The following is a 72,089-nucleotide window of genomic DNA, read 5'->3' as shown; positions in this document are numbered from 1 at the left end:
TTGTGATAAAACTCAAGGATTAAAATGGATTACTGAGATAAGATGAAAAAGGCCGTTAATTGAAGGTGATGTCTGAGAACAACAGTTTAAATCTGTAACAGCATTTTAGAAACGAAGGTGGTTATGAATTCGACCAGAAGTTTCCAAACTTGGCTCTGCTGAAAAACACCGGGGTAACTTTTAAAAATACAGATATTTGGGTCCCAATCTCTCAGATTCCAATTAGTAGGTCTGGAGTCAATTTTTTAAACAGGCTTACTAGAGGATTCTAACAGACAGGACTGAGAACCAACCAACTAGATGTTAACCTTAGACACAGAGCTTCTGCCCTATAATACTTCAGAAAATGTCACACACACAGCCCATGCTTGATGCCTCCTGGAGCTGTGCAGTGTGTCAGTCCTGTTAGACTCATGTGCTTTCTCTGTATATCATTTTTGTATTCCTGATTAGGACACTGATCTAATGACTCATTCAAGACTGTGAAACATGAAACGTAGCTTCTGATACATATATTTTTAGTTTCATTTTGTCATACGCCTTCTTTTAAAAAAGAGTCAACTCCTTTCTTTGGCTTAAATGAGTTGTTTAAATCCTGCATGCATATATGAAAAAAGAAAAACTTACAAATGTGTTCTAAAATAGATTTAATGTAATCCTAAAGTCACTAATGTAATCATATTTAGGGATACACATACTTCTAAATCTGAATCCAAATATGTGAAACAAATCAAGAAGAAGTATTTAAGAATGGAAAACATCAAAGAAATTTATTGACAAAAACAAATTGCCAACGGTTATTCTATTTAAATGTTTATTATTGGTATTTCTTAGCTGAGTTTTTGGGTTTTGTTTTTTTTTTTGACATATCAAAACAGGAAACAAGTAGGGCAGAGATGTAACTCTAGTTTCATGTGTCCTTTCATCCCTTTCTCTCTTCCCCTAATTCATTCAGCATCTTAGTCCTAGCTCTGGTATTGGAAACTCCTTCTTTAGCTCCCTCTTGCCTTCATTATTTGCCTGGTTATCGCTTAGGACTCAGAAGAGGCTGTTTATCGGAGAAAGAATGTTTAGATATTTTTTTGAAGGTAGAGAATGATCCCATGTTACAACAATATTATGTAGGTTATGCTGTTTTCTAAATGGCACCAACAACCTCTTCTACTATGAAAACACTTGAAATATTTTTAAATTATTTTTATATTTTATTATTATATTTTAAATGTACTTTTCATTATTTTTTAAAAAGATTTTATTTATTTATTTGAGATCACAAGCAGGCAGAGAGGCAAGCAGAGACAGAGAGAGAGAGGGAAGCAGGCTCCCTGCTGAGCAGAGAGTCTGATGTGGGCTCAATCCCAGGACCCTGGCATCATGCATGACCTGAGTTGAAGGCAGAGGCTTTAACCCACTGAGCCACCCAGGCGCCCCTACTTTTCATTATTTTTAAACCACAATTAATTTGAAAATTGGTTCGTCAAACTCTGTATTAGCAAGAGTTGCCTATATCTCCATAAATACCCACAGAAGCATAGGAACCTTCCAGTTAGGATGGATTAGCTTGCTTCAGACCAACTTTCCCACTGAAAACAACTAGAAAATCTGGAAAAAATGGACGCGAGTTCTTTGAAGGCATCAGAGAACTAGCCGCGTAGCAAGACTTGAGAGTCCAAGATCCTGGAGAGAAGGAATGTGTAGGATAAGGAGCCCAGCATTTGGTGTGACTTTGCCCTCTAAGATATTCACCAACTTACAGTAGATACCTGAGAGGCAGGGAAGCAGGGCAGGGTGGCAGAGACGGAGAGAGAGGTTGAGACGGAGCAGTTGAACAGAGCTTTTAGAGTTTCACAGAAGTGAGGAAACAGAAACTAGAGTTCAGGGTCCACAAAGGAGGAAACACCCCCAGACTATCAGCCGAGATTCCTGAGAGGCTACATGGCTAGAAGTAAGGCTAAACGCAAATCGCAAATCTACAGTCCTTACAAAGACTGAAACACGGCTTCCTATCAGTTTCCTATCAGCCTGGATTAAGCTGCCCTCTTACTCCGCTTGCCTGCCATAATCTAAAGTAAATGCTCTCTGCGCTAACACAAAATCATTCAGAGCCTGAAATTCTCTCTCCAACTTTCATAGACGTTGTCCACCATGTAACAATGATGATAATAAAAAACATGCCAGCCATACCAGTTGACAAAATCAAACAGTCAAAATCAATAGGAAAAAAAGTGATGATAGAAACCAATCCACAGGACATCCAGTTATTATAGTTATGAGAGAGACTTTAAAATACTTGCCATTAGGATACACAAAGAATAGATGACAAGATGGAGGTCACCAGCAGAGAACGGGAATCTAAAAAGAAAAAAAGGATTAAGTAAAAATTATAAAACTGAAAACTGTGTATGTTCACATAGACCCCCACCTTTCTACCTACTACTCCATCTGGCTCTGTCCCCTAATGACTGGGACTAATCTAAATCACAACACTCATGTATATTCTTTTATTTTTCTCTAATATACTTTTTCTCTAAGGAAAGAGAATGTCTAATTGTTAAAATAGAATGCTAGAAACAGTTCAATAAAACCATTACATATGCCGTATATGTCCAAATGTGTAATGTTGTTAAACTGATAATCAGACATATATAAAACTATTTATTAATCAGGATTATTTAAAATTCCATTATTAATGAAAAATGTCTATTTATTTGAGCTGAGCTCTCTTTACAAGATTATATTCTAATTTGTCTGTTAATCACAGATAAAGTTTTTGAGTTTCAAAATAGCACTTAATTCTTACGGTTTTACATTTCCTAAACAGAGTCTAGAGTAATTCAATATGGTCTCTGAGTAAAAAATTTCAGGTTCTTACTTAACTTAATAAAGTCAGTACTCTGTAAAGTCAGACGACAAGCAGGAGCAAAATCATTAATGTTCTTAGTAGATGTTTCCTAGTTACGAATGTTCTTAGTAGATGTTTCCTAGTTACAAATGTATATTTAAGTATTTTATGAGTTTATTTTTAGGGTGTCATGTATCTATACATATAAATAAACATATGCATGCATATAAATGTTTACCTTTTAAAATTGGTTAATAGATTAATGAAATGAATGTTTTCTAGAAAGTCTGAGGGGCCAGAGGTGGATGTAGCATTTAGGGAAAAAGGGAAAAGAAATATTATTAACATCTAAACTCTGTAAAGTGGGTATTACTTCTTCCGTTACGCAATGATGTGCAGGGAAATTAAGTAACATGATCACAGGCGCAGAGCTAGTAAACGGCAGCAGTGGAATGCAAACATGGTTCTATTGATCTCAAAGCCCATGTTCTTTCCAGCACACCGTGCTTTCTATGTAGAGACAGATAGATGGACGTGTAGATTTGTTAAAATTCGAGAACATATAATCCTTTTAAGGGAGTTTAATAGAATTTTTATATGAAGGTTATTACACTCCATACTTGAGTGTGATCAGATAGTTCATCAAAGCCAGATCTCATATTTTTCATATTTCTATGGCATATGGAAATCTACACATAAATTTTGCAGCTACTCTTTACAGTCTTCTCCAGGTAAGTTTAGCACCCTATGTTCCAGTTATATAGCCTGGAATGCCTAGGGTATACATTAATTAAAATAAATGAATTCCATGAAATAGGAAAGGAATAAGGTAAGTCTTTATGTAAAGTGTTATGAACAATTCAACACAGGCATTACATATATTATTTATCTTCCCATGTATGTTGTCCTTGAGCTAAATCTTAATCAGAGAAGAGCTGTAAGTCTCCTCATTAACTGCTTCCTGTCTGAGTCAGAGTTGAGGACATGATGTTGTATTACAGTTACCAAGTGTGTATATTACATAGTTATCATGCAGAATCTAATTTCCTTTTGCATGAAACTGCTCTATTGTTCTATTATACATGCTCATGAATATTAATGTTAGATCCTTTGACACTTAATGGATAAAAAATAAAGCTCAGAGCTCCTCTCTATTTTCAGAAGAGACCCAGCCAGTGACACTCACAGTGAAGCAAGTTGCTCATTTGTTTCTCCCTCTTGTTCTCAGTTACAAATAGTCTGATGAGTATTTGGGATAGATCAGGGCAGGGCCATAGCTTCAAACTTTGACCCCATTATTTCCCATATCTCCCTACGCTTTTTTGATTTTAATTAGAAAATTTCAAGGACATGTTTTTTTTTCTTTTCTTTTTGTGTTTACTGTATATCTCTGTTTCTACAATAGACCAAAGAACAGGGAGAGAATATGTATGTGATTGGTTCACAAAAACACATGCAGAATTCTTGGTTATAAACAGTAGAGAACACTCTGATTGGTTGAAATAGAAGAGATTTTCGGTAGTTCACAAATCTCCAGGAGGGCTAGAGATGCAGGCTTCACTGTTACTTAGCCAGAAACAATGAGGGTACGAAAAATGCCCAGTTCATGCCATAGACTATTTGAATAAACCAATGCAACTGCAGCCCCAAACTTAGCACTGAGCATGGTTACATACAAACAGCACAACTTCCACCACAGCAAATCCAGAAGAATCAGCTTCTAACTCAACTGTTCACATCAGAACAATTTTCTTTTAGGGGCACCTGGTTGGTTCAGTCAGTTGACTGTCTGAATCTTAATTTTGGCTCAGTCATGATCTCAGGGTCATGGGATTGAACCCCAGGTTGGGCTCCTCGCTCAGCAGGGAGTCCACTGAAGATCTGAAGACTCTCTCTCTCTTCCTCTCCCTCTGCACCCCCCCATTAAAATAAGTAAATCTTAAAAAACAAAAACAAAACAAAAACAAAACCTGTTGTCTTTTGGAGGCCACAGCCTCAAATTTCTCATTTTAATATTCAAGTCTCCTCCAGGGCCAACCTAGGGCACCTAGGTTGCAACTCCAGGGCACCTAGGTCACATGGCTGCATTCTAATTGCAAGGTAGTATGGAATTATAACTTTTACCTTCCAGACTATTTAGTGGAAGACAACAAGCTAAAAGAGGGTTGAAATGGACATTGAATGAGTCCATGTTCAAAATACATTCCAATACCCAATTAGTATTTGTTGGATTTCCTTCACAGTAATTAGGATTTCTTTCCCTTTTTTTTTTTTTAAGATTATTTATTTATTTATTTGACAAACAGAGATCACATGTAGGCAGAGAGGCAGGCAGGGAGAGGGGGTTGGAGAGCAGGCTCCCTGTTGAGCAGAGAGCTCAGTGCAGGGCTCCATCCCAAGACCCTGAGATCATGACCTGAGCCAAAGGCAGAGGATTAACCTACTGAGCCACCCAGGCACCCCAGGATTTATTTTCTTATTTGAAAATGTATTCTTATGCACCAGAATAAAAATAAAAAATGAATATACTTTCTCAAAAGCCAATTCTGGTTGCTTGTTAATATCTGGCTTTCCCATGCTCAGTGGGAAAATGTCATGATTGATTGGTGATGTCTTCCATATATACTAAAAGATCATTTCCTGTCTAAATATGTAAGTGTAATAAAGTTTCACTACTGGAAGAATGGGCACTACTGCATCATATTTATCAATGTAAGAGATGAGCACTTTTGGTCTGCTTCCTACATATACCTGTGGTTTAGTATTAGGGTACCTTGAAGGTCAATGTGTTACCACCAGAAGGGGTGTTATGGGATGCCAAAATGTTCTTCATTCCACTTCCATAACACTTAGCATGAAGAATCAAAGATTTACAAAATGGCCACCTGATGCCTAAGATACTGAGAAACCAAGATACTTCTCCAAAGTGACAAGATTTTCTGTTTACTGTCCTTCTCTTGAGTGTAGCCATGTCAGTTGCCCTTCAGACCGAATAGCACCCTCTAGGGATTCAATATGGTACAAAGTTCATAAGAAGATTTTGTGAAGGGTTTCAGAAAACATTTCAAATAGTGTTCATATAAGTATCTTTTGTATTATGGGTGACTCGACACAAAAATCTCTATTTCCTTTGGATATTCATTTTGTAGACAATAGGTGAAGAGAAAGGTTGGCATGTATATGTGTGTAGGTGGGTCAGGGGAGATGTGCTGTATTTGGGAACATAGTAAGAGTATTATAGAAAAAAATACAGTTAATATACTATGACCTTTGTGTCTTTTTAAAAAAACCATACACAAACATTCATTTCCTAAAACAATGTACACCTGCTGTCCCTTGGATGACTTCAGCTTAATTTCACACTTAATAACCTTAAAGATTAGAGTGCTTAATTATAGCAGTTACTGCTGATTGCTTTGGAAATGAAAAATGGCTATCTAATATAAAGTCATTAATATTATACTTGATGGATTGGTGTTATTATTCACAATAATCCAGAGTCTTGGGCCCTCATCTAATTTTTAACATGATAAAATGAAATATTTATTGCTTTAAGGAAACAATTTGGTGCATGATAATGATATTAATGCATTCAACAAATATTGAATAAGTGCCTACTATATGCTAAGGACTGTAGCAGGCATTGGGGCTACCATAATCAATAAGACAAGTTGCCTCAAGAAGGTCACAGTCTGCTGGACAGCAAAGGCAAAGACACTGTAATAGAAGGGCATCATAATCAATGTGCATATGATACTATGGGAACATAGCCTGCTAATTAGAGAGCTGTATAGAGGGGAAGACTGCTGAGCTTGAACCTAGTAGTTTTCCAGGCAAAGACAAGGTCATTCAAGGTAAGAAAATTAAGGCAAACTGGCATGAAAGAGGATGGTGTATTTGGGGAAAAACATATAATTCTGTGTGGCTAGATCATTGGGTACATGTTGCAGAAACACAAGGATGAGGTTGCAAAGCAGACTGTGTCCTGCTTGTGAAGGATGTTAAATGTCATGCAGAAGAGTTTAGACTTTCCTTTTGCAGAGGGAGCCAAAGAAGGGTTTTCAAGCAGTGTATTGATATAATCAGATTTGTATTTCATAAATGGAACTCTGGCAGCTACTTGGAGAAGGAATTGGCAGAGGAAGAGCCTTGGAGTCAGGGAAACTAGCTGAGACTATTTCAGAAGACCAAATGAGAGGCAATTATCCTGAACCTGTACCTCAAAGATAGTTTGACACCCACTGGGCCATAAAGACAGTATTTCTTTTTTTTTTTTTTTTTTTTAAAGATTTTATTTATTTCTTTGACAGAGAGAGATCACAAGTAGGCAGAGAGGCAGGCAGAGAGAGAGGAAGGGAAGCAGGCTCCCTACTGAGCAGAGAGCCTGATGTGGGACTCGATCCCAGGACCCTGAGATCATGACCTGAGCTGAAGGCAGCGGCTTAACCCACTGAGCCACCCAGGCGCCCCAAAGACAGTATTTCTTGATACTTCTGGCTTTTTCCCTATCTATACTCACACATACCAAGTTCCGTTTGGGTTTTTGACCTTTGGTTCCAAATTCTGCCCCTTTACATCCACTCTTTTTGTCTTCTTAGCTTAGTTCTCCTATCACAATTCTTTCCTCACAATGACTGAACAGAGCAAATACGTAGTAAATACCATGTATCTGACCTGCTGAGTCCAGACCTTACCTTAACTCAGCTCCTCACTTGACAACCCCATTCATCCTCTTTGTTAGATGAGAAAGGACCTGGATGTCAAATAGCTACTGAATTAGTCCAACCCATTCTTGTCCCTCTAAACTCAGCTACCTCACACATATAGTGCCACAGGCTAGAGAAACTCCCATAAGAAATCATAGATGAGTTATTGTCTACTACATATATTGGCTCTTACTGCCCTGGACTGAGTTTTACAACGCTGATGAAGGTAACTCATTACAGGATGAGAAACTTACCCAAAGGAATCTAGATCAATTCTTATGATTAGCCTTAGAAAACTCTCCTAGACCTTACATCAAATCAGGTGGAAACTTAAGAGATGTCATTATGACAAGGGAGCTGCAAATGTCCCAAATTAAGGTGGACTCCTTAAAAAAAAAATAGTGCCACTCAAAGAATCAAGTTCCACTCAGGCCAAGAGTGGGAATCTCACACCCCATGTCAAAAAACAATCTGATTGTCACTTCTGAGTCAAGAGGTATCCAAAGTTGAAATTGATGGTGTCAGATGTGGATCTCATCTTCTGATCTAGAGCTTTAGGCCCCAAACATCAGAAGTTCGTTTGAGTGATCCATGAATCACTACCACAATACTCTAACCTGAGAGTGAATGGAAAAGGTAGATTTACTGGCGCAGAGTCATTGTCTCCCTCCATGCCTCTGAGCTCTCCCTTTCCCTCTAGTCTAAGCTACTTTAAGAGAAAGTGTGATTAAGGGTGTGGCCAAGATCACTTTGTTTCCAGTGGTTACATACAACCATTTGAGTATGCTGGGGAGTTTTAGGGAGGAGAAGGACTCAAACTTTTACGGTTCTGTTGGATAAAGGAACCCAATCTACCATCCTACCAATCCCAGAGGGGTGGGGGCATCAGGATTCTACTAATAAGGATTGGTGGGGCCTAAAGGGGTAGGGAAGGTAATGTGACTTCACGGTGGTGCCCTTGGGACCAATTCAATGTACTGCTGTTGCAGCTTCCAACATCTGAGACTACAAGAAGAGCTGACATTACAGGCTTATACTCTCCAGTTTAAGTGCCAGAAGGAATTTTCCTAATTAGGAAGAGCTGAAAGTTAAATAGTGCAAGTGAAACACATAAATTACTATCCAACCCTCTCTTGAGCCCATCCCAAGTGGGGCCAAATGACCTTAATGGCCCCTCAGAGCTGTAAGTCTCTGTGACTGATGATTTTGCCTACTAGAAGCATCTACCCAGAAACACCCCTATGATTCTGGACTCATCATTTCTCTGACAAGGCTACTGGCTATATCCCATTTGAAAAGAAGCTATTAGCTTGCCACTGGGATCTTGTTGACACTGAACACCTGACCTGTGAAGGTCTTATAACTCTCCAGACTGATAAACCCATTCTGGGGTGGGCTGACTCCTAACAAAGTATGAAGGGCACAACAAATGCTCACTTGTCAAAGGGAAATGGTATACTCAAGAATGCAACCAGTCTGGCCCAGGCAGGATTTGGCTTCACGTGAAGAAATGGTAACTGTCTTCCTGGGGGAAATTTTATTGCCCATTATCCTGCCTAAAGCAAAGTTACTAGGTCAATGGAATCTTCAATGCTCAGAGGCTCCCCTAAATGACTGGGCCTGGTTCACTGATGGCCCAGATAAGCTAAAACCCAAACGATGTTCCCTGTGCTGCTATGATACTTGAATCTCAATGCCATCGATGCGGAACCAGAAGTGGGCATGGTCACTATCCTTAGTGGACAGGACTCAAGGCTGTTCTTACACTTTTGACCACTATTCCCTTTGATGAACCTGTTTCATTTTTGTTCACTCTTGGGTTTTGGCTAATGACCTAGCTTAGCTATTGGTCAACCATCTGGGTCATTCATGTAGAAACTCACAGTGAGGGCTTCTTCTTTAATGAGACTAACTAGAATCAAGCTGCTGGTGGAATCTGTGCCACTCAGACTGCTACTACTTCTGTTGAGATCCATGTTCCTACTAGCTATGGCAATACATCCACCATCATAGACTGAACAAAAAGAACACCTTTTCCGAAGCCAAGGCTACTACTACATGCTAGAGTGATGACTTTTGTCAAGGGTTGACCTATTTGTCAAGGTGAAGGAGGCCACACGATACACACATGGACTCTGTCTGTTCCTTGCAGACTGACTACATTGCACCTTTTATTCCGTCTTGGGGCTCTTGGTGATTCCTCTCCCCTGCTGACACTTTTACAGATTCCTGTGTTACTATTCCAGTCCCATCAGCCAACTCTGGTCCCACTATTGTGATCCTTCAAATGAATCTGTGTCAGGTTTTCTGCTGTTTATTTTAAAGATTTTATTTATTTTTCAGAGACAGTGTGAGAACAAGCAGGGGGAGCACTAGGCAGAGGGAGAAGCAGACTCCCCACTGAGCAAGGAGCCTGATGCAGAACTCAATCCCAGGACCCTGGGATCATAACCTGAGCTGAAGGCAGCTGCTTAACCGACTGAGCCACCTAGGTGTCCCATGTTTTCAGTTTTTCAAAGTCTGAAAATACATGACTTTTATTGCAAAAAACACTGAACATGGACTAGTTGTCAAGGTATTTGATGGGCCTTTCATTCTCTCTACCACCCACAAACATCCTGTATAGTGGAGTGTTGGAATGGCCTTCTCAAAAAACAACCCCAAAACATTAATGACTACCTGTCTCATCTCCTGGTCCATATACTTTAGCAAAGGAATTTGTTCACTAAATGTAGATGTCCCCAGAAAGGAATCATCTTTTCTCAGACGTTTCCTGGGTAATAATTAGAAAGAAAGGGGCAGAGTGTTATGTAGATCTATTTTGAAAACTTGGATTCCACTCCAGACCATTCCTAGACATTGACAACGAGACTTTCTTTCTTTCTCTTAATGGCTACCTCAGGTCAACCTGGTTGGTACACCCTCTTGGTGGTAACCTGACAGAAGGGGCCTGGCAAATTTAAACTTAATTCTGGTGCCAAGATCCGACTCTCTTGTAGATTTGATATGGCCATTTGGTTGAGTACACGGCTTGCCAAGTGGCCCATGCAAGCCAAAGGGATGGATATAAAGCATCTACATAGTTTTGTAACTCTTTATCTTCTTACATCGAAACCCTCTAGATGAAAGTTCTAACCGTGAGGAAAGGATGACTTGAAATAAAGTAAATTTCTGGAATTGTTTCTATTGGAATGAGGCATACTGATTTTTTGGCAATGGAAGGATAACCACAACCCTTGCCCCAGGGAAAGGAACACATTAGACCTTGGTAGATACAGGAGAAGGAGGAACATTAATGATCTTTGTCTTTCAGAACCACTCTGGAGCCTTCTTAGGAAGAAAATGCCCTAGTGCAGCTCACCCTGACTGTTGCAAGCATTTTAAATTTAACTAGCTGCTGGGTCCACCATTCCCCACCAGATGGTTCTGACCTTGCTTTAGGTACCGTTCCTTTGACCTCACTAAGAAATCTCAGAAGGTGCAGGGTAAGGCCCCAGCTTCTGCACTTCCTATGCAAAATACCTTCCCGTACCTTCATATCACATTTATCACTCCCACTGCCATAGCCAAGACTCAATAATTTGATGAGTTGGACAAATGCCATGTAGGTGGTACCATGGACAAAAAGGCCAGGTTGGACTCCCTCAGGCAGTTCCTCTAAAAGCAAGGATTATACTCAATTACTGTTAAGTATACTTGGAACTTGAACTGGCCAGGACACCCTGTCAACCTGCGCCTCTGACTGAAGTCAGATCCACTTGATGGGCCCCAGCGAGTGTAAACAACGGTTACTTCCCCAGGACTGGGCTTCTTTGTGGAAGCCAGGCAAAAACTTCCCTTCCTTCCTATAGCACAATGTTTTGTATCTCAGAGATGGTCAAGAGAGACCTGAAAGTCTTTAAAGAAACACTATGTCTAGATTGTGTAGCCCTTAGACAACTGTCAAGGTCTCTCTAAAATAAGGCTACTTTGAGTTTCTCAGGGAACATTCTCAGAGGGAGAACTGACTTGCTATTTATGGGCACCCTCAGGACAGTTTGCCCTACAATGGACATCTTTCAATTATAAAAGACAATACAAAAATGTTCCCCCGACTTTAGCCGAACTGATCAATGATACCACCTTAGCACTGGAAGGCATTTGGGTCAGTCTGAATTTGTAGGCCAGAGAAGGCGTGAATGACAGAATTGTCTTAGTCTTCCTTCTTCCTTACAGACCAAGATGGAACCTATCCAATCACTAATACATTCTGCTGTACCTGGACGAATGCTTCAGGCCAAAAAATTTAATGAGAAACCACCTGACTTTCTCCAGCAGACAGGGGTGGTTTATAGGATTTGTAAATCCAGGTGGGTCTGAGACCTTGGGGGTACAACTCGTTAGTGCAACAGGATGTCTTCATTCCAGCGCTTGAAGTCCTGAGGATAGTAGCCTTAAGGAAATGCTTTATACAACTACTTGACAAACTTGATCCCAGCCTGTGTAGCTCAGATCAATCAGAGTAGTTGATGGAGAGGCACACTTACAGGAAAATTCACCAGAAGCCAAGGCAGTATAGAGTTGAAGGGTAGGTATTAGTGGGAGACAATATTCTGTGGGTTCTTTTTGTTCCAGAACGTCTTATGAGCAGAGTACTGTCTTTGCTTCAAATTATCTTTTGAAGGATATCTGTGTATGTTTGTATAGCAGGCAGCCTTGGAAGATAGAGAGAACATCTCTCTCTAGAGAAAGAGCAGGCAGCCCTGCTGGCTATTAAAAAAGATTTAAACTCTTTAGGCTTCAGGTTCCTCCTCTATCGCACCAACCCACTGTTGAGGGCAGAGATCCCCTGGTCTTCTCTGTGGCCTTCCCCCTATGGGAATTGGGGTTGAGGAAACCAGTGCCAATGCTGATACTCTGGCCACTGCTATTCTCATGGGTGATCAAGTCCTTTTGATAAGGGAGCAGAAGGCTAGCTGAGGACAAAGCAGAAGCTGGCACCTTACACCCCCCACTCTCCACCCTGTGATATATGTGACATTCCTCAGGCACTCCTGGCTTCCCTAAAAGAAAAACAAATGGTTAACTGATAGAGATCCCAGTCCTGCAGGGCAGGAGTCTCCCTCAGTTTACAAATGTCCTAGTGATTTATAAGGAAGAAGCTTTCTTATCAATAGCCTAACTTCCAGACACCCATAACTCAGTTTCCTTAAACCCTAACATCACTGTCCCCTCCATAAAGTTGAGGGAGGCTGATATATATATATATAATTGTATTTCTTCTAAACCTTGATAAGGATGTGTGATAGGAGAAAGGTAACTTTCCTCCAGGAAACTCCCAATTGTCTTCATGTTAGTGCCTCATTAGAGGGAAAAACAGCCTTGGCTCAACAAGAACCAGGTCTCCATTATTCTGAGTCTTCTTTAGCATTTGACAGTCCTTCAGGACACCCCTTTGCCCTCACCTCCCCAGCTCCCAAGTATATAATCAGCCACAGCTCACAAACTCTAAGCAGCTCTTTCTGCCCATGGGTCTTGTTCCTGTGCTTTAATAAAATCACTGTTTTTGCACTAGAAGCATCTTAAGAATTCCTTCTTGGTCTTCGGCTCCAGATCTCACACCACCAAACCTCACCCACATTCTAAAACTTCATCACTTTGATCCCTGACCCATGAGTTTCATGTCTTCTGTCACCAACCATTGAGTTAACTCGTGAGACCACAAGTATGGTAAAATTTAAAACTTGTCACAGTTCTTAACAGCTACATGATGGCAATTTGGCAGATTCATTACTAAACACTGTGACTCTCATTAGTTCTGTCACTGATCTGCATGATCCTTCCCAAAGTGCAACCATGCATTTTGTAGCTAAAGGACCAAGACATGAAACACTTCTTTTTCAACTAAAATACTTCTAATGTCAGGAAAGAGTGACACTAGGTCATAGATCAATGTAAGGAAATGACAAATGCAGTAATATCTGGAAACATATTCAAGCCATTAAAGTATTTTACAATACCATAATATATTCCAGGAGTGCAATCATCCCTTTCTCTCTTCATGTACTTCCTCTATGTATGCATATACTTAGCATAATGAAGTTGAAAGGTATTGGGTAAAATATCAGGAAACCTGAGCTCAAGTCCTGGTTTTTCCGATTACTGGCTGTGGGTCCTTTGATAGGTTACCTCTCACTCCTCTGTACTTCGATTCTTCAGCTTTAAAACTGAATCTGTGTGGGCAAAATGAATGGGTTTTGCTAGATAATTTTAAATATTTTTTCCCTCGGTCTTATTTCCAAAGAACTGTAGAAAGAATTTAAAGCTAAGATGGATAATCATGAGAAGTTTTCTTTTTCCTGTTTGTTTTAGCAAAAGGTTCTGACACTGGAATAAAGATTTTCATAACCCTGTACTCATCTCTGCCCTTGTGAGTAAGATCTGTTTTAACCCTCCTTGAATTAGGGTTTACATTCCAAGGAGGTACCTCCTGTGAAATGAAATATAAAAGCAGAGCATTCCTTGCACAGAAGGTCTTTTCATTTGCTGCCTTCACCACACACAGCCATCTTTCCTTTGGCCAGCACACTACATAAACAGGAAAGGTAGTTGATTTCCTACTCAATACATGACATAGCCTTGCCAAGGTCATGCTGTCCCCGCCAGGGCTGCTACAGGAGGAACACACCCACTGGCGCAGACTATCATAGGGTTTTTCCTGGGCATAATGCAGGAGCTATAGATAATGAGATGGTCAGTCTCATGTGTTCATTCATTCGTCTATTCAATTAAAGCTTTTAGGACCTCCTGTAGCCAGCCACTGGGGATACATGTATTATTAACAGGATCTTGTCCCTTCCCATGAGGATCCCATAATCACTTGGGGGAGGCAGATAATTACATCCGATACTAGATGAAATGACAGAAGGGAAGAATGACCAGCTCTTCTGTGGGAGTCTCAGAAGTCTTCCCAAAGGAAACGCTCTAGCTGAGACTTGGAGGCAAAGAATGAGAGGATCACATACAAGCAGGAAAAAGAAGTGAACCAAGAGAGGGTCATATATTTCAATACAGCTGGAACAGAGCTTTAGGGATGCAAGTAATAGGAATTAAAGATGGAGAGGCAGGTAAGAGCACGTAGGCAAGAAGGGAAGGGAGTTTTAAAGATTGGAAACACCGATCCTGTTGATAAGCTGAGTAGAAGGAGCCAATAGAATGGGTAAAGACAGAGGCAGGGAGATTATTGCTCAATTAAGATCCCAGGGAAATTAAGAGGTAGTTTCTAGACAGAAGATGAGTGGATAAGCCTCATCTGAGATAAAAAATGGGTCTTTTCCCATTAGAAAGACAAACAAAGAGAACATAAGTAAAGATGACAGTAAGTTTGAAAGAGAAGTGCAGAAAGCCGGAACTAAGCATCTTGGCCCCAGCCCTGGGAAGGAGAGGAGAGAAGGATCCTGCAATCCGGGTGGTCAGAGTTCATACACTTACTCACTCAGTCCTTCCTTCCTTCATTCATAAATATTTACTGAATATGGAAATACAATGACGAACAGATTCTCCTGCCAAAGAATTTACAATCTAGTTCAGATAAAAGAACACAAATATTGGTAGGTAGTAGCTTCTTAGTGTATGTCTACAGAATGAATAACGAATAAAGTAATAAATCCCACAAAAAAAGGTGAGATGAAATATAATTAGAATAGAAGAAGAAAGGGATATTTTTAGGTTTGTATAGGCCCTAGGGAATGGGTGGATCTGAATATACACAGACTGTTAGAGGGTGGGGAAGGTCACTTATGCAAAAAGAATACATGAGCAAAATGTTGGAAGTAGGAAAAGGTAGGAGCGAACACAGAGAACAGCAAATGTGTCCTGAGGAAAGTACAGCGAAATAAAATTTGGAAACAGTAACACAAACCTTTCTTTCCTTACGTTGCCTTTTGTACTCTACATCAATATTAGCCATATTTATTGCCTTGGGTAAGACACAAAGCACTTCATAGAGAAGACAGCATTAAAGTAATTTAAATGTGGTGAGGAATGTGTGGTGAGGAATAAGACAATTCCTTGAATCTTTCAGAGCCCCAGAGTTGAGGAAGAGAACATCCTATTTTTTTTTTTTTAAATACCCCAGGAGGTGTTGGCATTCATTGTGAATGCATCATTAGACCTAAAAATTCCAAGCATTTGGGAGACAGAGGACACAGAGTGGTATACAAAGACAGGGTGACCAAGAAACAGAGAGAACATGGGCGTTTTAGTTGTGGGGGCGGGGGACACTGAAAAAAAGAGCATCCTATGTTTTGCAAAAACCTGGCATCCCATAAGTGAATAAGACCCTACTTTGGGGCACTAGGACAGAACAAAACATTCCTTCCACCCGAAACCCCAAGTCTGCACCATCTTTGGAGAAAGAAAAGGATTGAGAGGAAGGAGACAGGCCTAAATTTGATTGAATTTTAACCCAATTAAAGCTAAGAAGAATCCAGAAGGGACCAAGTTTATTTTGATTGGCAAGCTTCAGTTTTCTGACATCAGTGGAAATTCAGGTTGCTTATAGGGAAATGAAATTCCATTTCTTTTTTTACCCCAGGTTTCTGACTATGAAATTCAGAATTACAAGTAAATAAAGTCATGACTCTAAGCATAAAACCTTGCTTTCTAAGTTCATTTCCTAATACAAAGAGTCAGAGCTTCTTGGAGCAATGACTGATTTAAGATCTGAGCTGAAGGGTACAAGGTGAGGCCGGGATATATTACTGTGCCAGAAAGTAAGAAAGCTTTCCAGGATTGATGAGATTGTGTCAAAAGGACACTGGAACCATATTGAAGGGGCTCCTATAGTCCAAGCTATGAAAATTCAAGCATCAAAAAGAATAATGATTCAAGTTGATTGAAAGGTATTCAACAAGCTCATGAGTTTATAATGATATTCAAGAAAGAGAAACCAATAGAAAAGTAATCTGTCATCATTTATGACAGCTATTAAATCAATTCCTTACTTTGAAAATCAGTTATTAAAGGAAATAGCAAATCTATCCTACCTTTCCAATGAGCATTCATAACCACCAGTTGCCCTGAAGTGAACAGGAAAACTTTATAGAATAATGACAATTAATTACGTATAAGGAATGAAACAAATGGATGTCAGCTTTTTGCAATTTCTGATGAAATGATTTATTCAAGGAAGGATTATTAGTTGTTATTGAAACCATTTGGTGAATTATTGATGAGAAACTGGACATTCTTACCATGGCAAAGTAACAGAATGAAGATTACTTTCTGGTCACAAGGAGAAAAAAACACAATTTTACCACGGAAAAATCAGAGAGTCATCCAATGGCCAAACTCTTAATCACTAGTATACAAGATAATACTTTCTCCTGCCTTATGAAGTAACCCTACGATGTCATCTTGCTGGGAAGGTTCAACTTTAATCTAATAAAATCTTTACAGTCTAATTTCTCAGTTACAGAAAATACAGAGGCTGGAGCAGAGTTACTCAAAAGAAATAAATGTTGTCACATCCATTGTTTAAGTTTTTCTAGTAAGCATACTTCAAAAAAATGAAACAGTAAAATTAGTTTTAGTAATACATTCTATGTACATTTTATCTTACTCAATGTATGCAGAATACTGTTTCAACATGCAATTGATAATAAAAATAATGAACAATAATCAATAATACAAATTAATGCAATAACATATTCTTTTTAGTTGTACCCTGTCTTCTGAATTTGGTGTGGATTTTCCACTACAGCACACCTCAATTCAGACTAACTACATTTCAAGGGTTCAAGAGCTTGTGGCCGCTGGACAGGACAGCACAGGGCTAAAGGAATAAGCTAAACAATACTGTGGTGGTTAGTTTCATGTGTCAGTTTGGTTAGGCTCTGTAGTACCTAGTTTTCAACCAAACACTGATCTGGGTGATGCTGTGGAGGTATTTTATGGATGTGGTTAATATCCACAATCACTTGACTCTATGGAAAGGAGATTGTCCTTGATAGTGTGGATGGGTCTCATCCAATCCACTGAAAGGCCTGAAAAGCAAACCTGAAGTTTCTTGAGGAGGAAGATCCTGCCTAAGAGTTTCTAGCCTACCAGCTTGTCCTTTAGATTTCACACTCCAGCCCCCACATTTCCATAAACCAATCCCATGAATTGCATCACACGTTTACACATGCATACACACATACACACACACACACAGATATATAGATATCTGTAGATTATCTATCTATATATGTCTATATTTATATCGGTATATATTACAAGCCAGCTCTAAGGGACACATTGGAAACAATTAGGAAATTTTAAATGTGGGCTTAAATAATTAAGGAGACACTGTCAATTTTGATAGGTGGCATAATGTAAATTTATCAATGGAGGGAAATGTCCATATTTTTTTAGAGATGTCTTCTCAAGTATAGGCATTTAGTATTTAGATGATGACTCTGAATTACACTCTTCTGACTAAATTTACATGAAATCATAACCTTTAAAATGAAGGAAATAAATCTAGCTCTCATTCTCACTGACATTTACTACACCATCTCTAGCATAACAAGTATTTGTTAACAAAGTTGTAGCTTAATTTTTAACAGACTTTTACTGCATGATCAATTGATTTAAAAGACAAAAGTAAAGGAGAGGGAATCTAAAGTGTGATGTAGTTAACTCACTAGCTGGGGGACCAGGAGGCACTCTACTTCCAGAGTGTGCAGGCCAATGACCAGAGTCCTAGGACACAATGTGGGTGATTCAAAATATGAGTTTTTCCTACTTTGCCCTCATCTCCACATGACACCCAAGGACAAGCACCATGCCTCAGAATGACTCTTTCAAGTCAGCTATCAAACCAATATTTTGGCTTTCTGTATTGTTTTCGTTAAGAGTGCAGATGTCCTGGCCAAGCTACAGTATGTTCTTAGGAAAATTCTCCCATAAAACTAAAATGATGAGATATTTTTCCTTCCTTTCCCATCATTAAATTGTAATGCAGTGTTGATGGCCTTGCTGTTATGGTTACCATCATTACTATGGCGACAGTCTATACATTTCGGAAGAAGAAAACACCACCTGTCCATGCATAATGCTTTATAAAGGTCCTCTGTCAGAAGTAGAAGGCAAATTTGTTTTATCAATATGAATTCTAAATGAATGTTTGTTCAGCTACTATGTAGTTTAGTGTAAGATAGAACAGGAATTTTCCTGTTATGTGCATAATTTCATATACTTAGTAGTTTGCATGGTGTTCTGCAAAGCACTTTTACAAACATGGTCCTCTTTGAGTCAAATGCAACTCTGGAGAGTTGGAAGGGTAGGTATTCAATCCATTTTATGGAGTGAGACTGTGGCAGACACTACTGCGTGCCTACCTGACATCCATTCTTCCCACCACCCCACCTTCCTTGCTAACAAGATCCTGATTGTGTTTGAGAGAGAGAGACTGCTCTGCCATAGTCTAGGTATTTGTTTCCCCCAGCCCCGCTGCTAGGGGTATGTGCTACAGTTCAGACTCATGACTCATAAACAAGAAATCTGCTGGGCTTTTCTGGGACATCTTTGTTTGTATGTTTGTTGCATTTTGCTCAAAGGAAAGGACACGGCTATCTCTGTCCTCCACTCTCCTTCCTGCCTTGTATGTGAATGGGAGGACGGGAGCTGCCATAGCCATTATGCGACCAGGAAGGAAAGGTCAAAAAAAAAAAAAAAAAAAAGAACAAAACAACCCAAAAATATTTGTTCAGCAGCTTATTTCTGGACTTTACTGTGTAAAAATCTAGGCCCTTATATGATTAAAAGATAAGCAGCTGGGTTTTCCAAATGGATTCCCAACTGAGGCGGAGACTAGATGTTTAAAATTGACATTTCCAAGTTCACACAATCTATAAGGGCAGAGATGAGACCAACTTAAGGCAGTTACTCTTTCACTTTCCAAAAAATGTCTTGTTTATTTAACAGATGACAACACATTATCTAATGCTTACAAATTGCCACTCCATGGAAATTACATGAAAGAAGAGGACACAATACTTCTACTTGATATAAGCCAAGTCTCAAACAAACATGTACCCAAGTATAGAGAGTAGACGTGTTACAGGAAAAACTATGTGGGCCAAACCATGCCAAATGCAGCTTGTGACTTCTGATGTAGAGGATACTTGAGCAAGACTTTGAATATAGAGATTTGTCAAATATAAAGGAAAAAAAGGCAGTTCCGGCTTAAAATACAACAGAAGACAGGGTAGAGTTAGAAATTGTTTTGTGTAGTTTCTGTGTGCTTGAACTTGAGTTTCTCCTGAAGATCAAAGTCTGAGACCACAGCTTGCACACATGCAATTTATTTGGGGACATAATCCAGGGAAGAGGTGTAAAAGTCTGGGAAAAGTGAAGCAAGGACAGGGGAAGAGCCAAGACAAGGGGGCATTATCAAGTGAGTCCCTACTTTGCCTGGACTCTGCAAGGATACATAGAATTTTCTACCCAAGGGCTAGAAAATGGGAGTGTGAACCCGTAGGCTCTTATCCTCCACAAGCCCCATGGATTGTTAACGACCGTGCATGTTCAGGTTGCACGTGTGCTAATGTCACGAAAGTTCTCAACAGCATCTTTGCCTTCCTTCCAGAAAAGTCCCAGGCAGAAAGAAAGAAAAGGAACAGCTGAAGCACAATATTGTTAAGTTACACGGACAGGAAGCTGGTCTCTGTAGCAATAGCTGGAATAAAATGTTCACCAGTAGGATCTGAGGCCTGGCATAAAAGGTAGTCTGATACACTATGATCTGGGCACAGTGGAAGAGATAATATTTAGAGAAGAGACTAGAAAAGTAGGAAGGAGCTTGAATTCTCTCTCTCTCTTTTTTAAAGATTTTATTTGAACACATCTCTACACCCAGCATAGGGCTTGAACTCACAGCCCTGAAATGAAGAGCTGCATGCCCTACCCACTGACCCAGCCAGGTACCTCAAATCCTTGAATTCTTATAGAATGTTCTTAATCCTGGGGTTCCCCATTCCCCCCACAGAGGGCACACCTCTGAATTGTATGTGGAGGTTTGTTTATGTGAGTGTAGCTATGCATTTTTTTTTAATTTTTTAAATTTTTTTATATACATATAATGTATTATTAGCCCCAGGGGTACAGGTCTGTGAATCGCCAGGTTTACACACTTCACAGCACTCACCATAGCACATACCCTCCCCAATGTCCATAACCCCACCACCCTCTCCCTACCACCCTCCCCCCGGTCACCCTCAGTTTGTTTTGTGAGATTAAGAGTCTCTTATGGTTTGTCTCCCTCCCGATCCCACCTTGTTTCATTTATTCTTTTCCTACCCCCCAAACCCCCCACGTTGCATCTCCACTTTCTCATATCAGGGAGATCATATGATAGTTGTCTTTCTCCAATTGACTTATTTCACTAAGCATAATACCCTCTAGTTCCATCCACATCATCGCAAATGGCAAGATTTCATTTCTTTTGATGGCTGCATACTATTCCATTGTGTATATATATATATGTATATATATATATGTATATATATATATATATACATACACACACACACCACATCTTCTTTATCCATTCATCTGTTGATGGACATCTAGGTTCTTTCCATAGTTTGGCTATTGTGGGCATTGCTGCTATAAACATTCGGGTGCACGTGCCCCTTCGGATCACTACATTTGTATCTTTAGGGTAAATTCCCAGTAGTGTAATTGCTGGGTCATAAGGTAGCTCTATTTTCAACTTTTTGAGGAACCTCCATGCCGTTTTCCAGAGTGGTTGCACCAGTTTGCATTCCCACCAACAGTGTAGGAAGGTTCCCCTTTCTCTGCATCCTCAATGCATTTTTTCTTAAGGGGACGTCTTAGAGTTTCACAGGACTCAGGGATCCAGAATAGGTTAGAAACTCTAGTGCTGAGTAATAATCAGAGTAGAGATAAGAAAATACTAGGTTGAAGGTCACATTTCAATTTTTTCTAATTGCTCATGTTTCATGCTTTTTGAAGGTATAGATGAGAAGCCCAACGTCAAAGACATGCTTAAGTGACAAACCTCAGTCAGCACTCCACGATGCTGCCCTGAAACACACAGGGGGCTCTAGATGGAAAACTGCGGTGTCATCGTATTTTTGCTCCTAAACATCACTGTTGAGGTCTGGTGGTGCACACATTTCTGTGTATCCCTTCACTTTGTTTTTATATGCTTCCTCTGATAGTTAAGGCTAGCATCAACGCTAGTTCCTGTTTCACTGAACTAATGCTCTCATGTTCTTGAAATGCCTTTGCATTTTCCTTTTTCTAGAAGAAAATATATCCATGCCCCGAATTTATGGTCGAAATTGAGGCCCTAGAAGGTTGGCTGGGGGAGATATCATAGATATCAATCTTTCGCAGGCAAGAATTGTTGCAAGATATACTATTAGGTGTGCAGAGGAGCTTTACCTAAGTGCAGGGGTGAGCTGAGAAGTCCAGCTGGGAAGAGCCAAAGGCATTTGCACTCTCCTCGGAAGAAGGACTGAACTCTGAGTATCTCCCAGTTGGTACAAGGAAATCAGGCTCCACCCTTACTGAAGGCTTGCTCTCTTCTTTGCTAAGTGCGTTTTCTTTTTCAGTTGCAAATTAGCTTGCGAGAGGGTGATAGTGTTGTCCAAACACCACAGATATTTAAAACTCTAGAATCACACTGAGGGCTACAAGATGTTTACACAAGGAAGGACAGAAGCTCGACAACAAGGGAACGGAGATCAGCTGAGGGACAGTGAGTCACACCTTCCCTTGCCTTGCACCCCCCACCCCATGTCAGCATGCACTGAGTAGAACAGCAAGAGAAAATGTTCTCATTATTTATGTTGATGTCACTCTTTGCTGAGTTTGCCTAAGTGGAAGTATGACTGATTCCTTAGATTTAGTAAGTACTAACAGCTAACACTTCCTGAACAACCAAAGCACGCTACACATTTTAATGAATTTCAGCCATACAACCACTCTCAGAGGGAGGTACTATTATTATCCTCATTCCACAGATGGGGGAGCTGAGGTGCTGGGAGGGGAGGTTCCTTGCACACAGGCGCATACCTAGTAAGTGGACAGTGCATGCTAGGCCAGGCAGATTGGTTATAGAAGCCGTGCTTTTAACAAGACTCCGTTGTGTGCGCGTGTGTGTTTGTGTGTGTGTGTTGTGTGTGTATGCTGAGGGGGGGCGGCAGTAGAAAGAGAGCGAGCCTTGGTTTTTCTTACTATAAAAATTTTGAAAAGAGGTTGGGAACAATGACTGTAATACAATTTGATTGCACAGACAAGGAAACCCGGACAAGCACGGATGGGATAAAAAGATGAAGCAAACTGCTTGGTGACCCAAAAGATAGCCACATCCTAATACCCGAAACCTGGAAATGTTGCCCCATGTCATAAAATAGGATTCGCAGATGTGATTCTACTTACAAATCTTGAAAAAGGGGATATTATCCTGCACTATTCACAAGAGCCCTAAATGTAATCACAAGGGTCCTTATGAGAGGGAGGGCGAGAAGGTCAAAGGAAGAAGTAGGAGATGAGAGCATGAGAGCGGAAGATGGAGCCATGTGAGCCGAGGGAGGCAGGCAGCCTCCAGGAGATAGAAAAGGCAAAGAAACCGATTCTCCCTTAAAGCCTCCACAAAGAACCAGCCCTCGCCTTTGTCCTATGGAGGGGATTTTGTACCTCCGATCTCTAGAACTGTAAGAGAATAAATTGAGTTTTGTTTTAAGCCAGTAAATTGGTGGTAACTTATTACAGCGGCCATAGGCAACTTAATACAGAGGGTTTCTTGCAGTCACTATGTTTTGGTTAAACGGTTAACCTGACCTCTGTTAGATCAGTCTCTTCTGAGTTACATTAACTTGAGAAGAATGAAACTTTACTTCTTTTAAAAGATACACCGCAGTGCACTTGCCACTAATTCAAGTTCACCTTCCGCCTGATTTTTCCCAGTCACTGATATTTTAGTGTTCCTCTCTATGACTCTCAGTTCCATGAGAGGATACCAAAATCACCTGGGTTTATTCCCTGGATGTGACATTTCTTTCATTAGTTAACCTTGCCCAAGACCTATTTAAAGCTGTTTATATATCATTTAAGAGAACCTGATTAGAAACCAAAATGTGTTTATTCATATTCATGGTTCATTCATTCATGCGTTAATTAAACTAATGTTTTATTAAGCATCCACCAAATGTCATAAAGTCAAGCAAAAAGACTTAGAGGACCAAATGGTAATACAAGGGCTGCCTGATCCCAGAGGCTTCCCAGCCGTGAGAGAGACGTGGCCTCTTTGGTTTCATGAGGCTAGTGATAGGTTTCTAAAAACGAAGATATGAGAAGCATGTTTTGTTTTCCATGTTAAATATTTACATGCAACAAACCAATGCTTTTTATGCACACAAATCAATGTGACATAATTATGCTCTCTCTGCAAAAGTGCTCTGCAAAGCATTGTGGTCCAGTGATAGACCCAAGTTTAAAGTTATATGAAGAATGCCATCTGGTTCCAATGCTGTCTCTATGTCTCGGACTCCTTCTACATGCGGGTTTGCAGACAAGGTCAATTTCTCAATTTGCTGCCCTTTGTGAATGGGAGGCCTGGGCCACATATCCCTCCTGACCCCAGTTATTTACTATTGAATTAGAATAAATTGCACATACAGTCACCAGTCACATAGCTAACAGTATGCAGATACAAATAAAGTTTCTGTTCATAACCATAAGCTAGTCAAAAACACTGATTGCATCAACACAAGGGAAATAAACATTTGTCCTTGCTAGGTCCTCCATTTCAAGACATTCCTAGAGGACATTTGCTGATGGACCTTCTAGCACTGTCAAAGATTTAAGACCCAGCAAGCCTTAGGAAGGGCTCTGTCTGCAGAAGGCTCTGACCCTGAGATTCAGCAAGCCTCAAGAGACTGGGTCCCAAGGGTTTGAGCTTGCCCAAATTCTTCCCTTGAAGAGAATATTACAAATATTCTAAGCTGATAAATGTTTGGCTTATGGTTTTGGCTATCTGTGTCCAAATACTGATGATAAGGAGAAAAACAATTAAAAGACATTTTAAATTCTTGGTTTTCCATAAATGTAAAAGTCAGTGAGCTCTTTGTTTCACATAAACTATTTTTAGATTCAGTTGGCAGGCCATATGGATGTATTTCTAGTTCTTTATTTCTAGTACGGTTTTATTAAAAAAGAAAAACACAGATTAACGCAAGAGCTTTCAAATTAGTGCAGATTTCAGTGCTAGCCATTTAGGAGCTCCTGGGATGCTTTCAACACTCTCATTTGCCCACATGGAGAGAAAAATCTTTTCTCTCCCAGTAGCACCTTGGATCCACACCTGCCTGTTTAAAATCAGGCACACACAAGAGGAAGTGCTGATAAATTTGGTGCTGTCTAGACAAGTACACTAATGTGCCATGTTGGGCTGGTGGTTGCCATGGTAATAAGCAAATAAGCTCTCGCAGCTCTGCTAAATAGTGGGTTGTGGATGCATCCCTTACAATAGGCAATTTCCCCTCCCTTGAAATGGGGATTGCCAAAAATGAGCCAGCTAACTCTAAGACATGGAATCATGACATCCAACAACGTTTCAAGTTATGATATGAATGCTGCACTCTAATGTTCCTTGTCAAAGCAATTCATTTTCTTTGCCGTCTGTCAGCACATTAACAAGTTCCTCATTATGTAGCAGAGGGGACTGAGCCCAAGGAACAACAGTAAGTGGGCAGGAAATTCAAAGTGTGGCCACTTGCATCAGTAAATAATAGCTTTGGAGTCTTCTACTCATCAGAGTTGGGCATTTCGCTCATTCAGCCAATACTTCTAGATCTCCTACTCTGTACCAGGGCGTGCCCTGGCCTCTGTGTGCGCAAATTTAGAGAAGGGGCTGCCTTTTTCCTCAAGTTGCTGATGGCTTAGTGGCTAACACAGAGGAGCCAAACATTCCCAAGCAGACTGAATCAGTGGTATGTGTGACCTGCAGGGTGTTTCTGGAACATATGGATAGGGCGCAGAAGTCTGTCCTGGGAAATCCGTGACAGCACCCTGGTGGACGTGGTATTGAGTCTGAAGGAAGATGTGAGGAATCCAGGCAAAACGGGGAACAGCGTACCACGAAGAGGAAATGGGAGATTCACATCTCAGAGGGACAGGACAGGAGGTTAACAATGCATTCCTATCAAAGCTAGAAACTGAGGGAGGAATATGGGTTGCAATGGGCTGTGGGAGGGAGGGGTGTAGGGAGAGGTGATTCTTCACAGGTAGGTAAGGTTCTAATCATGAAGGCCTCACTATGTTAAGAGTTTTGGACTTTCTTCTGAAAGTACAGAGGAGACGGTGAAGCGGAGCAGAGGAGTGACCCTTGAGCAAATTACCTCTAATTGCAGCATGGACAATGGATGGGAAGACAGCAAGGCTGATGACGGGATGAACAGTTAAATTAGCTTTTGTAGTAGCCAACTGCTTGTCAAATTCAAGGGTCTTTTCTTTTTGTTTTTGTTTGTTTGTTTTAAGATTTTATTTATTTATTTGACAGACAGAGATCACAAGTAGGCAGAGAGGCAGGCAGAGAGAGAGTGGGAAGCAGGCTCCCCGCTGAGCAGAGAGCCAGATGTAGGGCTCGATCCCAGGACCCTGGGATCATGACCTGAGCCGAAGGCAGAGGCTTTAACCCACTGAGCCACCCAGGCGACCCTCAAGGGTCTTTTCTGAATTATTATTATCCTTGACCATTCATGGTGAAGACTGCTGCTGGCCCCCAATACCTGTGCTTCTTCCCTTTTTATACGGTCAGTAGTTAAAATTCAGTGGGGCCCAAGGCTGTGAAGCTGCAGATTTGCCTTTCCCAGATGCCCTGGTAGCCGGGTGTGGCCATGTACTCTCAACTGAGGTGTAGCTTCCAAAGCAGGCCTTTCCCGTTCCCCCTTTACTCCTTCTTGCAGGCTTGAACACAGGTGTGAGGGCAGGAAGTGCAGGAGCTCACTTAGACTGTGCGAAGGAAGTGCGGTGTCTTAGCTGAGGCTGTCTACCAGACTACTGCTGACTAGATGGCTTATGCACAACAGAAACGTGTCTCTCACAGTTCTGGAGGCTGTGAGCCTGGGATCGGGGCACCAGCGGCACCAGCTTCTGGTGACAGCCCTCTTCAGGTTACAGCCTCACGCAGTGGAAAGAGGCAAAAGAGCGATCTGGGGTCCCCGTAATAAGAGCTCTAATCCCAAATTATCTATCACCTTATCACTTCCCAAAGGCTCCACCTCCTAATACTATCATATTGCAGGTTAGGAGTTCATCCTATCGGTTTTGGGGGAGGGGAGGGACACAAATGTTCAGTCCATGGCGCCCAGTGTAAGGGGGCAGATCATTGAAACAAACAGAGCCTGGGACTCGGATAACTGGAACCTCCAGACCAGCCCTGAACCATTTAATGGTGTCATTCTGACTTACCAGTTATAGAATCTCAGCCTAACTAATAAAGCGGTCTTTCCGTCATCTGACAGCGTTGGGAGCTAACCATTTCTCCTCTAAACTGTTTACTGTCTCTTCTTCGTGACAGGTCCCTTTCCGTTTATCTAATCTATCATCTCCATCCTCCTGCCACTTCTCTGACTACTCCCTGTGTAGCCGCTTTCCTGGATTTTCTCTTTCTCTCTGCTATTGTGGGTTCTACACTTCTCCACGAAGGGACTCATGATTTTATTCAGTGCAAAAGACTTCCAGTTTTATATTTTAGCCTGATCTTTGGCTAGGCTAATATTTTCAGGAGCCTGCAGCATATTTCCATTTATGTCTCCAGATACCATGTGCAAATCAACACGTCCCTCACCCACATGATTCTATTTCCCAGGCCAGTCATTGCTTTCCAAAGCAGTATCACTTTTTTAATTTCCTATTCTGTCAGGCCTCAAATCTTATGATTAACTTGAGCTTCTCCTCTCCTTCATCCTTCTTCTCTAACTTGTCCCTAAACCTTGTTGCATTGGTCTGTCTCAAGTAACTTTTATGTGTGTTCTTCTTATGGTGGCTGCCACTATTCAACGTGGTCTCTTTGGCCAGGCCCTCAACTTCCCATTCTCAACCTTTACTATCCTGTCCTGAATAGGAAGCATTGTGAACAATTTCCTAAATCACTGTTTTTCCCTTTCCTTCTTCAAGAACTGAGAATAGAGGGTGTCTAGGCTTTACCAAACCACTTCCAAGCTTGTGCCCTGAAAAAGAGCGTAATGCAAGAGAAAGAATAGGGTGTGAATCACTAATCTGTTGATCACTAGGTGTGTGACCTTGACCCTGACAAAATCTCCCCGAGACCCAGACAACCCAGACCACCCAGACCTAGGTCTGACTCAGGCCTGCACAGATGGACCATAGAGTGACTTATGGAATCACCTATCATCACCTTCACCTCATTATAAGGAAAGTCTCTGCCCAAGCAGGAGCCTCAGTCTCATTTACCAACAGACACTGTTCATGCTAACCCTAAACCAAAGGAACCCATTCAACCCCTCTTGGGGCGTCATGGCTTTGGAAGCCATTCTCTGTGATCTCCTTACTTCTTGCAAATAAAAGTTTTCATTGTGGGACAACTCAACCTGGTGCAGTTTCTGACACACCAAGGAGCAAATGTTGGTTCAGTTATAGTGTCTGGCACATGGAAGTTGCCATTAAATGTCATTTCCCTTCAGGGCCACTACAGTCTAGTGCTACTCTATCTATCATAACTAAGTTCACTTTCTTCAGCCTCCTTCAGGCTGAGTGTGCTCACAGTGCCCATACTGTTCTACCCATAAGAGATATAGTTTCCTTCCTTCTTTTTTGTTCAACAAATATTTATGGGTAATGTTCCATGAACCAGGTATCATTTTAGCCACTTGCTTAAATCCTACCCAGCCTCTATGGTGTGGTCAAGCTCCAGGAAGCCTCTGCAGATACTCTAGTGACCCACTACAGAATGTTCTTCTCTCTGCACTGCTGTTGTCCTAACTGTGCTGCACCTGGTTGTTCTCTAGTTGTTTTCTAGCTGGAGAATTTATCAGTCACACTTCCTTCCCATTTCCGCTTGGTATTTCTTCCCTGATAGTAATTAATTGACAAATACTATTTCTTATTACTTTTACTCTAATGTCCATGGCTTAGAAAGGAAACCTCTGATTATTTCACCTCAGACTTAAGAAAAAAAAAGTTACAGCCATCCTACCAGGTTAGATAAGTCACCATATTTGCCTACATAAATATGTCAGAGACTTCAGAACCATCTTTTTAGCCTTTTCCCCCCAACACGGAATATTTGTGATAAAGACTTAGTGTCCTCCAAGACATGAATCCGTTTCCTAAGGATTTCTTCCTCCAGAGAAGTCAGGCAATAGCTAATGAGCTTTCAGTCAGGAGACCGGAGGTCTAGAGACCACCTGGGGGATGGGCTGTCAACAGTTACCTTTTTTCTCCAAGTTGTGGCTGGAAGGTGAGGGAGGGAGAGAGAAGCGATGTTGTATAATTTCTCTACCTTCTCATGTATAATCTCTTATCCTGTATCTCCTGCTGTCAAGTCAAACCCCCCAAGGGCACTTTATCATCCAGTTATGCTGATGCCCTTCAGCTCCTCAGGCCTCCTGCTACCCTCAGGCCTTCCACACAACACTCTGACCAGGGGAGCGGTTCTAAATATTGGCATGTCATCGAAGGCTGGACATGGGTAGGTAGCATCTTAGAGTTTCTCAGACTCATAGTCACCCTGGCTTATCATCACTTCCCTTAGGAATTTGAATGTACTTCAATTCAAATAAAGAGATATTAATGAAGTGCCTATTATGAGCATAGCATGCTCTTGAAACTAGTTAAAGTCTGGAGTCCTGGGTTCTAGTTCTAGCCTGCTGATCAATTTGGGACCTTGAGAATGCCCTTTCCATTTTGGTGGAGGGGGGCATATATACTTTACTAGTAAATTAGGAGGCTCTTCTTTCTTTTCTTTCTTTTAGAGAGAGAGAGAGGGAGAGCATGTGTGAGCAGGGATGGGGGAGGGGCAAAGGCAGAGGGAGAGAGAGAATCTCAAGGGGGCTCCACACCCAGCGTGGAGCCCAACTTGGGGCTCAGTCTCACAATCACGAGATCATGACCTTAGCCAAAATCAAGAGTCAGAGGCTTAACTGACTGAGACACCCAGACACCCCAGGAAATTTTCCTTAAAAATTCCATGTTCTAAAAAAACAAAACAAAATAAAACCCTATGTTCTTTGATGCAGTAAGTACCTAAGTACCATTATTTCTGCAGTGCACAAGGAGGGCATTAAGAAATCATAACCAGACACCAAGAACATCAGTTCTGGGTTCAGATCACCATGCTTCAGATATTGGTTCCATCTTTTTAGTCACTGTGTGACCCTGAGCAAATCACTAAACCTCTCTGTGCCTAGATCCCTCAGGGATTTTTTAGAGCAATGCAACTATGCTTTAGGATACTGTGCCAGCAGATACATGTCATTATACAGGTCTCAAAACCCATAGAAAATACAACACAAAGAGTAAGCCCTAATGTAAACTGTTGACTTTAGGTAATAAATAATAATGGATCAATGGATCAATAAAATAAAATGGATCAATTCTTGTTCATCAATCATAATGTACCATCCGAACATAAGATATTAGTGATAGGGGAATATGAGACACCTCTTTAATTTCTGCTCACATTCTCTGTACACCTGAAACTATCCTAAAAAATAAAATCTATTAATTTTTTTCAAAAGAGGTCTTTAACAGAAATAAGCACTAAGTTAGTTACTATTACTATTCCTCGCTTAGAAAATAATAACAAAGTTGTTGCCCCCCCTGCCTTAGAAACATGTCAAGGTACCTAGGCCTGGACTATGCATCTTGTAGGGAGCAGAGCACATACATGGGCAACACAGAGTGGCCCATCCCGATCTGGACTACTTAAATATTTATTTTTTTTCAAGGTGAATATAACCTCCTAAATATCTCCTCTCCGAGCTTCTAAGGTCTGAACTGCATGGAAGCTGCTCTTTTCTCCCGAGCTGCTCATGTTCTCCATGATTCAGCCACAGATGCTCTTTCTCATTTTGTGATTGTGTCTGCTATTTTACCGAGGCACTGAAGACATGGAACAGCCAATTAAATATCATCACATTTTCAGTGCCCTTGGGAAAACCATACAGGAAACAGACTGTGTTTATATCTCACACCTCTGGGGAAGCTGCATAAGCTGAAAGCAATGTAGGATTTTTCCTTCTCTTTATTCTCAAAGAAGAATTAAAAACAAAAATCCAAGCCACACAACCACCGAAAACAAACAAAAAAGTAGTTTCAAATATAGAAACACTCTCCATGATGAATATGCATGTGGAAGAATTGTCCTAAAGTTTGGGAAAAATCTTACCAAAGGCTGTTCATCTGAGGGGCCCAGCAGCTTTCGCCGCTCAGGGCTTCTGGAGCACATACACCAAGTTCATGGAGCACAAGACCAACCCCACTTCCGCTCTACTGGGCGGCACCTTGGACGGTCACCTGCCAATGGAGCACTGGTTGATGAGCTCACAGTGAGTGGCATAAGCACTTCCTATGAGTCAGAGGCTTGTATCCCAAGCTGTCTGTGGTGAGCACTCTGTGGGGGACCATATTCAGGCTACATAACCTCCCTGAGGCTCACCTGCTTCATTGGTGAACTGTGCGGGTTAGACTAGAAAATCTCTAGGGTCCCTTCCAACCCCATCATCTTTGGATTCCAAATCCCTACTAGGGGTTTCTCCTAAGCTGGAATACTACACTAAAAATACTTCTAATCATTAATTCATGTATCTATCCATCTATCAATTTTTATTTTTTTTTTATCGTATGAGTAAAACATGAAAATGGAAAAATAAAAATGAGTAACAGGGGGCACCTGGGTGGCTCAGTCAGTTAAGCATCTGCCTTCAGCTCAGGTCATGATCCCAGAGTCTGGGGATCAAGCCCCAACGTTAGGCTCCCTGCTCAGTGGGGAGCCTGCTTGTGCCTCTCCCTCTGCTTGTGCTATCTCGCTCTGTCAAATAAATAAATAAAATCTTTAAAAAAAAAAAAAAGAAAGAAAGAAAACATGGGGGGAAAAAAAACCCACTTTACAGATAAGGCCAGAATCCTCCTGATTATCATCTCCATAACCTTTCCTTCCACGCCTTCCCAGAAATAAGCACTCTACTTGCAACCTTCCAGAACTTTTCACACCCAAATAGATGCAGAGAAAATAGGCAGTATTGTTTTTGTTTTTGTTTTACATAAATTGTATCATACCACTTATTTCATTCTGCAACTCTATCACATAGGTCTTAAAGATCGCTCCAGAATATGCCTCATTCCGTTTTTTAAATTTTTTAATTTAAATTCAGTTTAATTAACACATAGTGTATTTTTAGTTTCAGGGTTAGAATTTAGTGATTCATCAATTACATTCAACACCCAGTGCTCATTACAACAAGCGCCTTCCTTAATGCCCATCACCCTTACCCCAACCCCCGAAGCCACCCACCTTGACTCCTTTTTTAATAGCTAGGTGTCATTCCATAGTATGAGCACCGTTGTTTATTCATCCATACCCTTACTGATGGTTATCTAGGGCACTGCATTTTTTTTCACCAACACAAACAAAAACGTACAACCAATGTCTCGCGGTGAATGAGTGAGTACATTTCTCTAAGATGGACATTAGTAAGTGGAATTGCTGAGTTAGTTCATGAGTGTTTGTTTTAACATGTACTACTAATTTGTTTCGGAAAGTATCTTTACCGAATTACATACCTGTAGGGCATACATTTTCACAGCGCCGTATGGGATTATGGTTAAAAACACACGATCAGAAGACAGACAGCAAGCATTCACCCCTGTACAACCATTTATCGTGCTCGGACCTTGGTCAAGATCATTTCTCTGCAGCTCAGTTTCCATGGGTGTAAACTAAGAATAAAACCTCTCTAACACGACAAATGGCTTTGAGGATTACCAGCACAGTGGCTGGCACAGAGTGACTATCCTATGGTAGCTGTGACCATCATCATTTGTTCTAGCCTTGGTTTGGGATGTTTCAAGCCTCTTCACCAAATGGGGCTGCCTTCCCACCTCCCAGATCACTCCATGAGTCAGGATTTTTCCAGACCCAGAGGTTAAATGCCTGCTGGTCTCATTTAACTCACACTTCTGATTCCTTCTCTGAAGTGAAGCCAGGCGAGCCCTGACTGACAGGCCTGTTTGTACAACAGTTTTTGCTAATGTAAATAGCTAAATGCAAACTGCAACATCTAAGAACCTTCAGGGGATTTGAGGATATTCTTGGAGGAGGCTGACTTCATTAATATTGCAGAAGCAAAACACCTTGGACACAGGCCACCCTGACCCCACATGCAAGGCCATCCATTCTTAGTGGTACAGGATGAGGACAAATTGTACTCCTCCCCAGGGGTGCTTTTATGCAGGTAAACTCAGGCTAAAACGACCACCAAAGGCAGCTTGGAGGGTAGAGGAAAGGTGAAAGAAACTATTTGCAGTTGTAAAGATGTTTTTAAAGAAAGAAAAAAGCCTTGTTTCATCTACCCTGTGTTTTGAAGAAGACTTAAATGAGAACAGATGATAGCTGGACCAGTTTGGTGAATTTGCTGGGCTCCAGCTGGAGAGGTGTCTCTTGGTCTCATCCCTCTCTCTCCCTTGCTAGTTGTAGGCCAGTCCACCTGCCATGGAGTGGGAAGGAAGCAAGGTGGAGGGTCTAGGATGTTTCCACTTAGGATGCTGCCTGTCCACAAAAATGATCCCTCCAGAGGTCTACTGAATCTAGCAATGCTGTCCCTGTTTTCAAGGGCATAGAAAATATGAACATAGTTTTTTTTTTTTAAACAAAATCTTTACAGAAAAAAATACAAAGATGTTCAACGTGTTACAGTCACACAGAGTCACAATAGACCCCAAGTATCTTGTTTTTCAGCCCAAAGGAAAGAGTTTGATATGGTATATGGATGTTTTACTGTTGACTATTCATACTTTCAACACACAGCTCTTGTCTGTGTGTTAGATTGTTTTTATAAGCTTGATACCCACTTTGATATCTCTTAATTTTGTTGCTTTCATTTCTGTAGGTTTCAGTGTAGTCTTTTTCATTTTACTTCCAATTTGTCTATAGAAACATCCTAGTTGAATATTACTGCATGATGATAAAACACAGATGTAATGGGAAATTTCCACAGAATTCAAAAAGCACGTGCTGGATTTCCAAATGGGAGCTGGCCTGTACATTTTCCTGGAAAGCAGGGCTGGGATTGCCAAGAGCAGGCTTGGGAGGCTTTAAATGCAAACAACTGTCTGTCATTCCCACATTGTGGGTCATAGAGGTCACTACATCCAGAAGTTTCTCTGGACAGGAACTTGGCCGGGCACTGAGGTCGCTGACTGCAAAGCTGCATGGTACTGGCTTCGCCATAAGCTCAAGTAGCCAACATTACAGACAAGAGAGCAGAACCTCCGTTGATAGCACAATGGATAGTCCTTTAGCATGCATTTGGCTCTCCCTCTTGGAACTTTGACCTTAAAATTAGTATCACATAATTTAGCAGTTGGGAAAAATTAAACATATACTCAATTCTCGCCCAATCAAACTCTAGTAACGTCCTATGATTTGGTCTTACCAACTCAATAAGCTTTAAGTCTCTTAAATGTGTGGATCATTGGTTATTCTACTAGCCTGAGCTGTGTGTTAAGCTGCTGGGTGTTGGGCAGGGAAGCAATAAAAATATCTGATCACTAAGTTGTCTTTCTTGGGACAAAAGGAATTCCTTGAGTTGAGCTCTCTTCACTACACTCAGAAATACAAACTCTGTGATAGATGGATTTTTGACTGTCCCATTTATCATTAGATCCCCAGCTTCTAGAACAGTGAGTGGAACATAGTAAGAACTCAACAAAATACGTGGTGAATGGAAAAACAAAGGAATGCATGTGCTGTTTTTCATTGTCCCCTGGAAGGCAGCAGAGAACATGAGTAGCTGTCCACCTTCCTGTGGCACCGAAAAAGCAATAGGAAGTGACCACAGCCACTGCCCCAAGTGCAGCACCCTCCAATACCAAGTCCGGAACCAACTGTGGAAGACATGAAAAAAATGACCCATGTGATCCTCTACTATGTCAATCTACTTTGGAGCATTTAAAAACACTTTTCAGGCTACAACACCTAAAAATGAGAAAACAACTTAGAGCAATAGCTCTCAAGAGAGGTCCCCAGAAACAACAGCATTAGCATCACTGAATATTTGTTTGAAATCACATTTTCAGGCATTATACCAGACCTATTCAATGGAAACTCTGGAGGTGGGGCCAGGAAGCTCTGTTTTGATAGGCCTTCCAGGTGATTCTGATCATGCGAAAGTTTGAGAATCACTGACCTAGAGGTCCACCACAGTCCTCGTTTCTGTACTCCAGCACCCCCACCCATCCCTGCAGAGTGAGGTTCCTCTTGATTTTATTCCATTTTACCTCTGTCTATCTACACAATCTGGGTTTTCCACAGCCTAGGTCTTTCCAAAAAAGTCTCGATTGCCTGGTCTAGCCTCGTTCTATATGTCCTGAGAGCAAGCACCTGGTCCAGTTTTTGTCTGCAAGTAACAGGGTAGCACTCATGAAGGGGCTCTAGATAAAAACAAAAACAAAAACAAAAAAAAACTTTAGCAAAGTTCATAAGACTTTGGGAGCTAATAGGTGCTTTGGAAATCCTACATTCCGCATCATTCATTTTATACATGAGGAAAATGAATCTCAAATTCACTAAATAACTTAGCCAAGATCAAAAACAATTAGAAGACTAGAATTCAATCTGGTCACATAGACAGCTTCCCCCACCGTTACTGCAAAATGCCTCATAAACCCTTGTACTTACACTTATGATGTATATTTCTAGAACATCCAACACCAACAAGAGTACACAGAACACTTTTATGTCATAATGATTCTCACAAACACCCTCAGCTTCATTCCCATTTCCCACTGAGAAACCTTCAACGAAGTAAAAGGCCACGTATGGATGGCCAGCCAAAGAACTAGTCTTGAAAAATAAATGACCGAGTCAGGAAAAAACTAAGTTCTACCTCCTACTCTGCAACTCTAGGGGGTCAATCCTGGTGGCCACATGCCTCTGATCAGATGAGCTGACACAGAATGAGAATTCTTAGGGTTGAACAAAGGTGGTTAAAGAGATCATTTCGAATACTTCGAATTACAGCTTACGTGGCATGCTCCCTTCTCTCTAACCCAAAAAATCCCTTCTCTGAAGAGTCATTTTGAGCAAAGATTTTACTCTTTCGTTGTTGGATACCAAAAACAAGGGACTCCATAGTACAAAGTGACACTAGTCCTGGCTAGCCAAAGAAAATCTTGGGCACAATTTCAATGGTACAGCTTAAGATCTATCCATAGAAAGGGAAATGATAACAAGTTTAGACAGGAGAAATTGCTTTCCGAATGAAAATTTTTGCCAAGGGAAAAAAAGACATATTTGAGTCAGAGATGAGAATATCCCAAGCAGCTGTGTCCCACAGCATCTCCTCTTGCTGTTTAGTATAAATTAGGAAACTGGAGCTCCTTGGAGACCAGGGGAATGAAGTGAAGGGGACAGAGCTTAAAAGGGCAATGCTAATGGACTCACAGATCTGCTAAGGATCCGGAGCCAAGCACAGTCTTTCCCCCTGCTGGCCTACCTCTCTCCCACCCTACCGTACCTGTTGGTATTTATTTTTCCAAGGACTGCAAGAGGAGGTCAAACCCGGCCATGCTGAAAACAGAATGGTTCCAGGAATCTTGCTGAGAAGTCCAAAAATATCTACCATCCCACAGGCAACTTTATCTGCCCAGTATTTTTTAATCAGGTCATCCGACTACTAACAGTGCCTGGTAATGTTTCTTGGGGCAGTGAACATAAACCTAAACTAATTTGGGATCATGTTGAACTTTTTTATTAGTATTCTTATTCCTCATCAATTTGGCTCTATTGGCTCACCAAAATTTCTTTCAGATTTCAGGTCTTTGGACTAATTTACAGGGCTGGCCAATACTCTGGAGCCTTACTGTTGATTCTCCTATTACATGCGAGTTGCATAATCATGTTGTAAGTGAAAAATGATGTTGTAATGAAATCCTTCTAGGACTTCCAGGAATAAACTTTCTTGGATGGGGTTGAAGATGAAATCACCTTACACTAAATTCAAGGCTTAAAGCAACTATTTCAAGGCACCAGTGTGAGTGTGTGTACACTTGGGAAGTAGGAGATGCTCTCTTTGAGTGCTCTATCTCCCCAGATGATGCCACTGCCTTCTTCAGACTCTGCTGAAAAGCTTGACCTCCCTTTGACTGCCTTTTCTCATCACTTATATCTAACTTTTCACCAGCACCTATCACGTGTTCCTTAAAATATTTCTTTCATTTATACCTTCTTGTCCATTCTATTTGCATGTTAATCCTGGGTCTTATCACATAGTGCTTAGCTCACTGCATAAATTTCCTAGCTAGCCACACAGATTCCAACCTCTCCCTCCTTCAATCTGTCCTAAATTCAGCTTCCAATCTGTACACCAAAGAAAAACCATTTTGCCTATTTTCCAGGGCAATATCCAACAAGGGTGATACTCTTTATTTTAAACTCTAGTTCTTATTCATCATCCAACATACAAGAGACATCATTTTAAAAAAGCAAAGTGAAAAATTGTTGTGTTAGGAAGGAGTAGGATAATTCAAATGAAAGGCCTTATGTATTCAGAAGCAGTATACCAATGTAAGCAATTAAAGAAAAAAACCTTTCAGAAACATTTGAGAAACATTTGTAACATGCTTATGCATAATTTTATGGTTCACTGCATAGAAAAAATGTCAACAATGAATGCTTCAGATATTGGATCAAGATGGTGCTCTGAGAACACACTTCTGCCCTAAATCCCTAAATGTGGCAGAAAAGAATCTTAAAATCACAAAAAGAAAGAAAAAACACAAAATGAAGAGGAATCCCTGAAGAAAACAGATGAGAAAGGAATAATGGAGAAAACCACAACCTAGATTGCATTTAGAAGGAAACCACTCAGAGAGTAGGAAATGTCAAAGGCACCTAAAGATTCCAAGGCTTCAGGTACAAAGATTGGGAAGTGCTCCTGTGGCAACGGCCATTGTGGTGGCTTTGGGTTCTGTTTTTGGAATACCCAAATGTGTAATGTTCCTTCTCTGACTTCTGCATGGGCTCAACTGGTAGCTGCAAAGGTCTTCACCCTCAGGCTAATGCATGGGATGTTTTAGATGTGACAGTGCCTCTGGTGGCCATTTGATACACAAGGGGGAATGAAGGGAGTGCTAATCACAAGGAGAAACTGATGCCACATACCTAGAATTCTCAAGACAAACATCATCTCAGTGAAGACTTTGACTTCTCCAGCGCTAGTTAGGCTCCATTTTTTCCTGTGCCCATGGTATCATCTACAGATCTCCCTTCTATCAGTCATTATATTGCATTGTATTTGATAATAGAAAGAGCCATCACAAACATAAATGTCATTTTCATGATTAGATTTCAGACCTATGAGAGCGCAGCACCTGCTACATTGCTACAGAGTACACCTTGAAATGCTTTTCATTAGGTTTTCTTAGACTCTAGTGTAACTTGAGAGACAGGGCTTACAACCTAATTAAGGAGACAGATTTAAAATTCCCCATTACATTATTATTGGTTTATAATTGTGACAAGTAAACAAGGAAGAAAGTAAAAATCTAGAGACCACCAGTATAATTCATCTCATCCAACAAAAAGAAAGGTAAGACCAGAGTAGTCTTCATTAGATAAACAGGAAATTGATTATGTGGGGCATTAGAAAACAGACTACATATCTTGATATCGATTCTAAGAGGATGACCCTTGAAAGTTTTTAGTCAGGGGATGATATATCTCATTTGCAATTACAAAAGATTGCATTGGCTTCCGGGTGGAAACAGAGTCAAGAGAGGCAATAATGGACCCCAGCAGACCAGTTAAAAAGCTGTGGTACTATCCAGGTCAAAGTGGTGGGAGTTAGGTACAGAATGATGGTACCTAATTACCTAGTAGAAATAGATAAGGTTGAAAAACATAAGAAAGATTAAAAGTTAAAATCAAGCCAATTTGGCGATGGATTAGATGTAGAGAATGAATGAGAGAGAATGATCTCCTGGTCCCTCTTTGGTGGTAGTGCCATTCACTGATGTAAACTACAATAGAACAAAAAAAGGATGGAGTTCAGTTTTTTATGTGCCAAATGTGAGGTACCCATAAAACATTCAAGTAGAAAAGTGGGGGCACCTGGGTGGCTCAGTGGGTTAATCCTCTGCCTTCAGCTCAGGTCATGATCTCAGGGTCCTGGGATCGAGGCCCACATTGGGCTCTCTGCTCAGTGGGGAGCCTGCTTCCCCCTCTCTCTCTGCCTGCCTCTCTGCCTACTTATGATCTCTCTCTCTGTCAAATAAATAAATAAATAAATAAATAAATGTTAAAAAAGAGAAAGGAAGGAAGGAAGGAAGGAAGGAAGGAAGGAGGAATTGGGCAGCTGGGTGGTTGGATACCCAGGTTTGAAAATCAGAAAAGAGGTCTGTGCTGAAAGTGTACATTTGGAAATTGTCTCTTCCCAGAAGGTTGAAGACTTGGGCATAGATGAGTTTGCTTAGAGACATTATTAGTAAGAGAAAAAAATAAAAGGCCTAGGACCTAGCCTTAAGAAACTAACCTCTAAAGTTTGAGGCCAAGAGGATGAGACAATTAGTCTGAGAAATGGTAGAGAAGTGTAAACTTTGAGAGTGCAGTCCCACTGAATCAAGGGAAAGGAATATTTCAAGAAGCAATCATAATTAACGTCAATTGGTGATGAACAGTTAAATAAGACAAAGACCTTAATCCAATGATCTCTTATTCCCCATACAAGATGGTTTATACACATGGCCAGCAAGCTGGTGCTATCCTTCAGCTGGAAACTCATGTGGGACTGTCACCTGGAATCCTCAGTTGTTCTCCATATGGACAATGCCATGAGGACAGTTTGGCCTTCCTCACACCATGGCAACCTGCTCCAACAGCAAGCATTCTAAGATATAGGAAGTCTCTTGAAGTCTGAGCTTAGAAAATGGCACACCATCTCTACTATATTCTATTGGTCAAACAGTCATGTTGTTCACCAAGATTCAATAGTATGGGACACAGACCACAACTTTTACAGGAGGATTATCAGAGAAAGCATGACAGCTTTAGTCTCTCACAGACATCAATATTTGACATGAACCATCTATTCATTGTAACATATTTTATAAGCAGAAAAGATTGGATATAACCTAAATCTCCATCACTGGGATACTGGCTAAATAAATTTATTTAAATTTATAAAATAAAATACTATGTTCCCATTAAAAAGCAATGGGAAAAATTTTAATATAATGTTATGGAAATATTACCATGAGATATTATTGGGTTAAAAAGCAAAGATTAGAGAAGTTTGGATAGAGTGTTACCATTTGTGTAAAAGGAGGGAAATAAAACGCTTTTGTATTTACTTGTATATGCATAAAACATGCCTAGAACATGCATTCTCAATGGGATGGTATCACCCCCAAGGGGGCAAAAACTAGTTCTTGGGTAGGCGGAATCTTAATCCTTTTATATATAAAGTACAGTTATATAATATAAAAACAGATCTACACTATATCTGCATATTAAAATCTGGGTGAGGGTGAGATAATCAGGAAAGAAAATGTCTTCAAAGACTCCTTAGTGGATTGACGATGAAAAAAGTTTGAGAAACACTGATGCTAGGACATAAAGAAATGAGTCAAAATGGCTGTTTCAAAGGGTAGACATGGGTTACTGGGGAAAGAAAGCAATGGGAAAAAAAATGTTCAAGGTGTACCCTTTCACTTTGTTTGATACTAGAACCATGGGAAGATAATATCTACCAAAATTTAACTTAAAAACCAAATTTAAAAGGCGGTTATCCATTTTATTTAATCATAATAGTATTACTGAATAGGACTTCTTTCAGCATTTATCACAGTATATATAAATCTTACACTTTAGATAATCTGGTCTGGGCAAGGAACGAATAATTTCACTTACTTATCTTAAATGTTCAAAAGGGAAGCTGGTAACATGACACTTTAGGCAGAACTTTAAAATTCAATTATTATTATACCTTCAAGGGGAACGGTTTTAAAGACAGGCCAGTGTAGGAACCTGCTTCACTTTGAAGGGATAGGGAACATCTTCCCATCCCAGGGGTGTGAAGGACCACTGGAGTTTTCTCAGTGCTTAAGTGCTCTCTTCTTCACACTCCAGGATAGGAGAAGCAACTCTAGGGTCTAGAGAGGTTGATGCAATAGGAACAATTAAAAGTCTTTAGCAACATATAGATTTAGAAAAAAATTTTAACATGTACTGAAGGCACAATCAACACTACAAAAAAATGTGGCCATGGTGAATGTTTGGCAATCCTCCTTTTGTTGGCTCACCCATCTGGAAAACTCTCTGAATAAACATGTCCTTGCTGAAATCTGCGTTCCTTAGCACTGGAAATTCATAGTAGGCTTGTAGCTCTTCAACTGCTAAAGTCCCTGGGGAATGAGCTGTATTAGACTTGACCTCGGTATGTGGATGGCAGCATGTAACACTGGGAGCTGGACCATGTCTTAGTGAGGGAATCGGCTTCACCCAGTGTTGCAGGCAGCTGCGGGGGACACAGGCTATGTGGTGCTATGTTGCCACCAGGACAGACTGAAATGATAAGGAAGAGACTTGGAAGCAGTGAATGGTTATGGCTTGCCCGCTACTGGTCTTGCAAAACAGTGGCTATTTTGTTATCAGAGTTCCTATCTCCCTCTAATGGTCCCAATTGTTATTGAAGAAGCAGACTTAATTGCATAGAAATTCCGCAGAGACTGCTTGGATACGCAGCACTGAAAATACAAAGCGCACCGAGACCATCCATCATTCCCCAGATTTACTCCCTGGTTACTCTATGTGCAGCTCTGATCACAACCATCTTTTAGAAAAGATTGTGAATACATGTGGTGCAGCCTAAACCATAAGTTCTGTTCAACAATGCATAAAAGCTAATGCTGAAAAGCACTATGGGGATACATAGCCACTCCCAGGCAACTTCAGATGCACTCCGTTGCCTTGAAATACAGAGCTCTCTTGGGGGCCTCTCTATGGACACTCAAAGTAGGAGTTGCTAGAAAGAGAATGGCGGGATGCCATAGCAAAATGTCATACACTGGGTGGCTTAAACTTTAAGAGAAATTTATTTCCTCACAGTTTGGAGGCTGAAAATCTGAGATGAGAGGGCCAGCATGGTCCGGTTCTCGTGAGAACCCTCTTCCTGGCTTGCACATGGCTTCCTTCTTGCTGTGTGCTCACAGGGCCTTTTCTCAGTGCACCTGCAGACAGGGGGGGGAAGAGACAGAAGGGGGGAGGAGAGAGAGAGTTCCCTCTTCTAATTAGATCACCAATTCTATTGGATTAGGAACCTAATATTTACGACCTGTTTTAACCTTAATTAACCCTCTAAAAGCCCTATCTCCAATGATAGTCACATCCAAGGTTGAGGTTTCAATATGTACATTTGGGAGAGGAAGGGGTTTCACAATTTAGGCCATAGCACACATAAACACCGATAAGAAATACTTAAATATCAGCAAGGAGGGGTGCCTGGCTGGCTTAGTTGGAAGGACGTGAGACTCTTGATCTTGGGATTGTGAATTCAAGCCCTATAGTGGGTGTAATGACTACTTAAATAAACTCCTAACTCATAAATAAATAAATAACATCAAGGAAATTTTAGGTTACTTATTAGAGAGGTTAAGAATCACATCAGAAGGGGCACCTGGGTGGTTCAGTGAGTTAAAGCCTCTGCCTTCAGCTCAGGTCATGATCTCAGGGTCCTGGGATCGAGCCCCACGTTGGGCTACCTGCTCGGCAGGGAGCCTGCTTCCTCCTCTCTCTGCTTGCTTCTCTGCCTACTTGTGATCTCCGTCTGTCAAATAAATAAATAAAATCTTAAAAAAAAAAAAAAAAAAAGAATCACATCAGAAGAACTTGAAAATTGGAGACTTTTCTTCAGAAAACAAAAGAAAATAAGGCACCCTTATCTGATATTGCATGTCCCTCGATTAGTAAATACACATCTTGGCCCTGTGGTGATGACTTTTTTCTTTCAACTGAGGTAAAATTCACCTAACAAAATTCACCATTTTATCCATTTTGAAGTGCATAATTCAATGACTTCCAGTACTTTCACAAGGCTGTGCAATCATGACCACTACCCAAGTCCAGAACATTTTTATCATTCTAAAAAGAAAGCCTGTACTTCTTAAGTACTCATTTCCCATTCCTTCTACCCCAAGCCCCTGGCACTGGTCTTCTAAAGTTCAGGAGAGGAAGTTATGAAGAGGTGCTAGTTCTTCTCTCCACTAAGAAAAAATAATAACGCAATTTTAAAAAACTACTGATACCACTAACTCAAGAGTTTCACATAGAAATTGAGGCTGTGTCTTAATTCATCAAGAAAGGACAACTTCACAGAAACACAGAGGCCAAGATCATATGTAGGGTCTCAGTTTCCAGGGTATCTTCAAATGTTATCCCAAACAGCTTAAGAAAAAGAAAAAGTTACAGATATCATGTCCTCATACAGCCTCTTGAACAAAGAGGCAGATTTTCTGTTGAAATACATTTAGGAAATTCTAAGTTAAACTGTTAACAGATTTCTTGGCCAAGCAAAGAGGATGAATAGAGCATTGTCAGGGAGGTTTGGGTTTTTAATTATCAGTGTAGGATACCAATTGCAACCTGGTGTTTTTTCACAACAAATGGATCAAAATCACAGATGGATTTTGTTTTTCAAAGAAATTGAACCAGTAATATACTACCTGTTAGTTTCATAGAACATACATCAATTTCTAGCTTTGCTTAAAAATACTGGGTTAAGTGGCAATTCTGGGCTATTATGGGTATCAGCAACAATTGGGTGGAGGTGAGAAAAAATTGCTGTTTTAGAAGTAGTACGCATATTCAACTTGACCACAGCTGCCACTGAGTCCACTTCTCTCAGGCGCTAGCTCCTTAACAGTTGATGGCACTTGAATTTGCTTCTCCTGTTGCAGAACAGCCTCTACAGAGAGATAGGCTGAGGCACATTCTTTTAACCACACTTCAAGCACAAAACCTCTTCATGGCAGGCAAACCTGAAGTATCGTCTGATATTTCACCACAATCTCGAACTTTCCATACTCAACATGAATGATGGGTACCACTCTTATGGATCTACCAAGTGGATTGGAAAGTACAAAGTTTCTGAGTGGTGGCGAATGACTAAATGTGACTATTTCGAAAGGTATTTGGAAAGTTCTGCCTGAGTGGCAAATGGCCATTGTATATTCGTTGTCATAGCAGGTACACAGAAGCCCACTTTGAATTAAAAAAAAAAAATGGTGGGGACCATAAGGTGGGAATAATTTGAACAAAAGCAAATAGTTTACAAAAGTGGGTCTATTTGCATATGTGTGTCTGTCTCATGTAGGTACAAATATAGATACTGGCACAGATACAGGTATAGTTATAGAACCTACATCCTCATACTAGTTAAGGAGAGAATTATTTATCCACATCAGAGGAAGCAAGTGAAGCACAGAGGTTTACTCCAAATTGCACATCGGCTCAGTGGAAGAACAATAACTAGAATTTCCTTAAATTCCATTTGTTGACATGCTGCTAGAAACTGTTCTAAAGTTATTTCAAAAATACACATTTCTGATCACCCCATTTCAATAAAAAAGCAAAAACTTTCCCACAAAATTATTTAAATTTTACCTCTCTTCTAAAACTGAGCGGTAGAGTTGTTCTTCAATTAATAGTTGTTAACTATTTAGTTTTAACTAAATATCCCAAGTTTTTATCAGCAATTGCATGCTGTGCTCTCATTGTTTTACACTCCTACCATTCTTTAGGCTTAATAGTACATAAGTGATCCAGTATAACCACATGGAGAGAAAGAACAAACTGAACCAGGAAAATTCTTCTTACGAGACACATGGAATTGTTTGGAAGAAATATACTTTGAGAAGTTCTAGAGAGGAAAGAGTGAGACCTTTAGAGCATACTAAAAGCAACAGGAGGGGGCAGGGAGAGAAATCTTTCTTTCCTGATAGAAAGAGTGGGTAAGAAGAAGAAGAATGAGCCTAAAGTTGACCAAATGCAAGAAATGTTTTCTGTGAGTTAATTTCTTCATAGAGAAATACATGTGTGGCTAAGTTGATGTAGGTCAAAAAAGACAGAGCACATTAGAATGTGGGTTTACTTTAAACTTCTTCAGCATAGAAACTGTGATACTAGGGTGCCTGGGTGGCTCAGTTGTTAAGCGTCTGCCTTCAGCTCAGGTCATGATCTCAGGGTCCTAGGATCAAGTCCCGCATCCATCTCCTGCTCAACAGGGAGCCTGCTTCTCCCTCTCCCACTCCCCCTGCTTGTGTTCCCTCTCTTGCTGTCTCTCTCCCTGTCAAATAAATAAATACAATCTTAAAAAAGAAAAGAAAGGAAACTGTGATACTGTGTATATGCCAGTTAGTTTTAATTTCGACTCTAAAGACAGACTATTGACTAATAATGCATCACACCAGCAGTCATCTAGCTTGTTCCCAAAGCTCTCCATATCTTCATCAACAGCTGAGGCTCTTAGCATGACACTGATCATTAGCACATCAAAAATGGATTTTCTTTGGTGAAATTAAAGGTTTAATTAGCATGATGAATTTTTGAAATGGATTTCATTGGTGAAATTAAAAGGTCTTCATTATATGTGGATTGGTAAAATAGTGCATAAACAAATATTTTTGGTTGAGTTGTGTCCTCTAAAAAGACATGTTGAGATCTTAACCCCTAGTACATCAAAAGGTGACCTTATTTGTAAATAGGGCTGCTGCAGATGTAATTAGCTCAGATAGAGTCATGCTGAAGTAAGGTGGGTCATTGTCATGAATGAATGGTGTCTGTTAAAAAGAAGAGAAAGAATCCTATACAGGTAGGTTGCCATGTGAAGATGGAGGCACAGTCTGGAGTTGTACAGCTGTAAGCCAAGGAATGCCAAGCACTGAAGGCCACCACCAGAAAGGCAAGGAAGGATTCCACCCAGAGCCTCATAGATAGCATGGGTTTATTGACATCCTGATTCTGAACTTCTAGTCCCCAGAACGATGAGAAAATAAACTTCTGTTGATTTAAGGCATCCAATTTGTGGTACTTTATTACTTTGAAACTATTACCCAAAATATAAGATTCTGGAGAGGATCATACACTGCACCCTCAGGCATTTATATTAGTCAGGATTCTGCAGAGAAACAAAACTAATAGGGTGTGTGTGTGTGTGTGTGTGTGTGTGTGATATTCCCCCCTCCTTCTCTCTTTCTCTGTATATACTTATTTATTATAAGGAATTAGCCTATGAGACTGTGAAGGTTGGCAAGTCCCCAAATCTGCAAGATGAGTCAGCAGCTGGACACCCAGAAGAACTCATAGTATAGCTCTGGCCTGAAATATGACAGACTCAAAATATAGGAAGAGCCAATGTTTCCATTCTAGTCTAAAGGCAGGAAAAAAAAAAAAAAAGGATGTCTAAGCTTAAAGGTGGTCAGGCAGGAAGAATTCTCTTACTTAGGGGAGAGTCGGACTTTTTCTTCCATTCAGTCCTTCAGGTGATTGAATGAGGCCCACCCACAAAATGGAGGGAATCTTCTCCAGTTAAGCTACCAATTTATGTTCATTTAAATGTTAATCTCATGTGAAAACACCCTCCCAGGAACACCCAGAATAATATTTGACCAAATATCTGGGCGTCTCATGGCCCAGTCAAGTTGACCGATAAAATTATACTTCACAACATTCAAGTTTGATCTCTAAGAGGTCCTATGTTCTATCATTAGTTTAAAAGAACTCATGGTTGCCTGGGCCACCTATAAAGGTAACAGAATCTGGTCTCTGAAATACAGTCAATTCTGCTTAAGTGAGCCTTTTGTACAAGGTGCGGTTGGAGCACCTAAAGGACAAAATATTAGAACTTGCTAAACTATAGATTTATGAACAGTGTTGGCCTAGCATTCTAATGAATATTCATTTATCAAATGTTCGTGTTTATGGCATAATCTGAGGCAAGACTTTTCATTAATATCTTGGTAGCAAGTTTTGGGAGAAAGAAGTTAACCTTCACATTTCTCAAACTTCTGTGTCACCTCAACTACCAAAATAGAATTAATTAATATGTACATGACTAAATCCCTGGGATGGACTTTAACTTTTCACAGGCTGAGAGACTGCCAGTATTCCAGCCATTCTCACTAGGTTCCCAGGGATAAAGTATTCCCAGGTGATATGTAGGTCATGTTACTTATTTAATTGCAATGTGACCTTGGTCTACTGCCCAATCCAAGCCTTTGCTTGGTCACCTGTAAACTGGGGAATATAAAAGCACCTACCCTCAAATACCATTGTGAAAATGAGACATAATAACACAGGTAACATGTTTTATTATAATGTCTTGTCACATTTTAAGCACTTCCTAAAAGTTGCCATTATTATTGTTAATCTTTATGTTTGCCAGGCCAGAAGAGAGCCATATGGGAGTGATGATAAAAGGGACAGAGAGAATGAGAGGTGAGTTCGTTTTCTATCATCACTGTAACAAATGACCACAAACTCAACGGCTAAAAGACACAGATTTATTATCTTATAGATACATAAACCCAAAGTCTATATAGGTCACAAGCCTTTAGAGGAAGTTTTCTGAGAATTACACAGAGCTGGGACTAAGGAGAGAGATGCCTCTCCTTCCAAAAACACCCATTCTGGGTGACTTGTGAAGCATGGCTACCTGGCACCTTACAGTCCATGTTTAGGCCTATCTCCGTGTAGCCTTGCTCCTAGCCACTTGTCACAGAGCAGAGGGCCTCAAACACCGCTCTCTTTGACACTCTCTACTTAAAAAGTGATTTTAAAAGGATAATTCAGATGGAGTCAGCACACCAGATCTAAAACAATGTCTTTCTCCTCCTGAGTTGACTAACCTGTCTGAAATTACTTTAAAGAATTGTACTTCAAAATATTGTTAAAATGTGCCTACTACCCAAAGCAATCTACAGATTTAGTTCAATCTCTATCAAAATACCAACAGTATTTTTCACAGAACTAGAGCAAATAATCCCCAAATTTGTATGGAACCACAAAAGACCCCAAATAGCCAAAGCAGTCTTGAAAAAGAAGAATAAAACTGGAGGTATCACAATCCCAGGTTTCAAGATATTCTACAAAGCTATGGTAATCAGAAGAGTATGGTATGGACACAAAAATGGATATATACATCAAAGGAACAGAATAGAAAGCCCAGAAATAAATCTATAATCATACAGTCAATTAGCCTATGACAAAGCAAGAAAGAAGATCCAGTGGGGGAAAAACGGTCTCTTCAACAAATGGTGTTGGGACAACTGGACAGCAACATGCAAAAGACAGAAACTGGACTGCTTTCTCACACCATACACAAAAATAAATTCAAAATGGATGAAAGACCTAAATGTGAGACCTAAAACCATGAAAATCCTAGAAGAGAGCACAGGGAGTAATTTCTCTGCCATCAGCAATAACAGCACTTTTCTAGATGTGTCCTGAGGTAAGAGAAACAAAAGCAAAAATAAACTATTGGGAAATCATCATGATAAAAAGTTTCTTCTCAGCAACCGAAACAACAAAACTGAAAGACAGCCTATGGAATGGGAGAAGATATTCGCAAACAACATATCTGCTAATGGATTAGTATGCAAAATATATAAAGAACTTATAAATCTCCACACCCAAAACACTAATATAATCCAATTAAGAAATGCGCAGAAGACATGAACAGATATTTCTCCAAAGACGACATCCAGATGGCCAAGAGACACATGAAAAGATGTTCAGTGTCATCAAGGAAACGCAAGTCAAAACCACAATGAGATACCACCTCACAGTGTCAGAATGGCTAAAACCAGAAACACAAGAAACAACAAGTTTCTGTGGGATGTGGAGAAAAAGGAATCTTAGTGCACTGTTGGTGGGAATATAAACTGAGGTAGCCACTGTAGAAAGAAATGAAGTTTCCTCAAAAAATTAAAAAAACAGAACTATTCTAGGATCCAGTGATTCCACTACTGGGTATTTATCCAAAGAATATGAAAACACTAATTCAAAAAGATATATGCATCCCTATGCTTATTGCAGGGTTATTTACAACAGCCAAATTATGGAAGCAGCTCAAGTATCCATCGGCAGATGAATGGATAAAGAAGATGTGGTACACGTATATAATGGGATACTATACAGCCACGAAAAAGAATGTAATCTTGCCATTTGCAACCACATGAATGGATCTAGAGAGTATAATACTATATGAAATAAGTCAGTCAAAGAAAGATATACCATACAATTTCACTTACATGTGAAATTTAAGAAAAAAAAATGAGCAAAGAAAGAAGAGACAAACAAAAAAACACATTTTTAACTATAGAGAATAAAGTGTTGGTTACCAGAGGGAAGGTGGGTGGGTAGAAATGTGAATTTGGTGATGGGGGTTAAGAGTACACTTGTGCTGGGGCGCCTGGGTGGCTCAGTGGGTTAAAGCCTCGGCCTTTGACTCAGGTCATGATCCCAGGGTCCTGGGATCGAGCCCCGCATCAGGCTCTCTGCTCGGCAGGGAGCCTGCTTCCTCCTCTCTCTGCTTGCCTCTCTGCTTGCCTGTGATCTCTGTGTGTCATATAAGTAAATAAAATCTTAAAAAAAGAGTACACTTGTGCTAATGAGCACCAGGTGATGTACGGAAGTGTTGAATCGCTGTGTTGTACACCTGAAATTAATAGGACACCGTATGTTGTTAACTATATTGGAATTAATTTTTTTAAAAAATTAATTAAAAATAAATAAATAGGGGCACCTGGGTGGCTCAGTGGGTTAAGCCGCTGCCTTCGGCTCAGGTCATGATCTCAGAGTCATGGGATCGAGTCCCGCATCGGGCTCTCTGCTCAGCAGGGAGCCTGCTTCCCTCTCTCTCTCTCTCTCTCTCTCTGCCTGCCTCTCCATCTACTTGTGATCTCTCTCTGTCAAATAAATAAATAAAATCTTTAAAAACTAATAATAAATAAACAAATAAATAAATAAAGAGTTGTACTTTGCACTACCAACTCTGTTAAATACAAATGCCACAAGGAATGGAAAACAATTAACTTTACCAGTCACTCCTCTCTTGAATAGGACAATGATTATATCGGAAATTGTCCATGGAGTAGATTTTTATAAGGAGAATCATGGAGAATAAGCAAATGTGAGGGTGAGCAGTGCTTCCCTAAAAGTACAATCGGAAGTACTTAAGACAAGGCCCATCTACTTCAAAAATTTGCCCAAGGGAAAATTTTTTCCCCTCATTTTGTGACTTCCTTTGCTATAAAAATCCTAACATTTCCTCTTTCTAAACTTTCCCTTAACTACTCAATTTTAAAATAATACTTTTCCTAAAACCATTTGTTAATAATAGGCTTTATGGGACTAACAGAAAAAGAGATTGAAAACGTTTTCCACTGACTCTGGAGCTGTCATTTAAAACAAAAATTGCCCCGACTGCATTTCTTTCGAGAGAATCACTTTTCGGAAATATATTAAAAAAAAAAAATTTTTTTTTAGATACCAGGGAAGGCTTGTGGTTTCTACCACGCAGAACATCCACAGTAACGCATTGCATGGCTCTCAGACACCGAGCTCTGCCAGTTCAAACTCCTTAGACAGTAAGTTTACTCCCAGTCTTTTTTCCCCCTCAGTTTGTCTCCTTACATTATGGATAAAACATTGTGATTCAGAAACAATCACATTGCCGTCCCCTTAACTCTCATTATACTTCAGATTGGGAGAGGTCATTTCCAGTTGGTTCCTTCTTCTACCAGGTGTCCACTGGAAATGATGGGGCTCAGAGCTGAGAGTGAGGTCTGGAGACCAGTTTTTCAGTTCTCTTTCCCTTGACCAGGAATCCCAAAGCACTTCCGAAAGGCAGATCATTGGTTTCCGATGATGTTCAATTCTCACACAGTCTCCGCAGGTGGACTGGGGATACTGGGCTGTGAGTGTCAAACCCATCCACTTCCCAAAGCCAAACAAAAGAAAACATAATCCACCATGAGGAGCAACTAATCAGTATCATTCTCACATTTCAAATGTACCTCCAGCTGTAAAACTTGTGATATGACCAAGGCTCAGGATAACAAGTGAAGCACAACACTCTTCAGTCTAATTGTCCATATTCATCCTATTAACCAGATTTTATGATTTATGTATTCATCATATAGTCCTTGCTATCTGCCAGGCACTGTTCTAAGTGTTTTACCAATATTAACTCAGCTAATCCTCATGAGGAACCCGTGAAGAAGGAAAAATTATTAAATCCATTTTATAGATGAAGACGCTAAGGACCCAGAAAAATTAAAGACCTTCTCCAAGATCACAAAGTTGGTAAGTGGTAGAACCAGGATATAAACCCAAACAGTCCCTGCTCTTAACCATTATACTAAGTTGATTCTCATCCCCTAATAATAAAATAGTGATGTATTTTGTACAATGCAAATTACCGAATTCACCATCTTTTCGCGGGACTTGCTTGTACTCTACCATGTGGCTGATTCTGCTTATAGGTAGAACCCATGCAACCCATCTAACCTAAGTCAGATACCCTCTTCTTAATTACCTAAGCTGTTTTGACACTATCATCTATCAATTCTGTTCCTTATTGATCTCCCAGACTCTTATTTTCTCTGCTGCTTCTACTATGGCCCTGTCAGCTCTCCCAGGACCCCTGAGGAGGCTCCACAGCCACCCTGCCACGTCTCCCACATCTTAGCCATTCTTTCTCCAAACATTCTACAAGGCAACCTGATTGTGCCGTTCTGGCTGACAAAATCCCTCTCACAACTTCCTATCCTCTCAACCAGTGACTCGCAAAGTGTTTCTCCACAACCCACACACACATATTAGTCATTCCAAAGATCTTTTACAAATTAGGATTTGTGTGTAGTGATCTGAAGGGGCACATGCACCTGAATGTTTATCGCAGCAATGTCCACAATAGCCAAACTATGGAAAGAACCTAGATGTCCAACAACAGATGAATGGATAAAGAAGATGTGGTATACATACATACATGCATACACACACACACACAGTGAAATACTATGCAGCCATCAAAAGAAATGAAATCTTGCCATTTGTGGCGACATGGATGGAACTAGAGGGTATTATGCTTAGCGAAATAAGTCAATCAGAGAAAGACAACTATCATATGATCTCCCTGATATGAGGAGGTGGAGAGGCAATGTGGGGGGCTTGGGGGGTAGGAAAAGAATAAATGAAACAAGATGGGATCAGGAGGGAGAAAAACCATAAGGGACTCTTAATCTCACAAAACGAACTGAGGGTTGCTGGGGGGAGAGGGGTAAGGAGAGGGTGGTGGGGTTATGGACACTGGGGAGGGTATGTGCTATGGTGAGTGCTGTGAAGTGTATAAACCTGGTGATTCACAGAACTGTACCCCTGGGGCTAGTAATATGTTATATGTTTATTTTAAAAAATTATTTAAAAAATTAGGATTTGTGGGGCTTGGTTAAGCAACTGCCTTCAGCTCAGGTCATGATTCTGGAATCCCAGGATCAAGTCCTGCATCATGCTCCCTGCTCAATGGAGAGTCTGCTTCTCCTTCTGACCCTCCCCCTTCTTGTGCTCTCTCTCTCTCTCTCATTCTCTCTCTTTCAAAGAAATAAACTCTTAAAAAAAAAATTAGGATTTGTAGCTGCTGGCACAGACGTATGAAATCCGAATCATTGAAGAGGGGTCCCAGGAGTCTGGATTTTAATGAACTCTTCAGGAGATTTTTTTGTATGTACTAAAGTTAGAGAATCAGAGATCTATCACATAAATTTCAACTTTCAAGGCAGGGTACAAAGGTGTCCCATGCCTGGGTCCTTGCTCATTCTCCTATCTCTTGGATGGGAGGACTCCCGCTCACTGGGCAGTCCAGCAGTCCTCAGCTGGGCTTCCCTGTGCTATGCCTTTGTGTTGCCTCCATGCGTGCAGCTGCCTGTCTGCTTCGGACAGTGAGCTCTGACCATCTTCTGAAGCACATCTCCTGCATCGCCTATTCCAGGAGGCCTGCCTTGAATACACTGTGTTAGGCAAATGAATCATTTCTCCCTTTCTTTCTTCACCAACTGTCCCCACACCTTCCAGAGGGCACTGTGCTGTTCCTCTACCTGCCTGCCTCTCCTGTTGCACTGTCAACTCCTTGGGGGTAATATCTGTTGCTTTCGGGTTTTACATCTACTTCTACCAGAGAGCCTGGAATAGAGAGATATGGACCAATTTTTGCTGAGTGACTGCTCTTAAGTTTACAAAGCTCCTTGCAACGGATAACTCTATATCAGGACAAAGCAAGAGTGGGTGTCTTTAGAGGTGACAAGAGATGAAGCAACATCCCAAACCACATTCAGGTCACCCTTTACCTGCCTAAAACCAAAAAAGGCCCATAAAACCTTCCCCACTGCCACATTCAGTGTCCATCAAGGTGAAACTTCTTGGCAAAGCTGTGTTTATCACTATTTTGTTTTCTGTGCAGTAGAAATTTTAGACACATATTAAAATATTAGAACTAGAAGTCTGTGCAGTTTAGCATAGAAAGACTGCTCTTTAGAAACACACTCGGAGCCACTGAAGGCAGAGAGGCTGTAAACACATGACAGAAACCAACTAGAATTAATACAGTGAAAAGGAAAATCTTATGTGTAATGATATCAGAGAATTTTATAAAACTCAGACTTAAGAATGCAGAGGGGCTGGAGATGAAGGATAATTTGAACCAGGCACCTGAACACTGTTGGGAATACCCCCACTCCTCAGCTCGGCTCCATTCATCCGTCCTGTGGCCTGTGATGGAAAGCGTGGCTGACAGAACTCCCAAGTTTTAGATCTCATAGTTGTAGACTCTAAAGAGATACTGACTGAATTCTCAGAGAAGCAGCTCAATGACAAAGTGGAATCAATGAGCAAGTTCCCCTGGGCTAATCTGGTGTGACCAAGGACACCAGCAGAGCCGCACTGGAATATGGTGGCCTAGCTATGGCTATGCGAAAGGGAGAGAGGAGTAGGGTCCACCACAGGGAATATCTTCATTGATACTGGAAGCCAAGAGAATAGTTTCAATTGGGGGTAATTTGGTTGGAGATATGGAATGGGGACAACTGAACAAGAAGACCCAGGCCAAGACCTGGCCAGAGACAGGGCCAGAATCTTCACCCCGGTGAAGGCTGCAGTGAGTAATTGACCACCAAGCCCAAGGTTGTCTGTATATTATTTATCATTTGTTGTTCTGCCTGCTAAAGTTAAATATTAATATGCTAAATAAGAAGTTTGTTTTATAGAATAGTTTAGTTTTTAGCTAATCCTTGTGTTATCTTCATAAAGGCAAAGAAACCTTTCAGAAGAGAGCAAACAGATGCAGAAAACTGGTAGAGGCTTGGAATCCCACAGGATTCCTACCTGAGTGCCCCCACCATGCACAGGCCAACTATGGAGAAGGTCCCAACTGTCTCTGAGCCTTAGATACTCCCTATGTTCCACCTGATCATGACACCTCATTCTCGTGTTTTATGTTATTTAACCTAAGCTGTCATGACTCATTCAGCAAGAATCCTTGATCCCTCCATGTGGGCCAGACACTGTTCTGGCAGCCTTGAATATAGTGTTGAAAATAAATATCTCTACTCTCATGGAGCTTACGTTCTAGAGGAGAAAATGGTTACACGACAAAATAAATACACAAAATTACAGTATGTTGAAGAGTAATCAATAATAAGGACAAATTCAAAGTACAGAACAGATGGCACTGTTAGAAGATATTTGTCTGTATCCCTGAAGGCAGGTACAATACTCATTTGTTCCCACCGCATGGCCGAGTGCTTGCTTGAATGTGGTAGGTGCTAAATGAGTATTTGTTGGTGTTGTGAAGGATGAAGAGAGTAACATGAAAGCAACTCATTCCAGAGTGCTAGTGGAGACCTGTATCAGTCTTCTCAGGCTGCCGCAGCGAAATACCACACGAGTGGCTTGTACATGGCCACCTTCTTGCCACGTCCTCACACCATCCTCCCTCTGTCAGTGCGTGTTTCTGGTGGGTCCAAATTTCCTCTTCCTGACGGGACCGGGACACCAGTCATCCTGGATTAGGGCCCACTCTAAAGACCTCATTTTAATTTAATTAACTCTTTGAAAACCTGATTTCCAATTATAGTCACATTGTGAGATCCTGGGACTTACAACTTGAATGTATGAGTTGGGGAGGGGAGCACTGTGGACATAATACACACAACGTAGCCCATAACATCAAGAATACAAACCTTTTAGAACTTTCGTTACATTATTTTATTTGGTCTTCACAGCAACTTTTTCCCACCCCCCAAGATTTTATTTATCTGTTCAGAGAGAGTGGGGGAGGGAGAGAAGTAGAGGGAGAGGGAGAGAATCTCTAGCACATGCCATACGGAGCACATAGCCCAACGCAGGTGTTGATCCCACAACCTGAGAACATGACCTGAGCCGAAACCAAGAATTGGATGCTTAACTGACGGAACCACCCACAGCAACTTTTAACATAGCAAAGAGACTTGTATTTTCTCTAGTACATAGATAAGATGACTGAGGGTAACCATAAGTAGAATCGTGACTCTAAATCAAGTGCCCAGGCCCCAAGATCACAATACCGGTACCTACAAGCTGTCACCTCCACTCATCTCAGTGAGATAGCGGAGATCCGGTCTGGGCACAGCAGAGGAGGACCGCCATGGGACAACTGGCCTGAACAATATGGAATAGTAACCTGTACACTGGAAAATTTAATGGGTGCAAATAATGGAAACAGGGAGGTTAAATGCCTTGAAATGTAGCTGAATACCTTGTCACCTGGGGTTTGCTTGGCTATTTTTCACTGAGACTGTTTAAATCCCACCAAAGACATCCCTGACAGGCAGCACCCAGAAAACTCTAATTTTAAAAAAGTGCTGACATGACTACAGGCATCGTTCTTGAGATGTAGGCAGACCTGATGGCAACGCGTTCACCTTTTTATAAAGTTCTGCTCTGGCTTTTTCCAAGTACAAATTGGATTTAGCCCTCTCATAGCCACCTAGTTGACCGGCCCAGGAAATACAATTCTGATTATTTCATAGCGGTATTCCCTGAGGTGTCTCATTAGAGCAATCACAAAACCATCTCAAATCGAAGGCTAGTCCTGTCAAATGAACTGTGGAAACAGTTTTACTTTGCAAACTTACACAGAATTGTCTGTTGTAGTACTGAACAGAATCAGTAACCTTGGAATAGAATCCCAACGGCTGTTGGCCTGGGGCGAGGGTCAGCTAAGGCAACAGTCCTTTGATTCCAGAAATAACTGTCATGCTTTTGGGTTGAAAGTCAGCCTATTACCCTATAAATTATGAAACACGGATGACTGCCAACTCCCACCTTTAGTTAGATGCAATCTTTTCTTTTAGTCTATGTCCCACTTTGAGGTAATGCATTTCAATGACAAGTTTATGGTCAATTACACGCAGCTTACCATCAACAGGAATGTCTTTTGCACTCTCTCTCCTAATCCTCCTCCTTGGGCCACACCCCAGGCGAACTCTAATACACTGAAAAAAAAGATGGGTAGACCTCCAGTTCAAATGTTAGACTGAGCACACACATGTGTTTCCAATCCTCCTCAAGACTCCACTGAAATAAAGATTCAGGAGTGCAGAATGAATAAATGTATAACAGCACAGAGAATGAGAGTGGGGTGGTGATTCTCAATGGATGGATGGGCTTCAGCAAATCCATCAAAGACAGAAAATGGGAAGATGTGCGTAGGCTATGACTCAGCTATTTCACTCCTGGGATACAGATCAGATTCATTCTCACTTAGGTGTGCTGGCTATGTGTACACAAACAGTCTTTGGACATGTACACCGCGGGCATTATGGTAGTGTGTTGCTGGAAGTAAGTTAAGGGAATTGGATAATCGAAGAGGAGTGAATGCATTCTGTGATGCCCTGGGCAGCAGTGAGTAGAAAAGTGAGAAACAGAGTAAGTGAAAATTTCATGAGAAAAGTACAAACAGAATGAGAAAGCACAATATCATTTGTATAAATGAAAGACTCCAATACACAACAGTGCGTATTATAAAAACTTCATATTGTATATTTTGAGGGCATATAAATACATTACTGGGGGTGCCAACAGGGGAGAAGTGAAAGTGGGGATTAGGGAAGAAGGGAAACAGATATAATAGAGGGTACCCATTTAAATTACTCATAACAATGTGCTCTGCACGTGGTAGCTGGGGTCCTACTGCAATATACACAGAATAGATTGGACTGGATGAAAAAGGGAAGGGAAGCCACATTTCAGAATACACCGGAAGGGAACCAGTGTGTGCACCATGACATCGAGATGATCCCACACCATTTACACCGAGAAGTTCCTTGAAGGTACACTCTTTTTATTTTGAGCAAGAATAAACTAATTTATTTTTCACTGTATAAACATGTTAACTTAGATTAAAAAATAAAAACTGATAGAGTGATCTATTGTGATTTTTAAAAAAAGTTGTGATACACTGAAAAAATTCCCTTGCTCCTTATTTTGCAGAAAAACACAGTAAGAATGTCTGAAGGAAATGTAGGTCAAGACTTCAACGTGCAGATGTCTACAATCTTATTTATTAAAAAACTTTATTTCTCTTCTGTGTGTATCAAGAAAACCACTCAGAAGACACAAAGCACATCTCCTGAGAGCGGCTCCCCTCGGGCAACCATTCAAGACACTTGTCTGGGCTTCCATCCACCTTGGGACTTGGGTTTCTTAGGCTGTGAGGGTCAGTGAATCTTTTGTTAACCGAAGCCAAGCCCACCTTCTACTACGTAAAAAGAAAATACTGATTAACTGAACCAAGCGTTAAATTGGAGAACATCTAGAACTCCAGTGGAAAAACAACTTTATTGATTCCCCATGTCTGCCACTGACATACCAGCAGCAGGTCCCATGATGTTACACAGGAAGTCAGCTCAGGCCGAGTGTTTGCTGTGTGACATGGCAGTTGCAGCCAGACCTTCCTGTCTAGATGAAGATACCATCCAAATCCCAGAAAAACAAAACAGAGGGTAAAAAGCCCAGCAGCTGCAAATAATTTCTGTCCAGTCATCAGGATGGCTCTTTGCTTTCACCGCGATTACCATACAAAAGCTCAGGGCCAAATAGGGAAATAACACGAAAACACCAACTTGGGCAATACTCAGACAGTTGGTAGATTCTATATACACTGTAAGTTGAGTCAAGGAAAAAATTAAGGCTTTTAGAAACGAAGCGGTGCAGTTGTTTCACTGATCAAAGACAAAATGGAAAAACCTTTAGGGCACTTTTTCTTTCTTATCTCTAGGCTATCACTGGGTACTAGCTCAGGGGGGACATTCAAGCATCGTTTTAAAATGTTTCTAGGGGCACCTGGGTGGCTCAGTGGGTTAAAGCCTCTGCCTTCAGCTCAGGTCATGATCCCAGGGTCCTGGGATCGAGCCCCGCATGGGGCTCTCTGTCTCAGCGGGGAGCCTGCTTCCTCCTCTCTCTCTGCCTGCCTCTCTGACTACTTTGTAATCTCTATCAAATAAATAAATAAAATCTTAAAAAAAAAAAAAGTTTCTAGGGAAACTTGATTCCTTATTTCCAAAACAAGAACTTAAAGTAAGAGAACTTCACAATCAGCTTAGAACATGAATATAGCAAATTAAGGCCACATAAAATGGTGTGTGAAAATACATCTACCTTAAGGGTTAAATCTCATTTTACCATTTAATATCGGGGGTGCCTGAGCATTCAAGATTCCTTTTACAGTCTTACAATTATCATGAGGCAGGAAAGGGTGAGAGAAGAATTTTTACAGAGAGGTCTGAAAAATACAGTAACTGCAATCCTGTGAATTTCTTCAGTGTTTGTAAATAATAATAATAAATTTTCCAAATAAAAACTCTTGGTTTATCTCAGTTCAGATAGAACACATTGAGTAGAATCAGTTTAAATAGCTATGTTTAAGATAGGCAATTTTATTGTTTCAAGAGAAATTGACATTTCTGTAATTAAGGCTTAGAATGAATTCATGTTTTCTGTCAGCACAACTTGAAGCATTTTTTCCCCTTTGTTTTGTTTTGCCTTTTTCTTTCTTTCTTTCTTTCCTTCTTTCTTTCTTTCTTTTTTTTTTTTTTAATTTGTTTGAGGTCCTGTTGGAACAAAATTCAGTATGGTGAAATTTGGGGATTCAGTTGTGATTTTTCCTTGAAATCTGATCTTTCAGAGTCAAACCAAGTGGAAAACCAAGTTTTCCAAAAGCATGAGTACTTTTGTGTTGAAACCTGATTTCCTCAGTTCCAAAGACAAATTAATCTACTGATTCGAAGCAACTCAAACGTTGGCCCAGCTTCTTACTGATGATCTAGCCTGCCTGAAGGACTTTTATTTTCAGGCACGGAGATTGTAATTGTTGATGGACACAGCAGACAGCCCTCTGGGTGTGTACCTTAAGATTATGACCAGAGTGGAGTTATCTCAAGGTCAGGATGGGAAGGCTATTCACATTAAGTGAGGAATCATCACAATATTTACACAGTTATCAGGGTAAATTGAAATCAGATCTTCTGCAACAGCATTGTAAGATGTTTAATCACCAGGAAAGTTATAACTCATGGTAAGCAGAGGATGTCTTGGCAAACAGTCCTGGTGCACAGCTCTTAAAATACCACTGAGGGGAAGGCTCTCTGGATTGGCTTTAGTTATGCCTTTCCAAGCTGTTGTGTGCTGCTGATGCTGGGGGCATTGACAAAGAGACAATCTGATGGGGACTAAAAACAAACCAATACACTTTTAACTGTTTTTAGTACCCAGTGATGTGTGGAACAGATACGCACATGTTATCCTAAAACCTCACTACACGCTTTAGAGATTGGGGATTGACTAGAGCTTAGGAACCGGCAAGAATGAAAAGCAAATGAGGTTGGGGTAGGTGGATGGGTGTGAAAGGGACCGACAAACACTCAGCAAATATCAAGGCGCTGTTCTTTGTGCTGCGGCAGAGAAACTCTTCTTCCTATCATGTAACTGAAGCATTGTTTCTGACCTCTCCCTAATGCCAGGAATGCTCTCCAAGCAGGACAACCAAAATGTCTCCAGACATCGCCAAATGTCCGAAATTCTCCAGCTGAGAACCACCAGCTCATGGAGGGCCTTAGAAGCAGGAGTAATAGGCAAAATATGTAACACCGCATGAAGCATGAACAGCAGTCAATCAAGATGGGCGTCGTCTATAAATAATGCATATATGGTTGTACCACTGTATCCTGGATGAGTATCAACTCTGCTATAGCTCACAGTAAAGAGTCCGGATCTTATTATAATTGTGACTGAAAGCTTTCATAGCGCTTTAAGAAAGGGAGCAACACAGGTCTCCATCTCAGTGTTAGGAGATCAAGCCCTGAGTCGCGCTCTATGCTTAATGGGGAGTTTGCTTGACAGTCTTTCCTGCTGCCTCTGCCCCAGCTCATCGGGCTCTCTCTCTCTAAAATCAGTTAAAATAAGAACTTGGTAAAAAAAAAAAAGGGGGGGCAATATTATTATTTTTTTTAATTGTTTTCAAAAAGATTGCCTTAGCTGCTAAGCAGAGACTAGAAGTCAGAGCAGGGCAACATGAGATGAGGCAGCAATGCTAGTGGGAGGCTGCTGGGAAAAGTCTGTATTCAAGACTGTGGTGACTTGGAGTAGAGTCACAGCAGTGGAGATAAGTCAAAGTGATCACAGTACATACTAGAGGTGGAGAGCAACTGAAAAATCAAGGATTATAATGAAGATTCGGCTTAACAATTGAGTAAATGGTAGTCATTTACTAAGATGGAGAAAACTAGGGGAAGAACAGACTTTTGGGGGTAAAATCAAGGATTTTATTTTAGGTACCTTAAGTTTTAGATGCCTATAAAGCACCCACATGAGGTTGTGTAAAAAGTACCTGTACCATTTGGGTACTTGTATAAATGTGACATTAACCAGCATATGTAATATGGAAATGACTAATACCCAGAAACCTATGTATAAATTTAGGCAATCAATACAGGAAAGGCCACCAACCACTGAGACTGGAGTATCTGCTCATTTTCTGAGGAATAACTTCCATAGTTCATGGCCTGCCTACCAGCACTTCTGAACTAAGATCAGCCTCATTTAATGTTAATCAACAAACATACTGACCTTTGTACTTAGTTTTCTACTGAAAAATCTTGAGCAAATAACCCTATGTCCTTTTCAAAGTTTTCCTGATAATGGAAAATTGAATGTAAATCTATTAGGGACTGGGGTAGGGCAAGAGCAGAGGTAGAAACTCACAGAAGATGTTTGGATCACAATATAATTCCTTATTCTTAGTCCCAGACAGCCCAGGAACCCACAATTAAATACCATCTATTCTTTCAATGTTCAATACATTTAGTCATCATGCATGTCATTTAGTAATATTAAATTTTTCATTATACTATTGGTATTGGAGGACAAGTATCATTCATTAGATTCAAACATGGTGCTAACAAAGGTTGGCATACATTACTATTAATAATAAATGAAATCTTATATTCTAATAACACACTGTGATTTTCAACGTACTTCCTATGTGAATAAAATTTTATTTTCACCACAATTTGTGACATGGGAAAGGCAAATATTTATATATTTTTAAAATAAGAAAGCTGTTTCCCAACCTAGAGTCAATGATTTGCCCGTGGTCCTATGTTGGTAATTATTAAAAACAGAATTGGAACATAAGTGTTTGATAACCCAGTACTGAAAGAAAATACTCCACCAGTGCATTCTACAGCCTAATTCATACCATATGACACCAAAAGTGAACTCTTGCTTGACTTTTTCCTGAAGAGAATCTGAACCGGGTCTCAACCCAGGCAAATTTTCCTATGTTCCTTCTCTGCAATCTAATTTTCCCATGCTTGATAAAATTTATGTGGCTGCCTTCTGTGTTAAACATGCTGTTTTTCCTTCTGCTCTCTTGGCTCATCCCTGTCCTAGCTGACATCTACCCGAGACTTCTTTGCTGGCACCCTAACTTTTCCGTGATTACTTCAATCCTATTATGACTCAAACAGTGGAACAGACTATGAAACTTGAATTATAGTCTCTTTCTCCATGCTTAGTGGGTTTACTTTAACTTTGGTTCTCCATTATTAATAGACTTCCTTTTCCTAACCTAAATTTTTCATTCTGTATTGACAATTTTTTTTTTACCAATTTCAAGGCTAACATAGGTTTTTATGAAAATACAGCAAAATGACATACAAGTACAAAGAATAAAATATAAATTACAACACTCCTACTAAAACAAGATGAGGAAAATATGATTGCTTGATTACTTGGGTTCTTTTTAAATTAAATGCTTAGTTAACAACTTAAAATTCTTTCTTATTATTAGTGAGGAGATTCAAGTCTACAGATTTTATTCCAAGTACAACTTTGGCCAGATTCCATCATCTAGGGGGAGAGAGGAAGACTATGAATTCAGAGAGGCAGCATGACAGAGCATATAGGGCCTTGTCAGCCATTGTGAAAATGTTGCCTTTTACTGGAGTGAAAGACAGGGTAACTAGAGAGTTTCAGGCAGAGCAGTAGCACAATTTAACTTAAAAGACCAATTACGCTAGAAAGTTAAAATTCCAGAGAAGTAAAAAGAAGTCTAAGAAAATTAATGAGCAATTTAGCCTTTCTGTCTATAATAATGAACCATGTGATTTCGCAGAACCATGTTTTATTCTAATTGTAATAACCAAAGTCTAATAAACATTAAATATTAGTTATTATGTTTTCATGTGATACTAATGTTTTAAATTCATAATATGTAGTCTACTGAATCTTACCTAATGAGTATTCAATAAACACCTGTTAGATTAAAAAAGAGGGAAGGAAGGGAGGGAATGAGTTGGAAGTGGGGAGAGGGGAAGGGGGAAGACAGAAAAGGGGAGGGAGGGGACAAGAAAATCAGTTCGTATACCTACCACCACAATAGGGAAATACTTCTATGGCTCAGGACAAAAAATTAGGCCAACACATCTACTAACTAATCTCTTAATATTTAGGAAATACGTAATACGATAAGCTTATAATTTAAAGACAAAGAACGTAAAAGCTTTTTATTTCTTAAACCTGCTCTTAAAAACTTACTGAACTTGTGTCTGTTCTTACCTATAAAATACTTGCTTGCCCTACTTTTCTCAGGAATATGGATCTTTTTTAAAGTCCTATTCCTAGCCCCATCCCTCCATGTACACACACGGCGGGGCAGACAAATTCTTGTGAAAAACTAAGACGGCACAAGAAGATGAACACAGAACTGAGCTTCTTCCCTTCATCCGCACAGAACAACAAATAAAGTGCTCATTGGCACAATTGGGGTTGGTTTGGTAATCCGCACTTTAAACAGCATTGATTTTTATATTGATGATTGTTTCATTAAAGGATTTATTATAAAGAGTTATCTTACACATTTACGAAATGAAATGCAACCAGCTTCTCTGTCACTGAATTCAGCCACTCCCAGTATCGCCGGGTAATGAACTGGGGTGGTAAGTTTGCCTTTCCCCTGGGAAGCAAATGTACTTCCAGCCCAACTGGCTTCGAAGTCTTTATGATCTAAAAGCACCAAAAAGAGAACAGAGATACTAGAACAGAGGTTACAGCTGGGAAGTCTCTTTGTGGGGATCCCCATGTATCCTTTTGTAATGGCTTACACCTCACATGTATTCCATCTCCACGTGCTTTTCATTTTCTGATGCAAATTCCACCCAGAGCCTCAACACCAAACCGTGTTCTCCCAGCCTTTCCAATCAACGACAGAGAACAGATTGAGCGGTAACAATTCATCTGACAGTTTTGTGATGAACATGTGAGACACAATCGGATACAGATTGCTCCAACATCACTGCATTGACATCCCTGCAATTCTAACCGTAAAATCCTCCTTTTGTGGGTTAGGTAGGCAGTTAGGATTTAAGTCTCTGGCCCACAGCTTTATTTGTGATTTCTTTCTTTCTTTCTACACAGAAGACTGACTTGATTAGTAAGACTCTGGCAGGCACAATATAATTTACTGTTATCATATAATGCACACTTACAAGAGAATATAAATTACTGATTCTTTTGTAGACTAATGTTCTATTTTCCATTTCCTTAAATTCGATTATCCTCAGCGAGCCAGATTTATCTTGATTATACCCTGGTAAAACCATCCGCACTCCTGACTGTCCACATACCTCCCGGAATTTTTACTCTGGGTCCCAAAGAAAGATAACATTCATTTTAGTCTCTGCCATGAAAGCATCTTAAATTTTTATAAATATAGACTAAATAAAGAGCTTGTCACTTCTCTATAAGGGTAAGTTAAATCACCTTTTTTTTTTTTTTCCCATCATGAGAGTTCTCACAGGGACTATCAGAGAGGGCTGATGTGTGGGAATTAGATGGCTGCTGTCTTTATTATGGGGGATTGGTAGCAGGGTGTCCTCATAACCAAAACAATATTAAGAAGTGAACGACTCCGAGGGCCCCACGTACTTATCAGAATTGGCTTACTCCATGAGAAGAAACTTATGGTAAATTGCAAATTGGATCTAAGATAAGATTCAAATAATATGAAAGGTGCTAAGGATAATACTTGCCAAGGATGGGTTTGGGCATGGTGCTGTTAGGCATGATCACGCCCCTGGGCTGTGGAGCTGAGGAACTTGGCCTCAAACTACAGCACACTCAAGGCATTCTCAGGAGCTAAGCCTTCTAATGCTATTGGAGTAACTCCAAGAAAGAAAACCCCATGAAAAGGGACCTTCTCTGTCTTGTTCACTGCCAGAATGCATCAGCAAACCTGGCTTTTTAAAGAACAACTTTCCAAATACTAAATGATTACCTTCTAATTAGTCCATGTATAGTTACAGGTGTGCATCCCCCAAATGGTCTCCTACCACCCTACCCCATTCCTAGGGGGGATGCTTCAGTGGGAGGCATCACCTGGCAGAGAAGAGCACCTCTCTCATCACTAGTATCAGTTATGATTAGTATTTAAGTGATACCGGCTGCTGAGTATTCTAGAAAACCCTCCCTCATCCACTGTTCTGGGTATCTCCAGGGCACAGAGCAAGGTCTGCCACATAGCGGCTACTCGGTAGGTTTTTCTGAGTAAATTGATGGACCAATGACCTGTTTATTTTCCTTATCTCAGACCTTATACATTTTCCCAGAAACATTACTTATTGCTAGTTCAACCCAATAAATACCAAATATCTGCTTTGGTAGTATCCACATTTCTAATGCCATTCATCAAGGCAAACACTGACTGAGAACCTGCTATGTGGTAGAATTCCTTCTGGGCACCCCCCCCCCCCCAGGAGCCTGAGTTGGAGAAGTGGTTGGATTTTTTTCCCAAAAACACAGATCCCACAAATAATTCACAAATAGGAAAGAAAAGGAAATGCCAAAGAGATTAAATGACTCACACGTGTGCTACTATTCTTCAGGCTTAGCTTGACTTCTTTTTGGCTTTGGTCATAGGGTCTGAAAGTTATTTTTATGAGCAGCTAAAGACATAAAAATAGGCGCAACCATATGACAGGTTGCATAAGCTTGAGGGGACCTCTAAACAGACATAAAATCCAAACCCCGAATAACGTATACTCATTGCCTACCTACTATGTGCCAAACCCTGTGCCAAGACATATACACACAGCCTTTCATTTAGTATCCAGAACCATTCCATGAGCAAATACTAGTCTCTATCCCATTTTAGAGATGACATAACTAAGTTGTGAAGGGGTTAAGTAACCTGTCCAGAGGTACACAGCTGACCATTGGCAAGGACAAAGGTAATCTCTGGTCTTTCACGGCCTCTAGAGTTCAGCTAATAAGCATTATGCCATCTGCCTTATACAGGCGTAAATCTAGCAGGCTTAACATCTCTAAGATTACAAATTTTATGCTAGAATATGCAATATTTTAAGTAGAACGGTCTTTGTACTTTTTTGTCTGCTTGAATTTTTCTTCCCATTTCATGAATTAGTGTAAGTTGTTATGACAACACGCATCAGCCTTTTCCTTCCTCTCTGCGTTTATCATACTCTTCTCTCGGACCCCCTCATTCAGTCTGGTGTAACTCCACTAGTGACTGAATCCCAGATGGGCAAGGGTCTGGCTGGCCACATTTCAAGTGAGCATGATTTACCTATGAAAGCTCTTCATCCACTCAGCGCCTTTCCTGTTCTCCCGGTGTCCTTGACGACCAGTCTGTCACAGATCCTCTGTGTGTCCATTTACTGACCCTGCCCGTGGAGCTTAACTCATAATCTATTCTTCTACACATCCAAAAATGACCTATCCCTCAACTTTCCTGAAAGATACAGATTTGTCTCTCTTCTTTGACCCTGAACTTTCACGGACAACACTTCAGAGAGGATTGAGGTATTTTCAATTTCCTGCTTTTCCAATATCCAAAATACCTCAAGACTTTGCCATACTCCATGATAAGCCAGCATGGGCTTATGTACCACATATCATCGTGTCCTTCAGAGTGCCCAGCCCAGAATTTTGTACATGGTAAGGACATTAATAAGAGCACAAATAAATGAATGGATAGTTGGCTGGTGGAATGAACAGACTATAGAAGAACTGGTATAGGGCAGAGGTGAAACAATCTCATTTAAGAGGCACCATTTGCATCTCTTTCCTTCTGTACCGAGAGCCTAAGGAATATTTGTCCATTAAGATTACCTGCGTTACTTATTTGGTTTACCATATTGTTACTATATTAGTTTCAATATATGAGGCACCTGCTATGTATCAGACATCAATGAATACTTTTATAATTTTTAATTAAACAGTCCCCAAAATATGGAAGGTAAATAAGTATTAGTATCTCCCCTTTTTACAGTTTGGTAAAGGCAAGTTGGCAAATTCAGAGAGGTTAGGTAACTATGGGTCATCTCTTAGGGAATAAGAGAGATGGCTTGGACCCAATGTCACTTTAATTTCAAATAGGAGACTTCACTTTTTCCACTCTACCACACCACCTCATTGAGAGTGTCTCATAAAAACATTCCTCTTAACACCTGCAGGTGTTTTCAGGAGATGGGGAGCTAGCATATTGTCTTTCATCTACCACCACAGACTTGTTGACAAGAGCATCAAGTTATCTCCAGGCAGAAAGAATGACCTCCTATGAAAAGAATTCAGGGTAGGTGCATTTTGATGTGAGAAAGGGATGTTTCAGAAGATTTAAATAGGTATCTTCCCAGATTAACAGGGAAATGATTATAGAGTTCAGGGCCCTAAATGACCAAAAAGTAAGGTGATGATACCCAACGGCCAGGACAGAACCAGAAGCCAAAAGAAGGAACTAATAGAACAAGGCGAGGAAGCATGGGTGCTGAAAACAGGCTTTCCTGCTTCACAAGGGTGAAGGGTCAATTTCCCAATTTCCCCCCTTTCCCCATTTCTGGCTCTGATTATAGGGATGGTACTATTATTGCAAAAAGACTAACAAAGTGTGAGAAGATAAGAGAAGTAGGACAGATTCTACTCTGAAATACCAGCTTTTACCTAATGATGGATGAGGGCAGCTCATCATTAAATTCAAGTCAAGCCAGAGATGTACTTTCAAAAACTAAAAGCATGCCCAGCTTGATAAAGGAATAGGTGATAAGGAATGCAAGCATCCTCAGGCATCAAAAAGCAAAGATGACTTGGTGGTCATTGCTACTTTCAGATTGGAATTCATTGATAGGAAAAAAAAAAAAAAACCTGAAATGGGAATAGCAGTCAGGTGCAAAAGTAGGCAGCAGCCTAAGGGAAATATTCTTATTTCAGACCCCAAAATCACCATAATGAGCCATCTATACATGACTTGCTAAGTCTTTAGCTGAAGTACTTATTGTAAAAGGTTCTCAGCCTCTCTCCCTCTGCTTACAGAATACATCTTTAAGGCAGAACATTTCCACCTTAGGTGGGTAGAGAACCTCGAGAAACTTAAATGTGCAGCCTTCTTGGATATGAACTTAGGAATGTGCCCAACAATGCTTTCAGGGAGTGGCCTTCCTATTTTTGTAAAAATCTTGTTTTTCTCTTTAACTGCTCTTCTCGAACTACACAATCTGAATTAATAAAAGTCCTATATATGATGACAGAAGTTAGCTAGACTTAGTATGGTGACCATTTCACAATACATACAAATATCAAATGATTATGTTGTACCAAAAATGTCCTTTTAACTACAGGCATAGCTACCCATCCTGACCAGATACAGCAAAAGCTATGAATCCAGCCTGATGCCCTCGGATTCCTTTGACCTCTTCTGTGTGCCTTTGAACTGGTTTTGTTGTGCTGTTGATTTCTGTGGCCTCCTCAATGGCTTTCTTTTGGGGACCCCCTCAGGCTGTTGAGATGCACACACAGGGAACCAGGCATGCCTGGGAGTTTGCATTCTCCCAAGGGTAGTCCTAACCCAGTGACAGACGGTGTAGGACAATCAGAGTCCAGCTTTCTGGACTCTGGTCAAGGGAGCCCCACCTTCCATAAACTTGACCTGAAGTCACAACTTAGTCTCCTCTTCTCTTAGAGTGCTTCCCCCCCACACTTCCTTCCAGCTTCTTGTGGGAGCACTTCCTTAATAAATTACTTGCTCATGAATTCTCATCTCAGTTAGCCTCTAGGAAACCTGACCTAAGACACTAGACAAATAAAGTCTCACTTGCATGTTTTGGGTAAGACTGCAAAGAAGGCCGTGACAGGCATAGGAAAAGCCCCCTGCATGTTCTTGGGAAATGGTTCAAGAGCGTCTGAGTCTCAGTCAGTGCTCCTCTCCTCAGCACATGTCCTTGTCACTTACACATAGCGGTCCGGTGTCTTTTGTGTGTCTTTCTTGGCATCTAGCTATCCCATTCCCCTCACTGCAGACAGCCTTCCCCAACTTCAGGCAGTCATATCCAAGGACACTCAAGTTAGAAGCAGAAGACTGGTTACCTAGATGTACCCTTTCAGGTGAGGTACACACAAACACACACACAAGCAAACACACACATCCTGTTAAGTTGTAAGGTGCACATGTGAATGAAGCTGAGGGGGAGCACAAAAAAAGGCCATTTATGAAACACAGATAAAAGATTTATTTATTTATTTTAGAGAGAGAGAACAAGCAAGAGTGAGTGGAGAGGGGGAGCAGTGGGAGAGAATCTTCAAGCAGACTCCCTGCTGAACTGTGGAGCCTGCCTCAGGGCTGGATCCCATGACCCAGGAGATCAGAACCTGAGCCAAAAACCAAGAGCTGGACCCTCAACCGAATGAGCCACCAGGGCACCCCTACTGTAAATATTTTTAACTCGAAAGTACGCTAGTAATTATATATACCGAAAATTTGTATGCGTAAAGAACGATGTAGGTATGCCAACTTAAAACTGTTAGTGGCCTTTCACATAGGTGTAACTACTTTATATTCTAGAATTGATCACTAAGAAATAATCCATTTTGCCCTAGAAAGGTATGTGTGTGTGGCAGGGAAGAGAGTAAGAGGCAAAATGAATTGTGGCCTTTTCTTTCCACCTTACTACAGCGTGAGTGAATATTTATGTTTCTTGGATCTGCCTTAAACTTTGCAGTACAGATAATCACTGAGACCGCTCAGACCCTGTCCCCCAATCCTTCCCCTTTCTCTTCTGTCAGAGGATGTAACATACCGACCATTAGTCACATGAACCCTATGGCTATAGTTCTCAAACATTTTAGTCCATAGTAACCCCATAACCCAATATACCACCACACAGGCTCATACATACTAAACATAAACACAATCAAAACAAACATTTTGTGAAATATTTGTTCTTCTTACCTGTGATGCACTCTATTTTCCAATGTTTTCTGTTATAAATGAATCTATTTCATTTCTAAATGCCAGCAGCAACCAACTAAATTGATTTCAGGGCTCATTAGTGGGTTACAACCTGTGCCTTGGGACATTAAGGACTTACATCCAAATGCTAACATTACTAGAAGAGTTGCCCTATAAGTTATTATCACCCGCTAACACCTTGTTGTGCATCAGCTCATTATTCATTTAACAGATGTGTTTTGAGCACCTGATTCATTCAGGTCATTGTTCTGGAAGCCAGGAAGAGTACAAGGGAATAAGTCACCCTCACCTTTAGAAGTGGACTATCAGGGTCCTTAGTTGCAAGCACTGGAGCCTATTCTGGCTGATACATATAGTCTATATATACATATATACATATATATATGAAATTATATTATATCAGCCTATATATAATGATAGGAACCATCTATTATATATAGAATATAGTTATAAATATAACTATAAAGAGTTTTATGGTTAGATAGCTAGATAGATACAGATAGATAGATATAGATGGATAGTTAGCTGTCTTTCCCAAGTCTATCAAAAGAGATGGAGAATCAGGTAGAGAGTGGCATGACCAAAGCCACAGTCATAGGCACATTCTCGAAGTGGTCCACAACTGCCCTTGCTGGCATTTCAAGCTGCACTGTAGAGAGCCAGTACTCTGAGCCAGCCCAGGTCCCACTGTCATTGTTTTGTGAGAGTCTAGGTATTGAATGGTGGCTCTCCCTGGTCTGAGGTGGAGTCTCTTGTCTCTGTTTTTCTGAAGCACCAGCTCTTGAATTAAAGTCTGCAATGATTATACCTGTTTGAATTTGGACTATGTACCTTTGCATGGTGACTAAGAGCTTAGAGTCTGGAATCGACTCCTGGAGTTCAAATCTTGGCTCTTGCAATTACTTGCTGTGTGACCATGAGCAATCTACTTTTTCTCTGTGTGCTTTAGTTTCCTGAACTGCATCAATTTGATAATAGTGCCTACTTCACAAGATTATTGAGGATTGAGTGAGTTACTACGTGTCAAATGCTTAGGAGTGATGATGTCTATTACCACAAGCAATTAGAGAAGGAAATATCTGGACCTTTCAGATTTTATTATGGGAGACAGGCTCAGCACCCAATCAAGACTCAAAAAATAGGGAAATTTCCAAACCACATGATGGTAGGCATTAAAGAATGACCAATGTCCATTATATAACCCAATAGACTGGTTTAAAAGATGAGTCAAGTGATGCTCTTGTGGTTCAGAGCTCTGAGGGACTGAAACTCAGAATGGGATGAAGAGCAAAGACTATGAAAAGGTCTGCAGCTTTGAGGGCTCTGGACTGGAGAAGCCCAACTGCCAGCAATCTTGAAAAGAAAGACTCTAGGGAAAAGAAAAAGAGGAGACAGAGGGAGGGATAAACGCCAAAGGCTTCCTCACTTGACAATTTTGCCATGAGCTACCCCCTGTTCCTTTTCATCTGAGATAATATGACATTCTGGAGTAGCAGTCTTCAAATATTTTTGGTCACACATCTCCTAAAAGAATTTTCCCAACTATCTGCGCCCCACAGATTTTTAACATCTAGAATTTTTATCATAAAATTAAATAGTTAAGAAGTTTGTGATTTCTGGCATATAATATTCATGCTTTAAATTTATTTCCCTCAAAACCTTGAAGTCTTGGATTTAGCTTTTTTAATTTATAGAAATTGTCATTAGGGGGAAAATGACAAAGTTCTCAGTTTCAAATCAGTTGGGGAAAACAGATTTAATTTTTGTCAGAAAAAAAATCTGACATGGTATTTGAATCAAAATGTGTGTATTAATCTGTGTTCTTTGTTAACCATCTGACTTCTGAATCTCAATCCTGAAAAAGATAATGGAAACAAGGATCCTTAAGTTTGGAACCTGATGAAATAATGTGATTCTGCCTAAAGACTTATCTAACAGAAGCCCTTTCCCACCACCCCCCCTCCACACACACAATGCTCCCTATGAGTTGTGAAGTCTCCAATTGTTCCCTTTGGCACCTTGATGGTTAATCCTGACAATCCATCATGACCAAATTTAGGGTGAATGAAGTGAAAGGAAGGTAACTATAAAAGGGGAGATGGGAAGAAAGAACCTGTAGACCACAGACACTTTCTTAGGTAGACTATTTAAGAAAGAATACTTTTAGAAGTTAAAGAATGAAAGTTTATTCCTTAAACGATACCAGCTTATATACTCACTGGAAAATGTTCACGTACCTCCTGGTGTATGTGTGTCCCAGTTTATTTTTTTTATAAATTTTTCATTTTTTTATTTATTTGAAAGAGAGAGAATGAGAGAGAGAGAGAGAGAGTGAGCAAGCTAGCGCATGAGAAGGGGAGGGTCAGAGAGAGAAGCAGATTTCCCGCTGAGCAAGGAACC

This window comes from Lontra canadensis, unplaced genomic scaffold (genome assembly GCF_010015895.1).
Source record: "Lontra canadensis isolate GAN:19392208 unplaced genomic scaffold, GSC_riverotter_1.0 scaffold4, whole genome shotgun sequence".
Taxonomy (NCBI): Eukaryota; Metazoa; Chordata; class Mammalia; order Carnivora; family Mustelidae; genus Lontra; species Lontra canadensis.
This window is presented reverse-complemented; position numbering follows the sequence as displayed.